The sequence below is a fragment of the Microtus oregoni genome, unplaced genomic scaffold, assembly GCF_018167655.1.
Source record: "Microtus oregoni isolate MIOR12 unplaced genomic scaffold, Mior012 000003F_ref0000135, whole genome shotgun sequence".
NCBI classification, from domain to species: Eukaryota; Metazoa; Chordata; class Mammalia; order Rodentia; family Cricetidae; genus Microtus; species Microtus oregoni.
The window spans coordinates 23972114-24031805 of record NW_024543062.1 but is presented as its reverse complement, the minus strand read 5'-3'; the positions used below and the strand labels follow the sequence as shown (position 1 = coordinate 24031805).

Below are 59692 nucleotides of genomic sequence, written 5' to 3'. Positions count from 1 at the left end.
GATGCCATGACACACATCTGTAATCACAACAAGAGGCTGAGGTAGAGGCGTGAAGAGATGGCTCAGCAGTTCAGAGCACTGGCTGCTCTTGCAGAGACCTAGGTTCCGTTCCAGGCACCCACACAGTTGCTTGTGACTACCTATTCCAGTTCTTGGGGGTCTGACGCCCTCTTCTGGCTTCCATGCACCAGACATGTTTGTGTACAGACACACATGAAGGCAAAGCACTGGTACACATAAGAGAATGAAATGAAAGCATGAGGCTGGGGGTAGAGGGCTTCAAGCTCAAAGCCTGCCTGGGCTGCATCATGAGAATCCCGCCTCAAACTTCAAGCGCGTTTGTGATTCCTCGGAAACTAGGATGTAACTGGGCATCTGGTGTTCGCACTCTTTACACCTGGCAGCTTCTCATCAGCAGCCTTCGGGTTATAGAAGCACGTGTCATTCTTCACCGTCACGCCCACCTCTGAAATGGGGACAGAGATAAGCAGGATTGTCCCCAAAACGCACGTTACACTGAACGTTTGCGGGCAGTGGCAGTGTTTCCTGAGAAAGGGTCTGGTGTATGATATATATTAGCTGATGATGTCTGCCGTGGATGCTGGGAGCGGCAGTGGCAGAATCAGGGCTGTAATCGATTAGCAATGCCTGCTTCAAGGAGGAAGGGCAGCCCTGTGAGTAGTTAGTAATGAACACAGCCTGAAGAAGTGGTACTTGTGCAGCCGCTTTTCCCTCCCTCCTTCTTTCCTTCCTTCCCTTCTAAGGATTTTATGTGTGTCGTGTTTTGTCTGCGTATATGTATGTGCACTGTGTGTGCAGTGCCCATGGAGAAACTGGAGTTCCAGAGGTTGTGAGCGGTCCTCTGGAAGAGCAGCCAGTGCTCTTAACCACTGAGAGATCTCGCCAGTCCCCTCACCCCCAACCCTTTAGAATACACTGTGTAGCCCAGGTTGCTCCAAACTCGCAATCCCCCTGCCTCTGCCTCCAAGGTGCTGGGATTACAGGCATTGCCACCACACCCCGCTCCATATGCCTCTTCTCTTCTACCCCTGCCCTAGAGTGTGCACCTGGGGCACTGAGGAGCCCCGAGGTCCTGGCCCTGGCCCCTGTAGTGTTAGGGAGTGGAGAACAGCCCAGCCAGTGTCGCAGGTGGATGCTGTGGGGGATAAGACGGACCTTGGGCACAATTGCAGACCCATCATCCTGGATCCAGCTGACCCCACAGGCAACCTGGGCCGCAATGCCTGCTGGGACCTGCTTGTCCAGGAGGCTGCAGCCTGCACATCTGCCCTGTGCTGCATGGACAAGGACGGCACCCCCATCAAGCCGTGGCTGGTGAAGGTGAGAGGCAGGTGAGGTAGACAAGAGCATCCTTTGGGGGAGGACATGGTCATGAGCAGACATGGTCCTCTTGAGGGACGGGACCCACCCATGGCCCCTGAAGACCTGTATGTGTGTGGTCTCAGCTCTGCAGAAATGCTAAGGTAACCAGCATGTCTTCCTTCCCACAGGCTTCTGTATGACATCCAGAAAGATCAGTGGTCACATCGGCTGAGAGAAAATGACACCGGCTCTCAGTATGGGAGACTTGGAGTATTGGGCCAGATGTGTGTGTGTGTGTGTGTGTGTGTGTGCCCCCTTCACACCGTCTCCCATCTGATTGCCTGCTCACCCACCACCCTGTCATCCCTCCCCGATTTACCCACCTAGTGGAGCGTCATTGACCTCTGCTTTGATCACCCAGTGTCCCTGACTCCCATGCTAGGTTCCCAAGGATCCAGACATCTCAGGCTCTGCCAGTCTGCTGTTCAGCACCCCCTGTGCCCTGCCCCCACCCCCACAGCCACACTCAGCAGCAGCCCAGCCCTGCCAAGAAGCCATGCTCCTCTCTGGTATCCCTCCACCTGCAGAGAGCCCCCCCGCCAGCTGTGGTCCAGATATGTTCCCCGTGTAATGTGACCATGGCCATCATGGGGCAGAGGTTGTGATGCTGGCTACAGAATACCCGAGTCCACAGCCATGCTAATGACATAAGCAAAACAAGTGATACCTGGGCCTTAGGGGCATAGAACGAGCAGGAAGGACCCCAAGCCTCGCCTGTGGTTCCACCCACTCCCTCAGGAGGTAGTGCCTAGGATGGGGAGGGTGAGAAGCACAGGGGTATAGCTTTCCTACTCATCACCGATGAAGACTGAGGCTTTTTGATAATGCAGTGCTTGGGGGTCACCCACATCCTGCAACCTCCAACTCATGCTGTTAGTAACCCCAATAAATCCATTAGCTCACCACTTAGACTCAGCATCTTTTCCTTGCTCAGTCTTTGTACCCTGTCTGGGTTGAACAGACATTTGTTCGCGTCTCCCCAGGAAAGGTCAGGCCACTCTGCCTCCGATGTCTGATATTCCCAAATGCAATAGAAACAGGGTCCTGATGGGGACAGGAAGGGATGGGTTAGCAAGCCCTTCATCCAGAAACTGATTTTCCAGAATCTTCACCTTCGCCACACTATGGGTGGACTGTGGATGGGCGGTGTTTGTCCCTTGTCCTCTGATTCCCACCAGGGCCAGGGTGATGCCAGGCTGTCTCCAGGACAAATGTCTATTTTCTGTCTTAAATGGGAAAATGCCTCCAATCCCCTAGCCGAGTCTAAGTGACAGCTAGGAACCAGGGGGTGGAGGGTAGGGAGACATATCTTAGGAATGCCCCAGCCCTGCACACAGGAAGCAAGTGCCAGATACCGGGAGCAGTGTGGCCACAGCAGGGTCCTCCAGAGGGACCACCTGAGGGGTGGACATGGTCGTGATCCTTCCACAGGAGGAGAACGAGAAACAAAGGAAGGTGGCTGCACTTGCCCATCCCCCACCAGGAGTGTCTCAGACAGCCTGGCTCTCCCTGTGCCACAATTGGGACAGAACAACAGGGATGCAGGAGGACAGCGCCTCCCTAGTATTCAGCCTTGCAGCCCATTCCTGCCTCCTCAGCTTAGCCCACAGTGACCAGCCTGGGTGAGGGGCATCTCCTGCTCTTGGCTCCAGGCAACCCCAGTGGGGTTGGTCCCAACTTCACCTCACCTAGCCAACTCATGGAGGATGCCAACCAGACCCCAAATTATGTCTCTTGATGGCTGCTGGTCACAACATCCTCGGATCTCTAGACCAGTGGTTCTCAACCTTCCTAATGCTTTGACCCTTTAATGCAGTTCTGGGTACTCGTCTGTGGGCATACCGGCATGTGGGCGGACATACAAAGACCGTTGGAAATACGTGTGATCTGATAATCTTAGGCAACCCCTGTGAAAGGGTTGTTTGACCTAGAGGGGTTGAGACCCACCGCTAGAAAACCTCCGGTCTAGACAAATGTGACAAGAAGAGACCTATGTTTCCATGGAATCTAGCAACAGGCGGGGCAACGGCCTAGTATCCCAGCCCCTCTTCCCACCACGCAGACTTTGAACCCTTTTGCCAAAATGGCTCCAGAACTGGGGTGGCTGGCGGCTGGAGTGAGTGAGGAGTGAGGTCATGACTATTTAGGCTCGGAGAGGCCTTGCTGACCTAAGCCCTTCCATCTCCGACAGCAGACACCACGGTGATGGCAGTGAATCCTCTGAGCTCTATTCAGGCCATGGCCCTGGGGAGAAGTTCCAGAGGGGTAGTAGCTAGGAATGGATGAGGTGACGCACATATACAACCCTAGCACTCAGGAGGCCGAGGCAGGGTCCCTGAGAGCCACTACTGTTCATCCCCTGCAGTCATTTTCTGTCCTTGGCCTCACTTAGAGGAACTTCGAGAGTCCTCCTGCTTTCAGGGTTCCTGTAGGGAGCCAGTACTCTCGATGGTCCAGGACTCAGCGGGACTCTGTGGGGACATGCAAAACCAGTGAGCTTCCCAGGACACCATCTGCAACATAGGACAGCTAAACACAATGTCCATCCTACCCTGAAGGAAGATGCTATAATAATGGCTTATGAGAGGCTGAGGCAGGGGGATTACCAGTTCAAAGCCAGTTTGGACTACATAGCAAGGCTTTATCTCAAAACCAACACAAAATAATTATATTGAATTGGCAAAATTCCCCTTGTTTTTAATTTTATTTTTAAATTTTACTTTAAGTGAGTGAGTGTGTGTGTGTGTGTGTGTGTGTGTGTGTGTGTGTGTGTTAGGAAGCTACTCTTGACTCTTTAGGGCCCCGTGTTCATCCAAAGGCAGAAAGGAAGCCTATATCTACCAGAGCACCTGCCATGCTGTGTGTCTCTGAGTAAGTCAGTAGCCTCTCTGGGCTCTTTCTCTACTGCTCAGCCTGGCACTGCGTGCTCCAGCCACTGTAAAAGGAGAAAAGGGCCAGTCTCCATGGACATCCTCCACCCTCTATCAAACCGAATTAGCTTAGTGATTACTGGTTTGGTTATTTTTAGACAGGTTCCCCTGATCTACAGATGGAGGAGATAGAGACACCAGGAAGTCAGTCCTGCACTGAAGGACACACACATCAGGCCTCTGCGGAAGTGTTCACCTCTGGCTCTGGAGTGGTGTGTCCAGGGAGAGGCTGGCTAGCAGGAAGTTCCCCATGCAGCTGCTGGGCAGTGACTCCCACACTTGGGTTTCGATTTCCTAGGCAAGGCTGTGATGGAGGCGGGGCAGCGAGTTCGGACTCCACTTCCTCTATGGAGCCACACCCCCCTGTAGTGGGGCAGAATCCCCAGACCTGACCTACAGGGGCATCCCTCTGCCATTACAGCATTCCTGAGGCCAGCTAGCAACTATGGGAAACTGGCTGGGTGGCCAGTCATCTGCCGGGCCATCTGGGGGGTCACTTGGGGAGCCATCAGCGGGACCATCCTGGAGATCATCCGATGGGTTATCCGGCGGGTGGCCTGAGTTGCTCGCAGTGCCAGCACACAAGCTAAAAGACTTTATCCACGCAAAACTCAAACCCAGTAAAGAATGCCTGAAACTGATAGACCAGGACGTGGATGCCATCTCTGACTTCCTGCGGAGCAGTGAGCTCCCCGTGCGGGGAGTGGCTAAGGTAAGAGCCAGGTTGGAGACCCAGGCTGCTCCCCTCCCCCACCTCCACCCCCCACGGTGATGCTGAGCACTGCTCTACACCAGGCCCTGGAGACTGCACTTCCCAAGGTTTTTCTCCCTCTGCGGATGCGAAGGCAGACTGTTCGGGGGGCCCAAGCAGCAGCCACGTCGCCTTCTGCCTGGCGACGCCTCTGGCAGGCGACTTCATCTCTCTGTATCACAGTGTCTGGGTCTGTAGAATGAGAAGCCCCCACTTCAGAGTGTTGTGATGGTGAGACACACAGTGTTCCCAGCAGCACAGGGTCCTGCTGTAATCTGTGCTCAGTAAATTAGCGGGGACTGGGAACATGCATACGCGCATGCGCGCTTTGCTGTATGGCATCTTTGACTCGATCTGTGAGTTTTGTTTGTGCCGCCGTTTTCACTCTTGTATGGTACTCCACTGTGCCATGTATTCATCATATTGCAGTTTTCTTTGCCTCCAGTTTGGAGCTCGCGTACCAACACGGACGCAAATTAGTGCCAGCAACCCGATTTTAAAATGATGGTGGCATTTGGGAATTTCACTGGACTTGACAAATGTCACTGCTTGGAGCTACAGAAAGTCCAGACCTCACTATTGCTGCTTCACTCCCTGCAGGGTGGCTCCTATGGCCGGGAAACAGTCTTAAGAGGCTACTCAGATGGCACCCTTGTTCTCTTCATGGGTCGCTTCCATAGCTTTCAGGATCAGAAGGAAAACCAACGTGAACTCCTCAGCGTGATTGAACAACGGCTGAAATACCACAAGAAATACTCTACGTCAGTGAGCCTTGGGCACACCCTTGAAGTCCTCTTGTCCGTACATGGGCAGGAGATACTCTTGCAGGTCCTTCCAGCCTTTGATCCTCTATGTGAGTGCTCCAGGGACTGGGGTGGGGTCCCAAACTTTCTGGGAGTACTGGGGAGCCACTTGAGTCCTACAGGCTGAGGCTGTGACAGACAGACTGGCTATTTCCAAAATGGGACTTGCAACCCCCTGTCTGAGTCACTGTTTTGTTACTGCCCAAGGCAGCTCTTGGGGGCTGGCCTACAGGCTCGGAGGGTTAGTCCCTCATCATCATGGTGGGAAGCAGACAGGCATAGCACAGGAACAATAGCTGAGTGCTTCATATCCTCATCCACAGGCAGCAGGAAGAAAGAGAGTCACTGGGTCCGGCAACACACCGCCTCTAACAAGGGCACACCTCCTAGTCCTTCCCAAACAATTCAACTGGGGACTGAGCATTCAAACATATGAGCCTCTGGGACTCATCACCACAGCCCCCAAGAGGGAAGAGCCTCCTACCCTGGGCATATTCTATCTAGAACTTCATTCTCATCTCATTTACTTTAGATAAAATGTTCCAAACTCTTTTTATAGGTGAGTGGGTGGAGGAGAGTGGATGGCTGGGTACTCACTAGATGTATGGATGGCTGGGTGCTCACTAGATGTATGGATGGGTGGGTGCTCACTAGATGTATGGATGGGTGGGTGGATGGGTGGGTAGAAGTGGCGGATCGATGTATGTGTTAGAGGACGTATGGATGGATGAGTGGACAGATGGGAAAATGGGTGGATGTGTGAATGTATGTTTGGATGGGTGGAAGGAAGTGGGGATGTATAGACAGATGGAAAAGTGAATGGATGTAGGGATGGACAGACAGATGAACGGGGAAACAGAAGGACAGGAATGGCTGGTGGCTATGCTGCCAATGGTAGATTCAACTAGTCTGACAGCCCAGGGCTTCTGAGCTGGGGGCTAGGGTGCCTCCATTGTCCACAATTCCGAGGAACTTCTGGGTTACTGGAACTGTGAATGAGCATCACCTGGCCATTTTCTGACAAGATGGAGATGTGCATACACCCACATGACAGCATTCTCAGGATGATGGCCTGAATCAGAGAGCAATGCAAGCTGCCACCGTGGGCCCTTCTCATCTGTTAGGGTTTGAAGCACTCAGTCCCCAGCTGGTGGCACTAATTTGGGAGAGTGTAGAGCCTGTAGGAGAAGGGTCCTTGCCACAGGAAGTGGGTGGCCTGGAATTGAGCCTCGAAGGTGGTAACCCCACCCTGCCTCCAACCCCACTTCCAGGCCTCCTGATCCAAGGAGGAAGCACTCAGCGTCAGCTCCTGCAGCCATGTCTTCCCCAGCAGTGACCCAAGAGAAAGCTTTCCCCTACTTCGGTTGCTTCTGTCAGGTGTCTCATTCCAGGGACCAGAAAAGTAACTGATACATGACCCCATGGGTCCCTTTGTCACCCACTCTAAGATCAGGGCAGCTAGCTTCCAGGTTTGTTTGGTTGTAGTGGTGTGCCTGCCTCAAAAGAATGGGAGTCAGCGGTGAGAGAGATGTAAGTCTCCATCGCTGCAGGAAATTATGGCTTCTCTCTTCTAATGCCCAGGGCCTGGTGGCAGGAGACCAGCCCACCCTCTGCTTGCTGCCCTGAGAAGGAATGTTTCACATGTAGCACCCAGATGCTACCACCAGGTGGCGGTAGAGCTGAGTCTTCCAAACCCCCCCCCCCCCCCCCCCCCCCACACACACACACACATACACAGGATTTCTCTGTGTAGTACTAGCTGTCCTGGAACTTTCTCGGTAAACCAGGATAGCCTCAAACTCACAGAGATTCGCCTTCCCTGCCTCCCGAGTGCTGGGATCAAAGGTGTGCACCACCAACCCTGGTAACATTTTTTTTTTTTATTACAAGGAAGCAATGAATGTTGCTTTCTGAGAAAATAAGACCCTACAGAGGGATTCATAAATTGCTTACTTTACTATATAAAAATAAAACTAATCTGGTCTACGTGTCCCAAACAGATGAGGTAGGCTGCTGCCATGGTTTCTTTCCCAAGGACATTTAACCCAAAATTGGCTCCAGTTTATTTAACTTCAGTGCTTTTCCCTCAAGATAATTAACTTGATAGCTGCACCCCCGCGAGAGGTTTATAAGACTTTCATATTACCTCATTGCATAAAGGACTTCAACTGTGCCTGGTATACAGTCGACACTCAATAAATGGTAAGATATGTGCCCAGCTCTTTCCAGGGTGTCCTTCCAGGGCTGCTCGCCCCAGGCTGTGCACCTAAATATATTTATGAATGGCAGAGCTCAGCAGGCAAGAATGGAAACTAATTGGCTCAGCGCACCTCCACCCTTCCCCACTCCTGCCACCTCGACGCGTCCCTGACTCTGTAAGAGGTACCTGTAGAAGGCGTTCTGTGGTACAGACATCCGCCAGTCGTGCAGACACCTTGCCCTCGGTCTCACTCCAGGGCATCTATTTCTCATGCGTAGTTCACTGCCTCGTGTTCTGCGTGACTCCGCTGACCCTGTCTCAGGTCCACCCCATCCTGCCTTCATGTCAGGCTTCCTGTTAGCCTTCATTATCTACCCGGGAGAGCAGCCCCACTGTTAACTAGACATCTCCCCAGCTCCAGCTGACTCAGACCGCCATCAGAGTCGAGCGTCCTGCTGCTCTCTGTCAGCAGGCTTTGGTGAGGACTCCAGCTCCCGGATCTATCGGGATCTCAAAAGATCCATGGATCAAGTAAGAGCAGCGCCCGGCGAGTTTGCAGTCTGCTTCACCACGTTGCAGCAGCGGTTCTTCCAGCGGTATCCCAGGAGAGTGAAGGAGCTGATCCTGTTGGTCAAGCACTGATATCAGGAGGTAATTTATGCCATTGCCTTGTTTCAAGAGGGTCTCAGGCTGCCTCTGCCTTTCAAGTGCCGGCATCAAAGCCATGTGCTACCACACCCCACTGTGTTACCTTTTAATTGAGATCATTCACAGCAAGCAATTTTTAATATTAACAACATACTTCCATCTAATTTGATCTCCTCTTCATCCACAAACCAAAATTGAGTATTTTCTCAACCCAAGCACCTAGGGGTCACACAACTGTGGCCCCAGTACTCAAGCAGTGGACGCGAGAGGATCTAGAGTGTAAGGCTAACCTCAACTATATAGCAAGACACTTTTAAAAAATCCAGAGACTGATGAGATGGCTCCACAGTTAAGAGCACGTATTGCTCTTCCAGAGGACCCAAGTTCAATTCCCAGCACCCACTTCAGGCATCCCACAATCAGCTTTAACTCCAGGGGGGTCTCACACCTTTAGCCTATGAAGGCACCTGAACTCACACGCACAGACACACATAATAAAAAATATTAGGGTGCTGGAGAGATGGCTCCATGGTTGAGAGCACTGTCTACTCTTCTAGAGGACCTGGGTTCAATTCCCAGCATCCACATGGCAGCTCACAACCATCTGTCACTGCACTCCTACGGGATCCAGTGCCCTCTTCTGGCCACCATAGACACCAGGCACACACAGGGTACACAGACAAACATACAAACAAAACACCCATACATATAAGTAATAAAAATTTGAAAATATTAAAATAATTTTTAAATTCCAATAACCATCACCACTAATGAATCTTATTTAAAAGAATGTGATGTGTGTACACGTGTGTGAGTGTGTTCATGTGTGTGTGCGTGCACATGTGTGTGAGAGTGTGTGCATGTGTGTGTGCGCACAAGAGCATGAGAAATAGTGTGTGTGCATGTGTGTGCACATGTGTGTGAAAGTGTGTTCATGTGTGTGTACATGTGTGTATGAGAGTGTGTTCATGTGTGCGTGCACATGTGTGTATGAGAGTGTGTTCATGTGTGTGCACATGCATGTGTGTATGAGTGTGTTCATGTGTGAGTGCACATGCATGTGTGTATGAGAGTGTGTTCATGTGTGAGTGCACATGCATGTGTGTATGAGAGTGTGTGCATGTGTGTGTGCACATGCATGTGTGTATGAGAGTGTGTTCATGTGTGAGTGCACATGCATGTGTGTGAGAGTGTGTTCATGTGTGTGTGGTGCACATGTGTGTGAGAGTGTGTTCATGTGTGTGTGCACATGTGTGTGAGAGTGTGTTCATGTGTGTGTGCACATGTGTGTGAGAGTGTGTTCATGTGTGTGTGCACATGTGTGTGTGAGAGTGTGTTCATGTGTGTGTGCACATGTGTGTGTGCACATGTGTGTATGAGAGTGTGTTCATGTGTGTGTGCACATGTGTGTATGAGAGTGTGTTCATGTGTGTGTGTGTGCACAAGTGCATGAGAAATAGTGTGTGTGCATGTGGGGAGGGATGTGCCATAGTATATGTGTGGCAGAGGACAAGGTACAGAAATGAGTTTTCTCCTTCCACTATGTGGGTCCTGGGGATGGAACTCTCTTCATCTTGCCAGCCCCCCCTTATTTTCCAACACTGTAAATGGATCGTACTGCACACAGGTGGTATCTTATTTCACTCGTGTCTGAGAAATCCAGCCACATAATTACATAGCAGTAGTTTTCATTCCCTCATATGTTCCATTATAGTAACACACCCGTGTTTTCCTCTCTGCTGCTGCTGGGCCCTTGGGTCATTTCCAGGTTGTGACCTCTGTGACTTGGGTTTCTGTGGGTGTCCTCTGATATGTCTTTTATGAACCTAAGCACTCATTGTTCTTGGGTAGACATGCAGTAGAATTGCTGGAGCCCCAGACACAGCCCCAGACTGATGTGGGAGTGTCATATATCAATCTGTTGATTTCATTGGTTAAGCAATAAAGAAACTGCTTGGTCCTCATAGGTTAAAACATAGGTGGGAGAAGTAAACAGAACAGAAGGCTGGGAGGAAGAAGCTGAGTCAGGAGTCGCCATGATTCTCCCACTCCAGGCAGATGCAGGTTAAGATCATTCCTGGTAAGCCAGCTCGTGGGCTACATAGATTATAAGAAATGGGCTAGTCCAGGTGCGAGAGTTAGCCGAGAAAAGGCTAGATATAATGGGCCAAGCAATGTTTAAAAGAATACAGTTTCCGTGTAATTATTTAGGGTATAAAGCTAGCCGGGTGGCGGGAAGCAGCCCTGCCGCTCCTTATTACAACACCAGACAACATGTACGTGTGTGTCTATATTTGCATATGTGGACTCTGCATGAAATATAGTGGAGCGTACTTATTTAGCTTTAATAAATTAATTATTTAATAAATAATCCAAGTGGATTTTTTAAACCACTCCACTGGGACTGGAGAGAAGGCTCAGTGAGGAAAGTACACACTGCGCAGGCACGGAAGAGCCCACTACCCGTGTAAAGCCAGGAGTGGCAGCCTGTGTCTATAACTCCGTGTTCAGGAGGCAGACACAGGTGGATCCCCTGGGCTCACTGGCCAGTCCAGTGAGCCCCAGGTTCAGTGAGAGGCCCTGTTCCAAAACATAAGGTAGAGAGTGACTGAGGGAGACACCTGACCTTGACCTCTGGCCTCTTCACACACACTCACAAACACAGCTCATACTCACACGCATGCACACACTGACATGCATGTTTACACACTCACACTTCTGTGCTCACATATTTACTCACACAGCATGTGTTCGTGCTCACACACTCATGCACACTCATGCACGGGCACATACACACGTTCACAATCACACAAACACTCACACAGTCACACACACACTCACAACACATATACACATACACTCACACCCGCCCAGGCTTACACACTGTATCACACACTCACACCCCTGTGAGAAGTGTGAGCATTCCAGGTGTTCCTTCCACCCCTTCATCTGTGTCTGATGGTACTGACACCTTGACTTCCAGGCACGGGGGACGGTGACATCTTCTAGGCTTCGGCTTCCTGACAGTCTTGTCTTCTCTCCCAGTGCCAGGAGAAGTGGATGACTTCCCCATCTCGGCGGTTCTCCTACGCCCTGGAGTTGCTCACTGTGTATGCCTGGGAACAGGGCTGCCCAGATGAGGACTTTGACATCACAGAAGGTGTCAGGACCGTGCTGGGACTCATCAAGCAGTCGTCAGAGCTGTGTGTCTACTGGATAGTCAATTACGGCTTCGAGGATGGAACAGTTCGCAACACTCTTCTGTGCCAACTCAGGTCCCAAAGGTACCCAGCTTCCTATCTCTCCAGCCGCAGGCCAGGGCCCCATTGAGAGTGAGTTCTGAGTCCTTGATGATATGGGGGAGGGGTCAGTGGGATGAGAATCTGTCTGCAGAGGAGATTCAGTCAGTGCTTTCCACATTCCAAACCATGGTCAGGCTTTGCCCCCCAAAGCCTGGAGGAAGGGGAGGAGTTCACAGCAAGAACCGTGAGATCGAACATCTCTGGGAAGAGGAGGATGAGGAGTCAGTGTGGCTGGGTACCGCAGAGCCCTCAGCAGCCTCTCCCTTCTGTGTGTGAGCGCATGCGCACTCACATGTGTCTGTACAGATGCATCTGGAGGTCAGAAGTTGACATCAGGTTTCACTCTCTGCTTATTGTCAAAGGTTCACTTCCTTTATGTGTATGTGTGTTTCCCCGTGTGTATGCCTGTAAATCACGTGCACACAGTGCCTATGAAGGCCAGGAGAGGATGTCAGACCCCCCGGAACTGCAGTTACAGATCGTTGTGAGTCACTATGTGAGTGCTGGGACTTGAACCCAGGTCCTCTTAACCTCTGAGGGGGTTCTCCAGCCATTCCACATTATCTGTTGAGTCAGGGTCTCTCACCGATGTTCACCAATAGGCTAGACTGGCTCACCAGCGAGCCCCAGGACACACTTGCCTCTGCCTCTTCAGGGCTGGGATTACAAACATACCAGCATCTAGTTCTTATATGAGTCTTGAGGGTCCCCAACTCAGGGCCTTTTTGTGAGGCAGGTATTTTACCCACTGACCCATTTCCCCAGCCCAAATCCTTTATTAAAATTTGTGTGTCTGGCCGGGTGGAGGTGGCACACGCCTTTAATCCAAGCACTTGGGAGGCAGATTTCTGTGAGTTCAAGGCCAGCCCGGTCTAAGAGAGCTAGTTCAAGGACAGGCTCCAAAGCTGCGGAGAAACCCTGTCTCGAAAAAAAAATTGTGCGTCTGTGCACCAGAAGAGGATATAGGTGTCCTTTGTGTATTATTCTGAAGCAGGGCTCTTTTCTTCACTCTGGGCTCTGGCTTTCTCAACTAGGCTGGAAGTCAGCAAGCCCCAGAGAAACCCACGTCTCTACCCCTCAGAGGTGGGACTGAAGTCATGTACAGGGACACCCATGTTGTTCGTGGGTCCTGAACGCTGGTCCTTATGACTGAGTTCTAAGCAGTCTTAGTTTCTAAACTACCTTCCCAGGCACTGCTGGGGGGTGGGGCTGAGGGGGACAGGCTCTCAGGATCTCACTGTACAATCCTGACTGGCCTGGAGCTCACTACGTAGACTAGGCTGAGCTCGAACTCACAGAGATCCATCTGCTTCCGCCTCCCAAGTACTGAGATTAAAGATGTGTGCTACTAAACTCAGCCCTGATTTCTTTCAATCTGATAAAATTTCTAGACCGGTCATCTTAGACCCAACTGACCCAACCAATAATGTGGGCAAAGATGATGGCTCCTGGGAGCTGCTGACAGAGGCGGCTGAGGCCTGGCTGGACTCTCCCAGCCTAAATGATATGTCACCTGCACAATGCTGGAATGTTCTGGTAAGAGGATGTCCACGCTGGAGAGAGGGTCCTCCTGATGCTGACTTGAGAGAGTGTGTCGTGGCTGCCTGTGTGACTACTGTGACATGTCACACACTCAGTGTGGCTTAAAGCAACAGAATTCATTTCCCCCACTGTTCTGGATGCTGGGGGTTCAAAGACAAGGAAAAGGGGGAGGGCTGGACTCTCCCCGGACAGCTCTGATCCCTGGTTCGGCTTGTGACATCATCACCCTGTCTTTCCCTCCACTGTCACATGTCTGCCCTGTCTTCGCTCCTTTTCCTTGATGTGGGTCTGTCTGGGGACCCCACTCCTCTAAGGATAATAGTCATATTTAGCTGGAGCTCACTTTCATGACCCTCTCCTAACAGCTTCTCTAAGTCCATTTCCTATTAGGTCACGGTCAGAGGTACAACAGGTCCAAATCCTGATATATTTTAGGGAGATACAACTCAACCAACTCTTAGAGGCCACAAAGATGACTGTAAGGTAGAAAAGTGGGGGCTATAAAGAAGGAGAGTTCCCCCAGAAAAGAGATGGGTTTATTTTCTGCAAGAGTGAAATCAGGAGGCAGGAGTTGGGGGCAGACAAGGAGCTGAGCCTCCTAGAAGTGTGCAGAACTCATGTCTGTGACTCCCAAGCAGACCCTGAGGCCCAGCCCCTGGGTGTGGGGCCAGCAGTGATGCAGATGTAATCTATCTGCCTGTCGAAATAGGGCATCAAGAGCATTCCCAAACCAGACCAGCTAAGTCTGTCCAAAGGCTGCCTTGTTGGCCTTCGAAGTGGGACAGAGGTGCCAATCACACCCCACCTGTGAGAACAGGTGAGGGGCAAACTTCTATCCAACGTGTGGAGGCAGGGGCCACACTCCATCTACAGAGCTACCAGACTCTGACAGTGTGGGACGGACAGAAGGAAGCAGAGTCTGTGAATGGGGTCGTTCCCCAGGTAGATGCCAAGGACTCCACAATCGCTCCCATGTCCCCCACCCTGGCCATTTTCACCACAGCCTGGTCTTTTATTTTCTTGGGACAACCTCCTTGGTTTACTTCTGAGTTTTCAAACATCTGTCTCTGCAAAAAGGGATGCACAATGCATGTGTGAGCTTCATAGACAGGAACTCTGGCACTTGCCGTTGTTGGCTGGGTGACATTGCACACACACGCCCTCAGCTTCATCACTAGGGTGGTGGCTACAAGTCACCAGAGTCTCTTGAGGGTGCTTCACTTCCACAACCACTGGGCTGTGGTCAAAACCAAATTTAAGTCCATAGTGCGGTCAAATTATAAGTAACACACATATGCACACACACACACACACACACACACACCCCATCTTCATATTCTGACAGCCATTCCAAGAGCACCCTGTAGATCCCCCCTCTAACACACAGGCACATGATATGTTCAGCTTTCATGTCTCTCCTATACCCTAAAAAAAATATTTTTTAATGTCAGGCAGTGGTGACACACCCCTTTAATCCCAGCACCTGAGAGGTAGAGGTAAGAGGATCTCTGTGAGTTCCAGGATAGCCAGGATGGTTACACAGAGAAACCATGTCTCAATATATATATTATGTGTACAAGTGTTGCCTGAATATATGTTGTGTTATATGTGTATAATACCCACAGAGGCCAGAAAAGGGTATCAGATCCCCTGGAGCTGGAGTTACAGACAGCTGTGAGCCACCACCCGGTGCTGGAAATTGAATCTGGGTCCCCCAGACAGTGCAGGAATGAGCATTTCAGGCTTATCACATGTACACACACTCACATGTAAGCGCATACACTCACAGACGAACACGCACCTTTGCACCTGGAACCTCACACTCTCCCAGGTGCTGCACGACGCTGACACTTGTGAACACACGTCAGCACTCACAACTGCATACACTCACGTTTGCATGCACTCACGTGTGTACATAATGTGCATACTCACACATGCAAACACTCGTATTCTTGAATAGTCATCTATAGCCTCTCATATGTGTGCATTCCGTGTGTACACTTGCATATGATACGTGTTCACACATGCACACGACACACGCACACTTGTGTGCGCATGCCCACCCTGTACACCATCTGCGCTGTAGGAGCAGAAGGAATGAGTATGCTGCCACTGTCAAGGGGGTGCAAGGGTCACAACATCCGACCAAGACCAGCTAACCTGCAAAGCTAAGCCCCCACTCTTGTTCCCAGACGGCTGCACTGCTCTCTGCCAATGCTCCCCAGGAAACTTATCCACTTAGACTTGTCTTCTTCCTCCCACCCCACTGTTTGAAAAGTGCCCCCTAAATCTATAACCTTATCGTTACAGCAGCGGGCAATCCAAATGCAGTCTCGCAGAGCTGGGATGGAGACCCTTGAGGCCTCGTTCCCTTTTCAAGCTCCTTGACCCTGCCCATGTACCCTAGTTCCTTATCCAGCTTCAAAGCCATTAGTCCAACACCCTCCAGGCCCTCCTCCCTGTGTCTGAGCTCACATTGAAAGACCCTCAGAGAGGACTTTTTCTCCGATGAAGACCCCAGAACCAGGACACTCCGAGACCAGGCCACAGGATGCAATTAGCAAGAGGTTTATTGAGTAAACACAGGTACCTGCAGGCGACAAAGTCTTTTGGAGGACTTGCGCGCCTGCAGACTGGGGGAAGGTCTTTTTATAGGAAAGAGGGCAGCAGAAGCAGATTACAGAAGCAAATGCGTGGTTAGTGGTCAGTTGGAATGGGGCAAGGGGCATAAGTGGTTTTTCCTTTCCCAGCACAGATGTATGGGAACAGATATCCTGTTCCTCTTTTGGTTTTTCCTTTCCCAGCACAGATGTATGGCAACAGACATCCTGTCATATAGATGTTCTATCTTATATCCTGCTTTACAGATTATCCTATTTTATAGATAGATATCCTGTTTTGCAGCCAGGGGCCCTGACCTCACTCTGCACTTACATTTGTTCGTCAAAAGCCTTGTGAAATGACGTTGCAGCAGCTAAGCTGGGATCTTTCATAGGGGGAATTGTTTCTTTTGTGAACTGCTGATATTCTAAGTTTGGCACATATGCTGGCTATAGGCATCCTGTTTCCCTAAGCAAACGGGATGTTCTCATGAGAGCCGGCTAGCTGCAGGTCCTGAGAGGGTCCTGAGGGTCTCAAGCGAACAGGTTGTTCTCATGGGAGCAGGCCAGCTGTGGGTTCTGGGGGGTGTGTGTCCAGAGGGTCTTTCAACATCTACTTTTCCAAGTTTGACCCTCACACCTACCTCTTGGAAGGTCTTTGGGGATTTCCTCATGCTGTCCGAAGGTGCCTCCCATGTCTGCATCCCACAACCCCTTCAGAAGGATCTAGATCTCTCCCAAGTAGCCCATGAGGAACCAGGAGAGTTTCTGCTTGGAGAGGGGGTGGGCCACGGGAGGTAAGGATTGCCCAGAATCTCAGGAACATTTTTAGAGTATATCTGTGTAAGACAGAAAGGTCTTTGACCACTGTTGGAACAGGCTAGCAGGAGGAGAGAGGTGAGTTTTGGGGTGGCTTCTGGGAAGAGCCCACCAAATCTTTCTCCTCCCCAGCCCACATCACTCTTCATCACCCCAAGCCATTTACTGGACACGTTCATCAAAGACTTCCTCCAGCCCAATGAAAAGTTCTTGGAGCAGATCAGAAAAGCTGTTAACATCGTCTGTGAATTCCTCAAAAACAACTGCTTCAAGGACTCCAAGCACCAAAGTGCCGAAGGCCGTCAAGGTGAGCGCCGGCCTGTCGCTGTGCCAGCTCTTGGGAGCCAGGGAGACAAGGGTGAGGGCAGGCAGAATCTCACCTTCTCTTTCCTCCTAGGGAGGATCCACTGCCAAAGGCACGGCTCTGAAGAATGGATCGGATGCTGATATCGTAGTGTTTCTCAGCTCACTGAAGAGTTACAACTCCCAAATAGAGGAGCGCACACTATTTGTCCAGGAAATCCAGAGGCAATTAGAAGTCTTCCGAAAGATCCAGGAGCTGGAGGTGGAGTTTGAGCCTTCAAAGTGGAAGGCCCCCAGGGTGCTGAGCTTCACCTTGAAATCCAGGATTCTCAACAAAAGTGTCGACTTTGATGTCCTGCCTGCCTATGATGCACTAGGTAGGAGTCCACAAACCCTAGCTCCTGAGAAGATTCTGGAAAACGTGGAGGAAAAGCCAGGGAGGGTTGGGTAATTCTCTCCCAGTTCTTGCCCAGGCCCCTGACACCTACATGCAATTCCACTCTGATGTAAGCAGTCCAGGCAGCCTCAAGGAGCTGCTGGCTCTGTTCTCCACGGCGTGTGAGGGACGGCACATACAGTTACAAACAGATCATAGATAACATCCCTTCATTTCCTCTGTGGAGAAGGGAACTAAAGAACAGAATGTGGGAGGATTTGTGAGGTAAGAGACAGGAAATTGGGGGAAGAAAACTCCTCCTCAGAAAGCCCATTCACAGGTGAGAGATACAGAAATATATAGATGAACGAAAGATCTCAAAGTAGGCTGGGGAGGTGGATCCGCGGTAAGAGTGTTTGCCATTCAGTCATGGGGACCTGAGTTTTATCCCCAGCACCTGTATAAAAAGCCAGGCTCTATTGGAGGCACACTGGTCACCCCAGTACTGCCTGTGGAGGGGGTGCGGGTGGAGAATCAGATTGAAGTTCAGGGGGAGACCCTGTCACAGTGGGATAAGGTGAAGGATGATGCATCAAGACGGCCAGCATCCTCCTTTGGCCTCTCATGGGTGTGCACAGACAGGCACATGCACCCACATTCCCAAAGCAACTTAGAGGAAAAAGGGTTTGTTTGGCTTACATGTCCAGATCTCAGTCCATCATGGAGGGCCATCATGGAGAGAAGTCAGGGCAAAAACTCAAGGAAGGAACTTGAAGCAGAAACCACAGGGGAATGCTGCTTGCTGCTTGCTGCCTCACTTATAGGTTTATCTTAGCTAGCTCTTAATCAGTCAAGGGAATGGTGCCGCCTACAGTGGGCTGGTCCCTGCGTCAAAATCAACTTCTCAGATTGACTCTAGGCTGCTTCGTGTCCTCTCTCTCTCTCTCTCTCTCTCTCTCTCCCACACACACACATTCTCACACCCATGCACATACAGAGGCCACACACTATGTTTGTGTGTGTGTGTGTGTGTGTGTGTGTGTGTGTGTGTGTGTGTGTATTTCCTATATTAGAATTATGAAGACTATAGTATCTTCCATGCGAGAGGTTCTTCGGGCCCAGGGGTAATCAGGGTAAAACATTTGCTTAGCATGTACAAGGCTCTGTGTTTAATGTCACCACCCCAAGATAAAGCAAACAAAGCTCTTACCCATTGCTTGGGGCTGGAGCTCAGAGGCAGAGTACTTGCCTAGCATGAGGATCCTGGGTTTGACACATCTCTCCCCAACTGCAAACAAACCCAGCTGTTTTGATTTCTCTCAGAAAAGAGACAGGAGTCTATAGAATGGGCTTCAGCCCACTTTTGTCTGTTTGTCTGTTTTCTCTTGAAATAGCGGCTATGCTAGTCTGCCTCCTGTCACTGTGATAAACACTGGCCAAACTGGGTGGTGGTGGCGCACACCTTTAATTCCAGCACTCTGGAGGCAGAGGTAGGCAGATCTCTGTGAGCTCGAGGCCAGTCAGAGCTACACAGAGAAACCCTGTCATGAAATGAAGAAACAAAAAACACAAAAACAACCACTGACCAAATCATCTTGGGGAGGAAAGGGTTTAGTTCCTCTCACAGTTGTGTAAGTCATGGAGGAAAGTCAGGACTGGAACCTGGAGGCAGGAACTGAAGCAGAGGCCATGGAGGAACACTGCTCACTGGCTTGCTCTCTCTAGATTGCTCAGCCTGCTTTCTTACACAACTCAGGACCCCCAGAGGGCGGGGCCCTTCCACATCATTTATCCATCGAGAAAAGGCCCCCACAGATGAGGCCATAGGCCAGTCTGGTGGAGGCAGCTCCGCGGTTGAGACGCCCTCTTCTCAGGTGTGCCTAGCTGACAGAAAACTCAGCTGTATAGCGACACAGCAAATGTTTCCAGCCTAGGAGGCCATAGTTTCCCCCCTAGTCGACTTTGTCATGTCAATCTGAAAACAGCCTCGTGCGATAGATTCACAAACAGGGGCAACTCGGTCCCAGTGAAACTGTATTGACAAAAATGGGAGGTGGACTAAAGATACCTCAGCAACGGCAGTGTGTGAACGAGCTCAGAACTGACAGGAAGGTCTTTCTCCAACACTGAGAAACATCTAGACCTGTGTTCTGAATCCACTGAGAGCTTGAGGTGGGGCTGGAGCTACCAAAGAGCTGAATTTTTGTCTCTTTTCCTTTTAATTATCTCAAATATAATCAGCCACAGTGGCTGGTGGCTGGCCTAGTGGGTACCACAGGTGTGTGTGCTACTGTGAAATTACCAGCACCCACCAGACCATGGAGTCACTACTGTCTGCATCTTGGATACCCATCAGTAATTCAATATATATACATGGTTCAAAGTAAATTTCCCCCAGAATGAAATTGCACTTGTCAATATATATATATATATATATATATATATATATATATATATATATATATATATAATGGGTTCATTGGCTAAGGGGGGCTTGCTGCTCTTTCAGAGGACCCAAGTTTGGTTCCCAGCACTAGAGTTCGGTGGCTCACACCTTGTAACTCCAGCTCCAGGGGACCTGGTTCCTTCTTCTGGCCCCTACAACCTCTCACATTTGCATGTGTGTGAACACATCACACCCATACAAATAAAAATAAAGTTTTTGAGCCAGGCATTGGTGGCACACACCTTTAATCCCAGCACTCAGGAAGCAGAGACAGGTGGATCTCTGTGAGCTTGAGGCCAGCCTGGTCTACAAAGTGAGTTTCAGAACAGCCATGGCTACACAGAGGAACCCTGTCTTGAAAAACTACATAAATGAATAAATAATAAAGTTTTTTTGAAAACCCACAGTTTTGAGGTCTGTAGAGAGTTTGTCTAACATGCCCAAAACCTGGGTTCAACTCCCATACACTGGGCATGGGAGTACTCAGCTGTGATCTCAGCAGTCAGAAGGTGGAGTCAGGAGGATCAGAAATTCAAGATCAACTTTGGCTGCATAGCAAGTTCAATGCCAACCTTGGCTACCTGAAATCCTGTCTCGAAAAAGATTGGTTTTTTTACTCTGTTACTTACCATATACAATAGGACTAACATACACTCTCCTCCCATGTCAGGTCAGCGGCATCCTGGTTTCACCTCCAGAGCCAAAGCCTACAAGGATCTCATTGCGTTATGTAAATCATCAGGCGTCAAGGGGGGAGAGTTTTCCTCGTGTTTTACAGAGCTACAGTGCAAGTTCATTATACCCCGACCCACCAAACTGAAGAGTCTGATTTGCTTGGTCAAGCACTGATACAAACAGGTCAGCCAGACCCTGCTTTGGCCAATGTGTTGTTGGACTCTAGCGTCCAAACACCGAGGAGGAGTCGCCCCCAAAGACCACCTCACACACCACAGCCGATGTAAAAGCATGAGGATTTTCTTAATTCTGTCATGACAGGGTCCCCCAGCATTCAGGAAGCTGAGGGACCCCAAATAGCTGGTACAATCTACTTTTAAAGGGGCCACAGAAGCAAGGAAGGTTGTTCTTTGACTATTCTGATTGGCTTATTCGAAAGGGCTATTACCAATAATTGACTGGAGAGCTGTTGCCAGATCAGACGAGGTAAGAGGTCATTTTGACCCTGTTTCCCAGGGGACCGAACCAAAACATACGTATATGGTAATTGTTCAGTCTAGTCATCGGAAGCGAAGCAGGAAGTAAGAGAGAGCGAGAAGGGAAGTGGCCGCTTTTTTAAAGGGAGAGAGACCACGCCCCAATGGGCTGGTATCTCAGCGGCTATTGGCTGGAGGAGTGGAAGGACCTCCCGCAACAAATGTGGTTGCTGTTTTACCAGCAAGCTAGGATACCAGCTTTGCCAACTGTCCTGAACCCCCAAATCTTCCCATGCTCGGTGCTGGGCCTCTGTAGGAAAGCTGTTGCTTGTTTAGCCATGGGTCTTCTGATTGCATTCCGTTTCTTGAGTATTTGGGTCAGGCCTATAGAGCCTCCTAACATCAGAGCAATGTGTGGCTTGTTCTGACCTCACACTGGTCAAAGAATTCAGGGGCAGCCAAGTTCTCCTGAGAAGCACAGATGGAAGTTAAAGTTGCATGCCACAGGTTACCAGTACAGCTGTATGGACACCATGTTGTCTCTCAGAAGGCAACAGGAAGCTGTGGCTGAGACTCAAATCATCATGAGTGGCTGAGGCCTAGGCGACTGGGGAGCTCTGATTTGAATTTCAGCAAGTCACATGACTCCCTCAAGCACCACACTTCCCCTTCCTCCCCTCCTTCCTCCCTCCCCCCACTAGTCCACCTACCTCCCCATCCCACAGCCAGTCTTCCTCTGACAAGGCAATCCATGGTACAGGGCTCATAGCTAGCCTGCAGAGGGTCCTATCAGCCAGGAGTTACATTGCTGTCCAAACACAGGACACCGTGTGTGCCACTCTGCCTGCTGCTGAGTCTAGCAAGCCTACCTAGGACTCAGGGGCTCCCTCTTCCAAGTTCTGTTTCATAAGCCTGTTGCCTGGCTGCAACCCAAGCAGTCCATGAGACACACTGGGCCCCTCTGCCTCGCCAAGGTCACCTGACATCTCCACTCTCCCCATCAGTGTGAAAGGAAAATGAAGCCCAAAGCATCCTTGCCCCCAAAGTACGCCCTGGAGCTACTCACCGTGTACGCCTGGGAGCAGGGCAGCGGCATGGAGGATTTTGACACTGCAGAAGGCTTCTGGACGGTCCTGGACCTGGTCATCAAATACCAGCAGCTCTGCATCTTCTGGACAGTCAACTACAACTTCGAAGATGAGCCGATAAGGACATTCCTACTGACCCAGATCCAGAAAAAGAGGTGCCTGTGCCCCAGTCCCCCACCCTGTTCTGAATTAACCCGATTCCCTTCTGTGCTATTTCTTCCATGACCTGGATTCTTCTCCCCAGGGTCTTGTTCATTCCCAGTGTGAAACTGAGGGAGAAGCTGCCAGATGAGTGACTCCAGGGAGAAAACCCAGCCTTGGGAGTGGGAGGGGCTGGCCAGCCAGAAGGGATGCAGAAGCGGGGGAGGGGGGCAGGCAGAGGGAGCCCTCACTGCTTTCTTTCTTCTGTTATGTGGAAATGTGAAATGTATGCATTAGCCGACCTGAGAGGGGTCTGAGGTGGCAGGATATCCCTGAGAAACAGCATTGCCATTTCCAGGCTCGAGTGCGCATGCACACACACACCAGTGCTGACCTACTTAGCAACAGTGTACTGTGACATCTTGTGGTTGGGTGAGAGTCTCTTGAAAGGGGTCATCACTACAGTTCCCTGTGCGGTGTAAACAACAGCTTTCAGAAGGGTGTTCGGCTTTCAACTACAACAATTCTAGCCAAAAACCCTTCTAGTTACTTTGACTCTTAAGTAGATTCAAATTGCTTGACCAAGGCTGCCAGGATACAGTGTGTCTTTGATGGGAATAGAGCCAACTGTCTTGTAAACAAACAGTCCTTTCCTAGTCTCTAACTCTCAGCTCTCCTTTAGACCAGTAATTCTGGATCCAGCTGATCCCACAGGCGACCTGGGAGGAGGTGACCGCTGGTGTTGGCATCTTCTGGCTGAAGAAGCAAATGAGTGGCTCTCCTCCCTCTGTTTTGAACTGCAAAGTGGAGACTCGTGGCAGAGAGTGCAGCCATGGAAAGTGCCAGTAAGAGTGCCCTGAAGAAAGTGGGTGGCTCTGTCACAAATCCAATCAGAGGGCTTTCTTGCTACAGTGATTTGGAATTACTGAGCCCCCCCCCCACCCTACCCCCCCACAAAGAACCAAAAACTGGACTCCAGGAGTTCTTTCAGTCAGTCATCCGCCCTGCTCCGGGTACCTAAAGACCCAGATAACTAAGAGTCGGAATCATGAGGCACGGAGAAGGGGAAGGATGGGGACATCAGAGGAAGTGATTCGGCAGAGTTCATTTCCCCAGAACCCACATAAATGCAGGGTGGGTGTGGCAGCCTCCTTATGATTCCAACCTTGGAAGGCTGAGTCAACAGAATCCCCAGAGCAAGCCAGCTAGCAAAGCTAACCATATCAGCTAGCTCTGGGTTTGATTGATAGAGCCTGCCTCAATAAATGAGGTGGAATAGTGACAGAGGATGAGTCCTCACAGCATCCCGGGGCCTTATACACGTAGACATATGCATGTACACACACGAAAACATGCATACAAATGACATATGCATGTATACGCATGCAAACATGCATACACATGCATGCAATACAGAGAGAGAGAAACAAAAACAGAAGAAAAGAGGGCACATAGTAAGTAGATTAGATTAAAAGCTTCGTTGATGAATTTTCACACTTTTAAAAACCTAGAATTGTCGTTTGAGGCCAGCCTGGTCTACAAGAGCTAGTTCCAAGACAGGCTCCAAAGTTACAGAGAAACTCTGTCTCGAAAAAAACAACCAAAAAAAGCAAAACAAAACAAACCCCTAGAATTGTCACATGGTCACCTGTAGCTTTGAAAGTGGCTACCAAGCAAGGGGTAAAATTGTACTGTTGAAGGTTGGAATTCCCTCCCCCTCCCCCCCAGATACACCAGGCACAGCCTTCCAGGCTACCCTCCCACCGGCAGACACACTCCATTCTTCCTTCTGTGCCTCCTTGGCACTGTTGACTTCCGGGGACAAGGTGAGAAGGCTGTGCATTGTGAGATGCTGAACACTGTCCCCAGACTCCCTATGTACTTCCCAGTTGGAACCTGAGACATTGTGTTGTGTCTTCTGGTGAGAGAGAGTTTTGTTGTTGTGTTTCTCAGATAGCTTTTCCAGATTCTTTTCTGGAGACAGATTCTCACTGTGTGGCCCTGAATGATCTGGAACTCACTCTGCAGACAAGGCTGGCCTCGAACTCACATTCACCTGCGTGTGCTGGGATTAAAGGCGCCTGCCACCACACCCTTCTTTAAGCCCCCACCCCACCTGTCTTTTTCTCCCCAGGTAGTCCAGACCCCAGGAAGCTGTGGAGCTCATATCTACCCCACTGTGGGTATCTGAGTTGGAATCCATCTCTGGGATGAAAATGCTAGCTAGATGAAGCCTCTAGAATCGACTGACCATTGATTTAAAGACTCAAGCCGTGTTACAGAAGGGAGCGGATCCAGTCCTCCCTAGCTGGTCCCCACCTCTCTCCGGCACTCCCAGACGACTCTGCTTGAAATCAAGACTTCGGATCTGCTCCCCCTCCCACCCCAGGGTCTCACATTGTGGACACCCCTCTGTGCAAGTGACCTTCAGAGATGCTTGCCCCCAAACAGCGTGCTGTGTTCCCATTCTATATGTTTTTCCCTGTTTCCTTCTCTCCGCGCCTCTCTTCAGCTCCAGACTCAACCTGTGTCACCAAGGTTGAGCCCCTCCCTTGCCCTTCATTTCCGGCAGGCAGTCCCAGTTAGCTCTCAGTCTCTCACTGCCTCTTTGCTGAGCTCTTCCCTCCATCCACAGGCCTTCCCTGACTGTGTGGAAGCAGAGGTGTCCAGCCCAGCAGCCAGCCAACCCTCTCCCTCCACCCCTGCTGCTAAAACAACTTCTCTTGGGGAAGTGTAAACAACAAGTACCCCTCCTCCTAAGGTCCCGGGACAAACCAAGGTCTGAGGAACCAAGGAATTCTTTGGGCTTACCTGCAGCATGTGGGTGAGGGGTCATGGGCAGGGCTGAGGTAACTCTAACTCTGCTGCACTGGAATGTCATCACCCACCATGAATGGTGGCTTCCCCAGGGCTGCCTAGAGGGCACCCTGTCCCCTCATCTTTCCCCTTATATCCTCTAACCCCTCCCAGAGACCACGTGTAAATAGGGCAGAGCAGCATACAGCTGGTTGGAACTGGTTGCTAAAGTAAGAGTCCTTAACCTTCCCACACCCCTCTTCCAAGGGGAAAGACAGACAGTCAGCAGGCCCAGTTGTGATGTTCTCGGACGAGCGGGCTCAGGTTGACTCCTGAAGATGGTGGTAGTTTGTCTCGGAGGGTAGTTCTATACAAAGCTTCATGCCAAGGGTGGTTGATACCTCCTACCTTAGCCTTGAGAGCTGCCCTTACCTTCGTGACTGCCCAGGGCCCTCACCCCAGTGTTTCAACTCCATTGATGCATAAGGGCTTAGCTCCATGCATCCTAGTGCAAAGGTTGTCCCTTCTCTCCCTGACTCTGTCACACTGAGGACCGTGCCGGCCCCTGTACCACTTCTTATCATAGAACCGCGGCACCCAGGGAGTTTAATTAGTAGGTTATGTAGGGGAAAGGGGAGAAGAGCAAAGAGAGAGAGGCGGGGGGGGGGGGGGGGGAAGAAGTGGGGAGAGAAGGAGAGACAGAAACCACCTCTTCAAGAGAGAGAAAGGACCCAGGCTGGAAGCTGAAGATCAGCTTGCCCAGAGGATGGGGGCGGGGGAGGGGGGGAGTGGGCATGGCTTGTCTCTTTTTTTTTTTTTTTGGTTTTTCCGAGACTCTTAAAGGAACGGAGCAGACCATTACACTTAGAGCAGTTTCTTAACCTATGGGTCATGACCCTTTGAGGTCAAAAGACCTTTTTACAGGAGTAGCCTAGGGTCACCTGCATGTCGGGCATTACATGACAATGCATCACAAAAAATGAAAACTATTGGTTTAGAAAATGTCTCTCCTTACTTAAAGCCCATTCAAGTTAAAAAAAAAAAAACCAACTGGTTTAAAGATATGTGTCTAACCTCCTTGTTTTTGCTAACATTGTTGAGCTGTAACTATTTTGGTAAACTGAGTCATACAAGAAACTTTTATCCTATAATTATACACTATAGAAGGATCAGGAAAATTCCCAGTCCCTTTGCAGACTATGTTTATAAATTCAAAGTCTTATCTTGATACTGAAAGAGCTTTAATTCAGAAATTGTTATTTTATAGATAGTTAAAGATGATTAAGCCTTGAGATGACCAAAACTATACTTATAAATCATGCTAAATACTAATGTAATCAAGTACAGGAAAAATTTATCTAATCTCTCAAATGTTTTCAAGGTATAGCTTATAACAAACAACTAAGAACAAATGAAAGTGGTTTGACTCAGGTCCTCAAACTGTCAGAGATTTGCTGAATGTGGAATTTGGATATTTACATTTGTATAAAAGACAGACTCCCAGATCTTAGCAGTGACCCACAAGATCTCCAAAAAGACAATGGACACACAACTGGGCAATTCTACTTGAATGGTTGTAACACTAACCACTGGGAAAGACTGCCCCAATCTTTGCCTGCTGCCAGGGCTTGGCCCAAACCACGGACAAGCAGGGCACTGGAAAGCTGATGGCCCACTTTGCCTAGACAAGTTGAGGCCAGTTCCCCCCATGTTCCTTCTACAGGAAAACCTCTCATCTTCTGGGGCTGGCAGACAAGACTGCTGTCCTGATACTGCTGGGTCCTGGGGTTGTATAAATAATGGGGATCAGACTACTGAAGTCTATTAACCAGAAGCAAACTTCATTCAAACACTGTGGGCATAAAACTTATAACTAGTTAGGGCCACAGGCGAAAATCAGGCTCTGTGACCCAGAGAAGGCAATAAGCATCTTCTATAGCAAAAGATCATGTGTGGGGTGGGAGTGCATTCCTGGGGTCAGGATTTACTGCCCCTGATGAGTGGGCTCCTATAGTCAGGATTGATGTCCCCTGGGGAGTGCATCTTCCTGTAAGGACTTACAACCTACAATACAGGGTATTAGTTCAAGATGTTTACAGAGACATGGGTTTGTTTTAATAGTCTTTTACATTTCTGGGGAGAGTGTATGGCAAAGGGGGTCAGGTGGCTTATTTAAGGTAGTTATAAGCCCCAATACCCTTAGAAATATGCATATAGACTATTGGCATACAAATTTTCATATTCCTGGGCTCCTTAGTACCTCTGCCCTCTGTTGCGGGAGGTCCTTCCGCTCCTCCAGCCTATAGCCGCTGAGATACCAGCCCATGAGGCGTGGTCTCTCTTCCTTTAAAAAAGCGGCCACTTCCCTGCTTGCTCTCTCTTACTTCCTGCTCTGCTTCTGGCGACTAGACTCCCTTCCTGGTTGCGCAGAGGGCTGTTGTCTGGGACTGTGATCTGTAAGTTTTTTCCCCTTTAAATAAACACCACCCTATTAATCATAATTCCAAACTGGTGTGACATTGTTTGTGATTTACGCCTTCAGCCCTCAATGTCATGGAGACCACAGGAGCCTGGTATAACTGTCTGGGTAAAGGACTATGGATTAGTCTCTGTCATGTTGGTGAGTCCTTTTCAGATCTCTTACATTGACAGCTAAGCTAACTGTAGCTTTGTCAGCTGGGCAGCAACAGCAAACCAGCTCCTTCCCCTGAGCCTACAGCCACCATGCTAGTTCATTTAGTTAAAGATTCTAGGTCTCTTGTTAAGAAAAGGAAAACGGGTTTGCTTTGCTTCATATTACCCATGTCTCTGGTAAATGATTAAAAAAAATAGTTCAAAGTCCACGCAAGGTCTAACAGAATTACTTTGGCTATCCTGTTTTTTCCCCATAAGAAGTTAAGTACTGTTCTTTCAAGGTCTGTGAAGAATTTTGCTGGGATTTTGATGGGCATTGCATTGAATCTGTAGACTGCTTTTGGTAAGATTGCCATTTTTACTATCCTGATTCTACCTACCCAAGATCATGGGAGAGCCTTTCATTTTCTGGTGTCTTCTTCAATTTCTTTCTTCAAAGATTTAAAGTTCATGTCATACAAGTCTTCCACTTGTTTTGTTAGAGTTACTTTAAGATATTTTATGCTATTGTGACTATTGTAAAGGGTGATGTTTCTCTGATTTTTTTTTCTTAGCCCATTTATCATCTGTGTACAGGAGGGCTACTGATTTTTTTTTAAGTTAATCTTGTATCCTCCTGCATTACTGAAGGTGTTTATGAGTTGTAAGAGTTCCCTGGTAGATTTTCTGGGGTCACTTATCAAATCACTCAGCAAATAGTGAGAGTTCGACTTTTTCCTTTCCGGTTTGTATCCCCTAGATCTCCTTTTCTTGTCTTATTATTCTAGCTAGAACTTCAAGTACTATATTGAATAGATATGGAGAGCGGAAAACCTGCCTTGTTCCTGATTTCAGCAGGATTGCTTTGAGTTTCTCTCCATTTAGTTTAATATTGACTGCTGGCTTGCTGATGTGGGATTCCCCTTTGTATGCTGAGAATACCATTGGTTAATAAAGAAGCTACTTTGGGCCTATTGCAATGCAGAGTAGGTCAAGGCAAGTGTTCCAAGAAGATAGAGGAGGAGAGAGTAGGCAGAGTCAGTGAGAAGCCATGTAGCTTCTGCAGGAGACAGACACCAGATGGATGGAAACTTACCAGTAGGCCACAACCACATGGCAATACACAGAATAATACAAATTGGTTAATTTACGATATGAGAGCTAGCCAATAAGAAGCATGAGCTAATAGGCGAAGCAGTGTTGTAATAATACAGTTTCTGTGTGGTTATATTGGCGTCTGGGCAACCAGAAAAAGAATGCGCTGCCTCCAACTACAGCTTGTTGTTTATTGCCTTTATTCTGTTTAGGTATGTTTCTTGTATCCTTGCTTTCTCCAAGACTTTTTATCATGAAGAGGTATTCAATTTTGTCAAAGGCTTTTTCAGCATTTAATGAGATTATCATGTGTTTTTTTTTTCCTTCCAGTTTGTTTATATGGTGAATTACATTGACAGATTTTTGTATGTTGAACCATCTCTGCATCTCTAGGATGAAGCCTACATATTCATGGTGGATGATTTTTCTGATGTGTTCTTGGATTCAGTTTGCCAGTATTTTATTGAGTATTTTTGCTTTAATGTTCATGAGTGAGACTAGTCTGTAGTTCTCTTTCTTAGTAGTGTCTTTGTGTGGTTTTGGTATCAGAGTAACTGTAGCCTCTTAAAAAGAGCTTGGCAATGTTCCTTCTGTTTCAATTGTGTGAAATTGAGGAGAATTGGTATTAGTTCTTCTTTGAAAATTTTGTAGAATTCTGAGCTGAAACCTTCTGGGTTCTTTTTTTGGTGTGAGACTTTTAATGACTACTTCTATTTACTTAGCAGTTATAGATCTATTTAATTTGTTTATCTGGCCTTGATTTGATTTTGGTAAGTGATATCTATCCAGAAAATTGTCCATTTCCTGTAAATTTTCCAATTTTGTGGTGTACAGGTTTTTGAAATATGTCCTGATGAGTCTCTGGATTTTCTCCATGTCTGTTGTTATACCTGTCTTTTCATTTTTGATTTTGTTAATCTGGTTATTCTCTTTCTGCCTTTTGGTTAGTGTGGATAAAGGTTTTTTTTTTTTTCTTATTTTGTTTATTTTCTCAAAGAACTAACTCTTTGTCTCATTGATTCTTCATATTGTTTTCTTTGTTTCTGTTTTGTTGATTTCAGCTCTCAATTTGATTATTTCCTTCACCTAGTCCTCCTGGGTGAGTCTGCTTCTTTTTGTTCTAGAACTTTCAGGTGTTCTGTTAACTCACTATTGCGAGATTTTCCCATCTTTTTTATGTAGGCACTTAGTGTTATGAATAAACATGTCTCATCAATTAAATGTAAATGTTTGTCACCTGAGGCCCAAAGCCACATCCAACAGAACAAAGTGCATTTGAGGCCTCTTTTCCTGGAGCCTTTCTCACAGTTCCCCAGGGCATTGCTCACAATGAATAATTCTGGCCGTGTGCCCACAGGATCCTCGGAATCACAGACTTGGAAACCCTGGCAACCTCACCCATTCCAAGAAATCGAAACTGAAAAGCCCTGTGCCTGGGTTCAGCCCGCCTGGGAGACACAGGAGCCTCAGGCTACAGAGGGAAGGAAAGCTTCAGGGCCTGAGGATGGGGCAGGGACTCAGCAGCACCCAGGCCTCAGGGCTGGACGGGTTCATAGATTACTACCTCCAACCCAACACCAGCTTCCGTAATGATGTCAGAACTGTCATCAACACGATGTGTGCCTTCCTGAAGGAGAGATGCTTCCGAGACACGGAATACTCTGTGAGGGTTTCCAAGGTGGTGAAGGTGAGCCCCCTCAGCCTGAACTGACCCAGATGGGAGGAGAAGACCCTTGGGAGCCAGACTGCAGCCCTGATTCTGTCTCCTCACTTCTGATCACAGCTGTGTAGTGGTTTCTGCCCCCAGGTCCCACATCTGTGTTAGAAAAGAGCCTCAGCTACAGTTTGTGTTCCACCCCCCGAGGCCACATCCATTTCAGAGTCAGGGAAACTGAGGCCAAGCTTGGGGAAGTAGTTTTCCTGAGAGTGGTGGATCAGAGGAACCAACCTTCGCAATGCTGTGTGGCCTTTGGTTGGTTACCGACCTTCTGTGTGTGCAGTGTTCTCTGCACACCTCCTGTGATGGCACAGGACATGTAGACTAAGTCAAACGTGACACAGGACAGAACAGGACCCCATGTGTGGGTAACTGGATTGATGGGCCCTCACTGGGCTTGGGTCAGAGTCTGTCAAACCGAACTGCATGACAGTACCTAAGTCTCAGTCACTGTTAAAGCTGCAGAAATTATGTTGCTGGTGGTTTATTTCTCATTTTTACTTTTAAATTCTTGTGGATGAGTGCTGTGTGTGTGTTAGTGCGGTGCCCTCAGAGCTGGAGAGCGGGTGTCATATCCCTTTTAGCTGTAGGTGGTTGTGAACTGGCCTACGTGGGTGCTGGGCACTAAACGCAGGACATTTGTAAGACCAACAGGGTCTTTTAACTACTGAGCCACCTTTCTGTCCCCAGATATGATGTTTTTCATCATCATTATTATTATTATCATTATCATCATCATCATCTCATCATCCTGACTATGGTTTTCTCTCCCTCCTTTCCTACCTCCCCTCTGTCCTCCAAGTCCACTCCTCCACAGTTTCTCTACAGAAGAGGAAAGGCCTCCCATGGCTATTAGCTAGCCGTGGCATATCCTTCCCCTCACATAAGGGCTGGATAAGGCAACCTAGTAGGGGGAACAGGGTCCCAAAAGCCGGCAAAAGAGTCAGAGACTGCCCCTGCTCCCACTGTTAGGAGTCCCATAAAGAGACCAAGCTACACAACTGCGTCATATAAGCAGAGGCCTAGGTTGGTCCCATGCAGCCTCCCTGGTTTTCAGCTCAGTCTCTATGAGCCCCTATGAATCCTGGTTAGCTGATGCTGTAGGTTTTCTGGCAGTGTCCTTGACCCCTCCCCTTGTTATAATCCTTCCTTCTTCCTTCCACAGGATTCCCCAATCTCCCCTTGATGTTTGGCTATGGGTCCCCAGAAGTGACATTTGTTAATGACATTTGGCCAGTGCTCACATGTGTTAAGTGACTGTTCTCAGCATTTTATTTAGAGAGGCTCTCTTTAGTATGAGTTCTTTTTCTTCTTTATTTTATTGTTTTTTATAGGTGTGGATTCATTTTTACTCTTTTTCCTGTGGTTCTATGACTTTTATGTTAGTCTAGATTAGATAAAGCCAATTTGTTATATGTATGTGATGTCATATAAACATATTCCCTCCAACTAACAATGCTAACAATGGAGTTCCTGACAATACTTTCATATGTATATATCAATTATATATGGATATACTGTCCTCCCACCCACTACCATCCTGTTATTTGCCCCCCCCCATCAGAACATTCTCAGAGAGTCCCTTTCTGATTTCATACCACATGAGTGCAGCTAGATCTAGGTTACACCTTAGAGAAAATGTGCTACCCTTCCTACCACCATTGCCATCCCTTGCTCCTCATTTCCTTTAGACCCTTCCATCTTTCTCATTGTCTCTCTCTCTTTCTTTCTCTCTCTCTCATGCACACACGCACACACGCACACACGCACACACACACACGCGCGCACACACACACACACGCACACACACGCACACACAGCCATTTTTAACTCTAGACTTCAGAGATAGACACTGGCGTCTGTCATCCTGGGTCTGGCTTATCTCCCGTAACATGTGGAGATCCAGAACCATCTATTTTCCTACATAGATCCTGATTTTACTCCTCAGCACAAGTCTGGCTTTCCCTCTCCATCATCACACTAGCTGGTGGACCCTTAGGCTGTTCAGCATCTGGACTCCCAGTTCCTAGTTTTTCTAATTGTTGTCTTTCAGGGTGGCTCCTCGGGCAAAGGGAAAATGCTCACGGGCAGGTCAGATGCCAACCTCGTGGTGTTCCTTAACAATCTCACCAGTATTGAGGATCAGTTAAAGCAACGAGGAGAATTCCTAAAGGAGATTGAGAAACAGTTGTGCCAGTTACAGGGCGAGCAAAAGTTCCCAGTGAAATTTGAGGTCCTCAGATCATGGAGGAACAACTCCCCTGGGATAATCTTGAAGTTGAGTTCCTCCGAGCTCCAGCAGGAGGTGGAGTTTGATGTTCTGCTGGCCTATGATATGCTGGGTAAGCCAGTCAGAGCCTCAGCTCATCCTTATGAACGCCTTCATCCTCTCCTCTCTCTCTCTCTCTCTCTCTCTCTCTCTCTCTCTCATCTCTCTCCTCCCTCTTCTCATCATATGCGGATTCATTGTGGGGAGAATGTAATCATGAACCATGGCTAACACACCTCAGCAGCCATCCATCTTTTCTGAGTTCTGGTCTCTCTCTGACCTGGAATTACACATTAATCTTGACTGACTGGACAGAGCCCTGGGAACCCTCTTGTCTTCACCTCCCCAGCTCTGTGATTACAATCCTGTGCCACCACTCCTAGTATTTCCATGAGTCCCGGGCTTCCAACATGGGTCCTCATGATTGTGAGTCAATCACATTAGTGACAATCTCTCTAACCCATACCTTCTATTCCTGAACTGAAAGTATTTATCATTTGAGAAATTCACCCAAACAGAGGATCACTTTAGAGGTGAGCTGGGGAGGAGGGATTTAGAATTTTGGGAGTGGGGAATGAGGATCCATCAGAGAAGGACATTAAGTAGCCAGCTGGCTCACTGAGGGAATGAAGGCACCTTAGATGTCCCCTCAGTGTACCAGCGATATTTGTGGCTGACTGTGGATTTTGTCTTTCTAAACATGAGGCAACAGAGAACTCACTGAAATTTAACAACTGATGTATCTTTTCCCAAAGGAAACCTCAGACATGGGCAGAGGCCTGGGTGTCTGTGGGAGGGTTAGTGCAGGATGCAGAACTTGTCAGAGGAGTGCTATCTGCCTCCAGAACCCTGGAAACCCAGCCATCGCCACCCCAGCCTCCGACATGCACAGACATGTTATTTTATGCATGAAATGACCCTCTACATTAAGATCTTACACCGGGCCTGACACACAGTGTGTCTCCAAAATTAATAATTGCCCAGCTCTACCCAAAGACAACCAGGAACACCCCTAAAAGCACACTGGGGCTTGGGGGTGTAGAGAATACTTGAGGCTTTATATTTGGGGAACACAGCACCCCTTGGTGGCCAGTGTGTGAACTGCTGCTGTTAACTTAAAGACAAGGTCACTGCCCTCTGCTTAGGAGAGCCAGGGAAACAATAAAAGTCTCAGGCATCAGGGAATGAGAGGCCAGTCTGGGAGAAGGAGCAGCCACATGCTGTGGGAAGCTGCAAGGGAAGGGGGCCCTTAGGGAATGATCCAGAAATTAACTATAATGCGGTTGCCCCAGAAACCTGTCTTGGTCATAGACTTACCCAACCTCAGGCAGCTTCCTAGTAAGGAATTCGGGCCACCACAGAAGGACCCCCTTGGAAATGGCAGTGTGGGTGGCAACCTAAGAGAGGACCCTGCCACAACCCTACCCAAGATGACATAGTCAATGAGCTCTACTCTGCTGGACCCTCAAGTTGAAAATAAGCCCATGAGTCAGTGAGTGACTGGGCATGTCCCCAACTCCATCAGCAGGTGACTTTGTCCTATGTCAGCATCAAAGCCTGATGGTGTGGCCTGCTGCAGCCACAGCCACAGCCACACCTGTGCACACACCTAAGACATAGCCCGCTGCCTGCCAAATCCACTCAAATGTGCTATGCACCCACACACAATCGCATACATACAGCTATTCCATAGCCCGCTGCCTGCCAAATCCACTCAAATGTGCTATGCACCCACACACAATTGCATACATACAGCTATTCCATAGCCCGCTGCCTGCCAAATCCACTCAAATGTGCTATGCACCCACACACAATCGCATACATACAGCTATTCCATAGCCCGCTGCCCATCTACAACTTCATAGGACACACACACATGTTGCTCTTCTCAGAACCTAGACAAATAAAGTCATGTGATATTAAGTTAGGCACTACAGAAAATCATGCGGTGTAAGCACACAGTAACTGGGGAGATAGCATAGTAGAAAAGGGCAATTTTGAACAAGCACGAGGACCTGAGTTCAAATCCCCAACATCCACCTAACTTAGGAGGTGTTAGTCATGGACCTGTATCCCTGGCACTACGGGGGCAGAGACAGAAGAATCTCGGTGGCTTTCTGGATGCCAGCCCAGCTCCTTGCTCACAGAGAAAATAGGGATCAGGTGACAAATTATAAAGGAAGACACCCGATGTCCTCTACTACCTCCACTCAGACATGTATAATTTCTCATGAACACACACAAATCTCAGACTCTGTAAGCCTGAGATGCACGATATAAAATGCAGCAGACTGCTCCACAGTAAATCTGGCACGAGCAGGGGTGCACACACATGACAAGCCCCACGCAGATAATACTGGGCACACAGAATGTGGTTGGCCATTATTAGATGACCGTGCCGCCCTCTCGTGTGGGACCTCAGTGTACTGTTTCCTCCCACCGCTGTCTCCAGGCCTGTGAGGAAGGCACTATATTAGGAACAGTTGTGGGATTTTTAGAGCCACATGGGGTATGCAGTCCTGAGGTGTGCTGAGGCACATGCATGTATGAGGAGTGAGGCTTGCAGTGGTTAATCTCTGCACAGAATCCCACAGCCTGTGAGCTTGTCACCCCAGAGAAACCAAAGAACCTCAGAAAAGGGCTGTGGTGTTAACTAAGTGAAGCTTCCTTTACAGGTGATGTCAACGTGTACAACAAGCCTGACCCCCAAATCTACAAAAGGCTCATCAATGAGTGTACCTCCCTGGGGAAGGAAGGCGAGTTCTCCACCTGCTTCACCGAGCTCCAGAGAAACTTCCTGAAGGATCGTCCACCCAAGCTCAAGAATCTCATCCGCCTGGTCAAGCACTGGTACCAACTGGTATGGCGTCTGGTCCAGCCACTGTGGTTCCTGTTTATACATGAGTGGAAACTGGGCCAGAGAAAAGCAGGGATAGTCTAGTTTGCTTTCTATTGACACGATATTTTATCACATGACCAAAAGTCTCTTGGGAAGGAAAGGTCTTATTAGGTTGCACATCCCAGTCACCATCCATCACTGAGGAAGTCAGGGCAGTAACTGAAGCAGAGACCATGGAGGAATTCTGCTCACTGGCTTGCTCTCCATGACTCACGCAGCTGGCATTTATGTACACTCCAGGGTCACCTGCCCAGGCATGGCACCAGTCACAGTGGGCTGTCCCTCTCTCGTTAATCACTGATCAATAAAATGCCCCACAGGGCAGTTTGATAGAAGCATTTTCTCATTTGTGAGTCCATCTTCTCAAGATGACTCTACCTTATATCAGATTCACAAAAAGAAAAAGAAGAAACACAAGGGGTGAGAAAATAGAAGATGAGAAGAAAAAGAGGGGAAAGAGGCAGAAGGGCAGGATTTGAGAGAAGAGAAGGTAACAGAAGACAGCAAGGGAAGGTGCTGCTGTAGGAGGGAGAAGGGAGGCGGAAGGGGAGCTGGAGGAAGGAGGACTTTCCACGCTTGTTCCGGTAGGTGTCTTCTAGTCCACTTTCCAGGTAGCCTACTCTCTCTTCAGCCATGTCTGGTTCACTGCTTCCTGGTTGCTACATCATTTGTGTCTAGATTTTTGCTTCTTTCTGAGTCTAAGCCTGTCACATTCTCTGGTTTCTATTTTCCTGCCATTTCAAGCTATTAGCTCTTTAAACGGGCAAATCTCGTTTTTTTCTGGACCTTTTTAAATGTTTGTGTGGTGTCTCTGTCTATATACCTGTTCTAGGGAGCACATGTGTCTGTGTTTATTTATGTGTGCACATACATGTGGAGGCCAGGGAGTGAGTAAACTTTGTAAATCCGCTCAGGGCCTCACAATTGAGCCCACAGAGAGCTAAATCAACAGTTCGAAACAGTCGTAGAGCCCTGGGAACCCCATCTCCTCCGCCTAAAGCTGGGATTATGAGTCACTGCTCTTATCAGCCTGTGTGTTCTGGGATCTGAACTCCCTGACTTGACTGGGGGGCACTTTGTGGACTGGGCCCTTTCCCTATCTCCTCCTCTGTTAGTACAGAGCCTGTGATAAAACCATAAGTAGTGAGCATCATTACTACCCTGCTCTGACCCTCACTTCCTGGCTGTCAATCACTGTGTCATGATTCCTCCTGTGCCTGCTGGTAAATGCTCAGTCTCTGTGGACCACACACTCTCCATCTCAACCACTCAGCCCTTGGCTATAGCATAGGAGCATCTGTAGACTAAATCTACATGAACAGGTCCCCACACAACAGCGGACAGCCCTGTTCTTCTCATTGCCTTTCTCTTCACAGTGTAAGGAGAAGCTGGGTGAGCCGCTGCCCCCACAGTATGCCCTGGAGCTGCTGACAGTCTACGCCTGGGAACGTGGGAGTGGAGTCACTGAGTTCAACACAGCCCGGGGCTTCCGGACAGTCTTGGAACTGATCACAAAATACAAGCAGCTTCAAATCCATTGGACAGTTTATTATGACTTTCAAGACCAGGAGATCTCAAACTACCTGCTGAGTCGGCTCACAAGAGTCAGGTAGCCTGTCCCCTCTTGACTCAGCCTCCCCACCAGGGAGTACCATGGTATAGCACTGTGGAAATGGGGAGGCGGGAGCTCCGTGTCAGTGGAGCATTTCCTGTCCTGTCACTGTGTTGGACACTGTCCTCTTGTCACATGATTGACATGAGGACCTGCAGCCCTGGGAGGCTGAGGTGGGCTTTCCTGTCTGCAGATGAGGAGACCAAGACTCTGACCTTGTCTACACCCAAACAGCAGAGGGAGGGGGTATATGGAGTGGGAACTGAGGTGTTCCTGCAGTGATGTAGGTGTTCTGTTTTGTGGAAGAAAAGGTCTCTTTAGGATGAATTTTGGCTTGCAGCCATACAGAAGCCAGTTTTGGTTAGCAAAAGGCCTTTTTATTGTACAAGTTGCATCTTGGCAAGTTAATGCCTGCATGCCAAACCCTCTACTCTGAAGCTCCCTGAAGGAAATAAATGTCAGAGCAATTCTGGAGACCAGTTCTGATCCCAATGTTTTAATTTTTTTCACAAGCAATTTTTGCAGAGGCTTTGAACCCTTCTGGCAGAACTCAGATAAGATTCAAACACTTCAAACAAAGATAACATCATGAAAGGCAGTTCAAAGCCCAGGTATTAACCCTACTGAATTCCAGCCAGCTGCAATGGTCTGTGGGGTCTCAGGCCACACAGTAACTGAAGCCGTAAGGACTGGGAGGCTGTGAACAATACAGTGCATGTGCCATCTGGGTGGTGACATGTCTTGACCCTGTGTTGTGTTCAGCCCTCACATCTCATACTGACCCTCTCAGGTTGAACTCTCTCTGTGCTGTGTGACAGGGACTCAGGACAAACTTTGGGCAGTGCTGCTCTGTTGAGCTTCTCCTCTGTTCGTGGGCAGTGGTACCTTGGGCACTGGCCAGCCGGTCAGTTCCCTCTCTGAATGTTGCTTTGCAGGCCTGTGATCCTGGACCCAGCTGACCCAACAAGGAACGTGGTTGGTTCGAATCCAGAAGGCTGGTGGCGGCTGGCAGGAGAGGCTACAGTCTGGCTGCAATACCCATGCATTAAAAATTGGGATACTTCCCGAGTGCGCTCCTGGGATGTGCCGGTGAGATTTGTCACCATTCTGTCCCCTTGGCCACAACTTTGGTCAATTCATCTATTGGGAGAATATTCAAACAAAAAAATGCTGTCTTTCCAAAGGTGCCCAAGCTTGTAGGTTGTCCTGCCACACTGCTTGCTTTACAGTCATTCTTGGTCTCAGGGATTGTCAAATCACCCCTGCAGAGTTCCTGTTGCTCAGCATCCTAAGAAATAGCAGCTTCTGCTCTGAGTGTCTGCTTTGTATTCAGGCTCTGTCCTGCATTCTTTATCATACAGTATCTCACTGGATCTACACACCTACTTGTCTTGTGGTCTTTATCATACAGTAGCTCACAGGATCCACACACATGCTTGTCTTGTGGTCTTTATCATAAAGTAGCTCACTGGATCCTCACTAGGGCTCTATAAGTTGAGACACACGGAAGGTTCCATACATGCAAATCAAGAAATACATCACAAATGAACTCCAAGACAGAAATCACATTACCACCTCAAGAGAGGCAGAAAAGGCTTTGGAAAAAAATACAATATCCCTTCATAATTAAAACTAAAAATGGAGAGACCACCTACCAACATAATAAAGGCTCTCTATGACCAACTTAGAGCCAACTCATGGTAAGTAGAAAACTTCATGAAATCTTTTCTCCTGAGATCAGGAACAAGACCAGGTGTCCACGCTCTCCACTCCTACTCCATGGAGGGCTTGATGTCATAGCAAGAGTAGTAAGAGATGGAAATAAAAGGGACACAGCTAGGAAAAGAGGTCAAAGAATCCTTACTGTAGATGCATGGATCTATATATGAGACCCTAGACTCCATCAGAAGACTCACACAGCTGATACACACTTGACATACCAATGGCAACCACACTGAGAATGAAATCGGTGCCCTCTTCTGCCCTCCACGGGCACTTCACACAGTGGTCATATACACTTCACACAGTGGTCATATACACACATGCAGGCGAAACATGCCCATACATAAAATTTCAAGGTCTAAAAGGTTTTCAGCTTCTTTGAGAGTTCATCTCACTGGAGCTAGACTGATCATGAACAAGAAAACGGATGATACTAACAGCTAACAGATGATACCAAATGCCAGCAAGGAGGTGAGGAAGAGAGCCCTAGTCATGGCCAGTGGGGATGTAAACCTATGCAGCTGCTGTAAAAACTGAAAACAGAAATTCCATGACCTAGCTGTACCACCCCTGGGCATATACCCAAAGAAGTCTGACTCTTAGCACAGGGACTCTTTCACATGGACATCTATCGCTGCTGTATTCAGCTGTATTGTGCCTAATAGAATCCAATCCAACTCTCTCTGATGATATGAGGAGGCTCAGTCAATAACATACTTGTCACGTAAGCAAGGATAAGGAGCCCAATATCATCATCAGAACCATGTAAATGAGTCAGACAAGGAGATGTGCACTTGCCATTCCGATGTGTGGACAATGAGGTCCCTGCACTGGCCAGCAAGGGAGCATAGTCTCCTTGATGAGTTCCAATGCAATGCAACCCAAACGTCAAGGAGACAGCACTTGAGGAGTATGGTATTCTCGGTTGATTGCACACACACACAAACATGCATACATTCACAAACATACATGTGCATGCAAATACACAAGTACACAGAAACACACATACATACATGCACACACACATAAGAGGCCAGTAGGATGAGAGAGCTGAAGCCACTGACTCAAGAACTGTCAGCTAAGGAGATGAGGGGCTGGGATTCCCATGGACTCTGAAATAAGTGCTCAGGTCCATGAAGCGGCTCATCTTTCCTATCTCATTGTCATGTCACCCATGGGACTCAGCAGGGCTGTGTCACGGTCACAACATGACACAGAGGGACCTGCAGTTGAACCTTTCCTCTCCTGGGGCAGGGTTTTTCTGATGTTAGGGAACAGATGATGTCATGCATTGCCTCAGGATTGAGCCTAGAATGGGTGCAGGGATGTGGGACACAAACCTCAGAAGGTCAGGAAGGAAAGGAGAAGGGACCCAGGAGCAAGACACCTGTGGATGCTGTGACCTTTAGGACTGTCACACAGCAGAAAGGTGGCTTGGCTCTCTCTCCCATTTTGGCAGATCTGTTACTGAATGAGGGGAACTCAGGTAGGGCTATGTATACTTTCAACGGACTAATTTCCCCCATCCCCAAAAGTCCTAACTGCCATCTTCACAACATGGGGATATGCTGTCCCTTCTTCTGAGGGGCTTCAGGTAGCCAGTCATGGTGCCTACCCCCAGGCTCATTTGCATACCCTTCCAAGTACCAATGCAGGCTCATGACGTGATTGTGTGTTTTCTGTTACAGACCGAAGTTCCTGTGCCACAATAAAAGGTTAGCTATTTTTATTTGTTGTTTTGGTTTGTCTTGATGTGGCCTTCTGCTGTGTAGTCCTAGGTGGCCTGGTCATTGCCATCCTCCTGCCTTAGTGCTGAGATAATTGTAGACCTGATGTTCTCTGCCTTCCCTCCATCCTCAGGTAGACAAGAACTGGAATGGTGTCCTCCTGTGAGCACAGCAGCATCTGCCCAGAAGGCTCTGGAGTCAGGGGATGTGCTCCTTTGCTGCAGGCCTTGACCAGAGAGGGCAGGATGCTGTCCAAGGCCCCAAAGGGGGAGTGTCCAAGCTGGGATCAGATGCCAGGCTACTGACTCCTGCCCGCCCACCCTTCCATCCTGTCCCATTACAAATAGCCTTCCTCACGGCCTGCTTCATCTGCCTTATCCTCTACCAGTGTCCTCTGTAGGACAAGAGATTCAGAAGGGGAGGACGAACTCAGGCTTGACTTCTGTCTGTATATGTAATGGGAATATCTGTCCAATGTCTGATCAATGACAATAAACCACAGCAGATGCCATGACAGTGTGTGAGATGAGCCAAAGGGGTGTAGGTGTGTGTGTAGATGTGTGGATGTGTGTGGATGTGTGTGTAGATGTGTGTATGTGTGTGCATGTGTGTGTGTGTAGATGTGTGTATGTGTGTGCATGTGTGTGTGTGTGTGTGTAGATGCGTGGATGTGGTATGTGTGCATGCATGTAGATGTGTGGATGTGTGTGTATTTGTGTGTGTATGTGTTTGTAGTTAACTAGATGCATTTATTGACCACTTGTTACATACTACCCATGAGTCCAGGCACTGAGTGCTCAGTACTGGACAGAGCAGAACCAACCCACCTCAGCTATGATGTCACATGGCTTAAGATCCCCCAGGTCACTTAGGTCACTTATACATCATCTCAAGTCAGGAATTCCTGGTTCCTTCTGTCCATGTCCCCAAGACAAGACTCAAGACCTGCCCCATCTGACTCAGAAGCTATTCTGCAACTGTACATGACTACAGGGACCTGGGAGTGTGAGCAGTGCACATGAAGATGTGTGGTGGCTGCAACATGCAGGGGGGTTTGAAGAGGTGCATGACAAAAATGAACTGAATTTGTGACACTGGAGGTCACAAAAACAGACACATGGTTGTCTGGGGTGATGACGAACTTCTGATGCACTGAGTTAAATCACGGTGGGTGTCTGCTTCCTTTTTCTCTTTCTGAGACAAGACCGCATTATGTGGCACAGTCTGACCTGGAACTAACTCATAGGCATCCTCCTGCCTGAGTCTCCTGAGCTCTGGAATCACACACACACACACACACACACACACACACACACACTCACACACCCTCCACACAGAAACCTAATGGTTCCATTCAGTGTTGTGAACCAGTGGCTCATTTGTCAGACCCCAAAACACACATATGACCTCAACTCTTGTACCCTGCTTACTTAAGAGTTCAGGGCATTGCACAGGGCACCCGCTCCCAAAGCCTGCTCCTGTCCCCAGTGCCCACTCTCTTAATAACTATGTGTGTGTGTGTCCTTCCAGTCCTCGTTCATTCAGTTCTTATTCTAATAGCCCTGAGAACCAGGAGCCCCAGTGTCCCAGAGTGTGAGAAGATGCATGTCCCCTAGACCTCAGAACAAATCACACTCTGCAGGGTCACCAGGGGCTCAGATAGAGCACACTGCATACTTTCAAAGACTACAGTATATGGTATTTAAAATATTTTAAGAATTTAGGACTTTTCATGATAGTGAGACACATATGCTCCTGGTGGCACCAATCTACTTCAGAGAAAGACGGGCATCAAAGAGGCTCCTTATGGAGTTGGTTAGCCCTTTGGGCAAGAAACTGCTCTTGCCTGGACTGCTTGATGAACTGGACATGCAGGACCCACAAAGAAATGACTGCTGAACTTGCATAAAGGTGTTCAAGGTTCCTGCTTCATGAAAGAGTCTGCCAGACATTCTGCAGGACACAGAAGAAAGTCACTGACCAATATAGGTGGAATGGGCTTTGAAATTTCCTGCCTCATGGAAAAGTCTGCTGGTACTATGGGTCTGTGGGCTGAAGATGAATGTTCCAATGATACAGAACTTTTGGTTACTGTCCAGGCAGAGAAATGTCTCTGTCATTTCCAGAGTTTTGGGAGTTGCCTGCAGTGCACTTCATGCTAACTTTGGTAATATTATATCCTGGAGTCTTTGATGGAGTTGAAGAATAGATAGTTATTATTGTAGATGTCTTTAGTTTTGATGAAAGATAAAGTAGATATAAATGTTGTAACTATAATTCTTGCTTGATACCTATTTTGTTATATGTAATTTCACTATGTTAAAGTTAAAACCTTCCTATTTATTTAAACATAAAATGGAAGGTAATGTGGGATTCCCTTCTGCATGCTGTGAATACCATTGCCTAATAAAGAAACTGTCTTGGGCCTGTGCAGGGAATAGAGGTAGGCAGAGAAAACAAAACTGGATGCTGGGAGAAAAAAAAAAGGCAGAATTTAGAGAGAAGCCATGTAGCCCCTGCCAGAGACAGCCGCTGGCTGGAACTTTATCTGGTAAACCACAGCCTCATGGTGACACACATATTAATGGAGATAGGTTAAATTAAGATGTAAGAGTTATAGACCAATCTCACTCATGAACATCGATGCAAAAATCCTCAACAAAATACTGGCAAACCGAATCCAAGAACACATTAGGAAAATTATCCATTATGATCAAGTAGGCTTCATCCCAGGGATGCAGTGCTGGTTCAACATACGAAAATCTATCAATGTAATCCAGCATATAAATAAACTGAAAGAAAAAAACCATATGATCATTTCATTAGATGCTGAAAAAGCATTTAACAAAATTCAACACCCCTTTATGATAAAAGTATTGGAGAGATTAGGGATACAAGGGTCATACCGAAATATAATAAAAGCTATATACAGCAAGCTGACAGCTAACATTAAATTAAATGGAGAGAAACTTAAAGCCATCCCACTAAACTCAGGAACACGACAAGGCTGTCCACTCTCGCCATACCTCTTAAATATAGTACTTGAAGTTCTAGCAATAGCAATAAGACAACATAAGGGGATCAAGGGGATTCGAATTGGAAAGGAAGAAGTTAAACTTTCGTTATTCGCAGATGATATGATAGTGTACATAAGCGACCCCCAAAACTCCACCAAAGAACTTTTACAGCTGATAAACACCTTTAGTAATGTGGCAGGATACAAGATCAACTCCAAAAAATCAGTCGCCCTCTTATACACAAAGGATATGGAAGCAGAGAGGGAAATCAGAGAAGCTTCACCTTTCACAATAGCCACAAACAGCATAAAATATCTTGGGGTAACTCTAACCAAGGAAGTGAAAGATCTATTTGACAAGAACCTTAAGGCATTGAAGAAAGAAATTGAGGAGTATACCAGAAAATGGAAGGACCTCCCTTGCTCTTGGATTGGGAGGATCAACATAGTAAAAATGGCAATTCTACCAAAGGCAATGTATAGATTCAATATAATCCCCATCAGGGTCCCATAAAAATTCTTCACAGATCTTGAGAGAACAATAATCAACTTTATATGGAAAAACAAAAAACCCAGGATAGCCAAAACAATCCTATACAATAAAGGATTGTCTGGAGGCATTACCATCCCTGACTTCAAACTCTATTACAGAGCTACAGTGATGAAAACAGTGTGGTACTGGCATAAAAACAGAGAAGTCGACCAATGGAATCGGATAGAAGACCCGAATTTTAACCCATAAACCTATGAACACCTCATTTTTGATAAAGAAGCCAAAAGTATACAATCGAAGAAAGAAAGCATCTTTAACAAATGGTGCTGGCATAACTGGATGTCAACCTGTAGAAGAATGAAAATAGACCCATATCTATCACCATGCACAAAACTCAAGTCCAAATGGATTAAAGATCTTACTATCAGTCAGAACACATTGAACCTGAGAGAAGAGAAAGTGGGAAGTACCCTACAGGAGATGGACACAGGAGATCGCTTCCTATGTGTAACCCCAACAGCACAGACTTTAAGGGCAACATTGAATAAATGGGACCTACTAAAACTGAGAAGCTTCTGTAAAGCAAAGGACACTGTCACCAAGACAAAAAGGCAACCTACTGACTGGGAGAAGATCTTCACCAACCCCGCAACAGACAAAGGTCTGATCTCCAAAATATATAGAGAACTCAGGAAACTAGACTTTAAAATGCTAATTAACCCAATTAAAAAATGGGGCACTGAACTGAACAGAGAATTCTCACCAGAGGAAGTTCAAATGGCCAAAAGACACTTAAGGTCATGCTCAACCTCCTTAGCGATCAGGGAAATGCAAATCAAAACAACTTTGAGATATCATCTTACACCTGTCAGAATGGCTAAAGTAAAAAACTCCAATGATAGCCTTTGCTGGAGAGGCTGTGGAGGAAGGGGTACCCTCATCCATTGCTGGTGGGAATGCAATCTTGTGCAACCACTTTGGAAATCAGTGTTTGGGTTTCTCAGGAAATTTGGGATCAACCTATGCCTGGACCCAGCAATACCACTCCTGGGAATATACCCAAGAGATGCCCTATCATATGACAAGAGCATTTGTTCAACTATGTTCATAGCAGTGTTATTTGTAATAGCCAGAACCTGGAAACAACCTAGATGCCCTTCAATGGAAGAATGGATGAAGAAAGTGTGGAATATCTACACATTAGAGTACTATGCTGCGGTAAAAAACAATGACTTCTCAAATTTTGCATGCAAATGGATGGAAATAGAAAACACTATCCTGAGTGAGATAACCCAGACCCAAAAAGATGAACATGGGATGTACTCACTCATAATTGGTTTCTAGCCATAAACAAGGGTCACAGAGTCTACAATTGGTGATCCCAAAGAAGCTAAGTAAGAAGGTGAACCAAAGGAAAAGCATATAGTTGTCCTCTTGGCTATGGGAAGTAGACAAAATTGCCGGGGAGAAAATTGAGATCTTGGGGGTGGGGTGGGATGGGGGTAAGGGGAGATGGGGAGAGAGGGGGTATAGGGGGAGAATGGGGGGAGCTTGGGGAAGGGGGAGGATTGGGATGAAGGAAGGTTGGATGGGGGAGCACGGAAGCACGGTTCTTAGTTAAGGGAGTCACCTTAGGGTTGGCAAGAGACTTGAACCTAGAGTGGCTCCCAGATGCCCAAGCCGAGGTCCCCAGTTAGTTCCTTGGGCAGCTGAGGTTGGGGAACCTGAAATGACCCTATCCTAGAGCAATACTGACGAATATCTAGCATATCATCATAGAACCTTCATCTGGTGACGGATGGAGACAGAGACAGAGACCCACACTGGAGCATTGGACTGAGCTCCCAAGGTCCCGATGAGGAGCAGAAGGAGGGAGAACATGAGCTAAGAAGTCGGGACCACGAGGGGAGCACCCACCCACTGAGACAGTGGAGCTGATCTACTGGGAGCTCACCAACGCCAGCTGAACTGTGACTGAAAAAGCATGGGATAAAACTGGACTCTCTGAGCATGGCGAACAATGAGGGCTGATGAGAACCCAAGGACAATGGCACGGGGTTTTGAACCTACGTAATGTGCTGGCTTTGTGGGAGCCTAACCAGTTTGGATGTTCACCTTCCTAGAAATGGACGGAGGGGGGAGGATCTAGGACTTACCACAGGGCAGGGAAATCTGACTGCTCTTTGGGCTGGAGAGGGATGGGGAGAGGAATGGGGGGAGGGGGAGAAGGGTGGGAGGAGGGGGAGAAGGGTGGGAGGAGGGGGAGAAGGGTGGGAGGAGGGGGAGGGAAATGGGAGGCTGGGAGGAGGAGGAAATTTGTTTTTTTTTCTTTTCTCAATAAAATAAATAAATAAATAAATAAAAATAAATTAATTAATTAAAAATAAAATAAAATAACAACAAAAAAAGATGTAAGAGTTAGCCAATAAGAAGCTAGAGTTAACGGACCAAGCAATGATTTAAATAATATTGTTTCTGTGTGATTATTTCAGGAGTCTGGGCATCTGGGAAACAAACTAGTGGTTTCCTACTACAGTGTTCCTATTTCCCTACTCCAGCTTTAGCTGAATCAAGGTGGGCAAATCCATGACCAAGACAGCCTTCTGGGGAGCTGCCCTCCCAGCTCATTCCTGGGTCACCCCCTCTAAGTCTAGTGAGAACAACAAATGAGAGACCCCCCCCCCCCCGCGAACAGGATATTCTAGAGTAAGCTGGAGCATCATAGTTTTAAGAGGGATTTCTTAGTTGTGTTGGACTGGATGCTGTAAACATCAATTCCATGATGTTTAGTCACATATCTGTTGTTTCTTGGTATCAACTCCATACTCACATTAAAATCTAAAAGCGTGGTTATAGTAGTGATGCCATGTATCATACGAAGAATGTCTTGTGTTTTATTCAAGATTTAGTTGAATAGTTTGTACTTAAGAAATATTAATTTATTACATTTTCTTTTACAGTTTTGATTCAGCTTTCTTTCATTTAATTGTTATTACTCAGCACTATCTTAAGACAAACAATTGGTACCTTCCTGTGATTAGCTGTGCCCGCTTACAAAGGATGACCACCACCATGTTTGCTGACTGTTAATATTCTATCATGAAAGAAGGTATCCCCTCCAGCAAGTAAATAGTCTCTTTTCCAGGCAACTGTATACAATTCACCCCTAATGACATGTGACCTTGTGGTTCTAGGGATGAGCTAGAGTACACAGCCTGGGAAAGACTTGGGAGGATGCAGATTCTGGATATGCACCTGTGAGGAAGCCATCTTTAAAAGTGTTAATTTAATTTGAGTGCTAACAGGCTTACTTCCTACATCCACTGAGAAAAGTAATATAATAGGGAGTGTATGGGCAGTGGAAAAGTAGAGAGAAGGTAAGTTCCACATATGGCAGCTATGGGAGAGCCATTGTACACACTGTTTGGAGACATTCTTGTGTGGCTTTTGGGTATCTTAGAGTTTTTATTGCTGTGAAGAGATAGCATGACCATAGCAAAACTTAGAAAGGAAAATATTTGATTGAGGCCAGCTTACAGATTCAGAAGGTTTAGTCATTATCATCACGACAGAAAGCATGGTGGATACAGGCAGACACAGTGCTGGAGACAGAGTTGAGAGTTCTACATCCTGATCAACAGGCAGCAGAAAGTGACTGTGACATACTTCCTCCAACAAGGCCACACCTCCTAATAGTGCCACTCTCCACGGGACATTGGGGGTCATTTTGACTAAAACCACTACAGTATCAAAATCCTTGTAAGTATCTTTTCAACCATGCTCAGTAAGTAAGCTCAGTAAACTCCTTGGTTTCCCAGGATGGACTTTGGTGAAATTGTACTTTGCATCTTCATTGGGACTTACAGTTGGGATAGACATTGCTTCCTTTCCCTCTACAGGGGAGAAAAATCTCACAATAGATCATAAACATATTTGTCAATGTTTCTATTTCTCATGATACTAGAAAAAGGAAGCAATACATAAAAGAACATGTTAGAAGAACATAAATGTGTAAATGCCCTTAATGAAAAAAGGACTTAGATATATGAAAATAATGATGACTGGGTGGTTCCAAAATAAACAAGACAGGAAAGGTTTCATAAGCTATGAGGGTCTGAGTAAGTTTTTTAAGGTATATAAAGGATTAGATTTAGAAATGATTTATTTATTGAAGTTGGCAAGGTCAGATATCAGCTATTTCAAGGACTGACTAAAATGTATGTCAAACAAAGTTTATTAAGTTGTATTTAGCTATTGAAATATTATAAAGTAGTTAAAAGTACAAAACTGGTGTAAAACTGACCTTCTAGCTGTTTAATCATCATCCATAGAGGCTATTCTAATGTGGTTAGAGGGACTAAACGGGGGAGTATTTCTCCCCTTTCCATACAAGGTCAATGAGGTCCCTAGGGACAGAGATTTTTGATCACTTATTGTTCAGTTCATGGAGGCCATGGAGAACCCACTCAATGAATTTGAAACATTATCAAGTCTAAAATGGATGATCAATGTGGGAGATATTTCCTCAAGGCTTCAAAGGAAGCCACAGTACATGAAGCAATTATTCTCACATTGACGGACAAATGATAAAAGAGAGACTTGAAGATCTGAGATTCCTTCCAAGCCCAAGTGACCTCTGAGGACTAGTTGGTCAACTGGCCTTGACAACTCAGAAAAAAGATTAATTTTGGCAACCTGCATTGTTCTTGAGTACTCAAGGAGAAAATTTATTCAAAGACTAAGGGAATTGGTAACAACACAAGGGATAGTACTCCACAGACAGTAGACATAAGTCAATATGAGATGTTATTTAGATAGCAAATCTCACTAATATTTTCTCCTTGATAAAAAGATGTTGCCCAGATGTGAGACATCAGACCTTGGCTCCTGGAGCACCTTCCCACAGCAAAGGACAGGGCATTTATTATTTTAACATTCAAATTAAATGATGCTAAATACCTTTTTCTCTCTCTATTCAGATGCTACATGGGAAGGGGATCATGCTGACTTTGGGCTGATAAAACAGCTATAAAAGGGTGTGAAAGTTGGTTTTGGGTTCATCACTCTGAAGACCAACTGTAGAGGTTAAAGGGAAACATCTAATAGACGGGGACTATTGTGAGCTCATCAAGAATGTCTTATGAACTTTGGACATTTTAGTCTTTCCCAGACAAGAGTAAAGGAATTCCTTTTCCATCTACATCTGAGAATTTGGTCTTTACAAGAGTCTCTCTGGAAGGGTATCACAATACTGCCACCTGATACCCCAGCTAGAAGAAACCACATCAGTCATTGCCCCAATCCCACAATGGTAGTTAGTGTTATGTCTTCAGAGGGAGGTGAGATAAGAACTGGAGGTAGAAATTAGACAATTTAGGGTTAAAAAACCCTCATGGCTCCCTATTGGCTCCATCATGGCTCACTATCTACTTCCCACTGGGGCTCCTGATTGCTAGGCTTTCCCAGAGTCCCTCAATAGCTAGTATTACCCAGCTTGGCTGCAAGGCAGTAGCAGCTCCCCTACAGGATGAGAGAAATCAAATGGCTAAGGCAGCACGGCCCTTCCCAGCATTGCCATTCCTCTATAGGGGAAGACAGGGCTCTAGTCTGGTAAATTTGTATTTTAGTAAAAAGTCTTCAAGTCTCTCAGAATACTTCCTGTTCCTCTTCCAAGATACAGGGTCCCTTGTGCATGTATTCCACTACAGAGTCACTGAGCAGTGTAACCAACCCTTTCCCTCAGAGCTCAGAAGTCCTGAAACCAAACATAGATCACATTCAAACAGTAACTCTTGTTAAATCAAAATGAGGTCATGAATTAGAAAACAATGAAGTGTCTATGGAAAGGCTCATTGGCAAGAAAGAGATGATGGAAATGATGTAATTATAATCCACAAAATTATTCTAAAGATTATTCATAAAAAGGCTTTATGATCATGTGCTCCAGAGACTAGGAATTTATATTAGAGAGCACAAAATATTAGTCACACATTTTATCGCAGGCTATATATCTTAAATATGTAAAATAACAGTTCTTTTAGGCAGGGCCACACCATTTTATTCAGTTCTACTTTGGTCAAACTAGTGTAACTATTGTAATTTGGTTTCATGATAAGTTCTGTTCTTTATCCAGATTCTTGATTCCTTGCAAGAAATGGCTAGTCAGCACATTTAATGATCATCTAAAATTGATTACCTCACTACTTATTTCTAATGTGAGCTATGGTCTAAGGGGGGAAACTTTCATGCTCCTTCTTGCCCATCCCTTTCTGTTCTGGGACTACACCTGCTTTACAGTTTGTCAGTGAACTCAATTCTTACATGGGTCCCTCTTCATTTGCAAGTTCACAATAAAATCTAGAGAAGCTGGAGGACACTCATTTACTCATCTATTTTCCTTCTTACTGAACAGTTAAGGCCCAGTCTTGAAGCAGTTGCAGGACTTGTTTTCTGGGCAGCAGGAGCAGGATGAGGTGTTCAAAGCAATTCTCAGCTGCATAGTGTGAGATAAGCCTAGACTAGTGAAGACAAATAATTAGTCGACAGCATTTGAGAAAAATGGAAAGAAATTCTTAATGACTTGGAAACAATAGGAAATTGAAACAAATGGATTAAAGCAGTGATGCATTTAAAGTAAATAAAATTTAAAAAGTAAAAATAGCAATTATTTTTTAAAAAACATAAATATAATTTTAAAAGAACCACATGGTTGAAAAAGAGAAAAACATTCCCTGGTAGAGAGATTGACATTAAAAAGATATTACTTCACCATGCCCCTAAGTGCAATGTCAGTTGCTGAGATCTGTGACCTGAAACACACAGCTACAGCTAATGGATATAATCATGACAGGCAGGACTGAACATATAAGAGAGTTCCCTTGTTAGAAAGTCAATATGTATTGACTCAAGCTAACCTTCCCGAATTATACAGCCCAAATCTAGCCTGCCTTTATTCTCATGATAGATCAACATATGCTGGGAAATTACAGAATCACTGATCCTGTCACAATCAGGTTCTGTTTCATAATGGTGACTAACAGCTATTTGCTAACCTATAGTGTATGCAATAAACTATACCTCCTATTCTGGTCTGAAGGTGGAAGCCATGTTCCACATACAAATCTTTTCCCTGTTACTGAAATGGACAGTTGACTACATGACTCAAATTTTTAATTTTAGAGCTCAGTGGTGGTTGAGTTCTTTAATCTAAAAATTTAGATAATTTAATCACAAGCACAGCCGGGCGGTGGTGGCGCACGCCTTTAATCCCAGCACTTGGGAGGCAGAGGCAGGCGGATCTCTGTGAGTTCGAGGCCAGCCTGGTCTACAAGAGCTAGTTCCAGGACAGGAACCAAAAGCTACGGAGAAACCCTGTCTCGAAAAATCAAAAAAAAAAAAAAATCACAAGCACAAGGTCATTGCTCTGGAGAGCAATGGCATGGAATCAAGTCTACTTGATCCAAAATAAAAAAGTTTGTCTCAGAAACACTTTTTCTATAATGCTGGAGGTACTCTAGGACTAGAAGTCCAAAGATCAGGGAGGAGTTGCTCCAGACACCACTCACATAACCACAATTGATGCAAAAGCAAGAGGATTTTTATTCTGTTATGACAGGGCCCTTCAGGTTCAGGATATGAAGGACCTCCAATAGCTGTTATAGTCCATCTTTTAAAGCAAAAAGCCACAGACACAAGGGGGAGACCTGTAGGTTGTTTTCCAACTTATTGGATTGGCTTATTCAAAGGGTTACTAGCACTGATTGGTCTATTCCAGGGCAGGAGAATAGCTGCATGATCAGGTAGATAAGGGAAGCATCTGTGGGCCATCCTGACCTTGGTCCAGTGACTAAATCAATACATCAAAATAGAAGCTACAATGCAGTGATCTGTACTATCAGTCTTCAGTGAACACAGTACATAACTTATTTCCATCAAGGCTATGATGAAAAATAAATAAAACATTACTTTTTTCTTGAATCTAAAGACAACTGTGATGTCTAAAGTCTTAAAAAACTTATTTTCAGCAGATGATATGATAGTGTACATAAGCGACCCCCAAAACTCCACCAAAGAACTTTTACAGCTGATAAACAGCTTTAGTAATGTGGCAGGATACAAGATCAACTCCAAAGTCGCCCTCTTATACACAAAGGATATGGAAGAGGAGAGGGAAATCAGAGAAGCGTCACCATTCAAGATAGCCACAAACAGCATAAAATATCTTGGGGTAACTCTAACCAAGGAAGTGAAAGATCTATTTGACAAGAACTTTAAGGCATTGAAGAAAGAAATTGAAGAGGATACCAAAAAATGGATGGACCTCCCTTGCTCTTGGATTGGGAGGATCAACATAGTAAAAATGGCAATTCTACCAAAGGCAATGTATAGATTCAATGCAATCCCCATCAAGGTCGCATCAAAATTCTTCACAGATCTGGAGAGGACAATATTCAACTTTATATGGAAAAACAAAAACCCAGGATAGCCAAAACAATCCTATACAATAAAGGATCTTCTGGAGGCATTACCATCCCTGACTTCAAACTCTATTACAGAGCGATGAAAACAGTGTGGTACTGGCATAAAAACAGAGAAGTCGACCAATGGAATCATATAGAAGACCCGGATTTTATCCCACAAACCTATGAACACCTCATTTTCGATAAAGGAGCCAAAAGTATACAATGGAAGAAAGAAAGCATCTTCAACAAATGGTGCTGGCACAACTGGATGTCAACCTGTAGAAGAATGAAAATAGACCCATATCTATCACCGTGCACAAAACTCAAGTCCAAATGGATTAAAGACCTCAATATCAGCCCGAACACACTGAACCTGATAGAAGAGAAAGTGGGAAATACCCTATAACAGATGGGCACAGGAGATCGCTTCCTATGTATAACCCCAGAAGCACAGACTTTAAGGGCAACATTGAATAAATGGGACCTACTTAAACTGAGAAGCTTCTGTAAAGCAAAGGACATGGTCACTAAGACACAAAGGCAACCTACTGACTGGGAGAAGATCTTCACCAACCCCGCAACAGACAAAGGTCTGATCTCCAAAATATATAGAGAACTCAAGAAACTAGACTTTAAAATGCTAATTAACCCAATTAAAAAATGGGGCACTGAACTGAACAGAGAATTCTCAACAGAAGAAGTTCAAATGGCCAAAAGACTCTTAAGGTCATGCTCAACTTCCTTAGCAATCAGGGAAATGCAAATCAAAACAACTTTGAGATATCATCTTACACCTGTCAGAATGGCTAAAGTCAAAAACACCAAGGATAGCCTTTGCTGGAGAGGTTGTGGAGAAAGGGGTACCCTCATCCATTGCTGGTGGGAATGCAATCTTGTGCAACCACTTCGGAAATCGGTGTTTCGGTTTCTCAGGAAATTCGGGATCAACCTACCCCTGGACCCAGCAATACCACTCTTGAGAATATACCCAAGAGATGCTCTATCATATGACAAAAGCATTTGTTCAACTATGTTCATAGCAGTATTATTTGTAATAGCCAGAACCTGGAAACAACCTAGATGCCCTTCAATGGAAGAATGGATGAAGAAAGTATGGAATATATACACACTAGAGTACTACGCTGTGGTAAAAAAACAATGACTTCTCGAATTTTGCATGTAAATGGATGGAAATAGAAAACACTATCCTGAGTGAGGTATCCCAGACCCAAAAAGATGAACATGGGATGTACTCACTCATAATTGGTTTCTAGCCATAAATAAGGGTCACAGAGTCTACAATAGTTGAACCTAAAGAAGCTAAGTAAGAAGGTGAACCCAAGGAAAAACATATAGTTATCCTCTTGGCTAAGGGAAGTAGACAAAATTGCCGGGGAAAAACTTGGGATCTTGGGGGTGGGGTGGGATGGGGGTAAGGGGAGATGGGGAGAGAAAAGGTAGAAGGGAAGGTGGAGGGGACTTGGGGAAACAGGAGGATTGGGATAAAGGAAGGTTGGATAGGGGAGCACGGAACCACAATTCTTAGTTAAGGGAGCCACTTTAGGGTGACCCTAGAGGGGCTCCCAGGACCCCAAGCTGAGGTCCCCAGTTAGTTCCTTGGGCAGCTGATGATAGGGAACCTGAAATGACCCTATCCTAGAGCAATACTGACGAATATCTAGCATATCATCATAGAACCTTCATCTGGTGATGGATGGAGGTAGAGACAGAGACCCACACAGGAGCACTGGACTGAGCTCCCAAGGTCCCAATAAGGAGCAGAAGGAGGGAGAACATGAGCTAAGAAGTTGGGACCACGAGTGGTGCACCCACCCACTGAGACAGTGGAGCTGATCTACTGGGAGCTCACCAACTCCAGCTGGACTGTGACTGAAAAAGCATGGGATAAAACTGGACTCTCTATGTTCAGCTAGTCCGGATTTATCCCATGCTTTTTCAGACCTAGGCCAGCTGGCCTTGGTGAGATCCCAATAGAACATCCCCATTGTCTTAGTGTGTGGGAGCACCCCTCGTGGTCCTGAGTTCCTTGCTCGTGCTCCGTCTCCTTCTGCTCCTGATTTGGACCTGAACATAGCGGACAATGAGGAATACTGAGAATTCAAGAACAATTGCAGTGGGTTTTTGATCCTACTGCACGTACTGGCTTTGTGGGAGCCTAGGCAGTTTGAATGCTCACCTTACGAGACCTGGATAGAGGTGGGCAGTCCTTGGGCTTCCCACAGGTCAGGGAACCCTGATTGCTCTTCGAGCAGATGAGGGGGGGGGGGGGGGACTTGATCGGGGGAGGGGGAGGGAAATGGGAAGCGGTTGTGGGGACGAGGCAGAAATTCTTAATAAATAAATTAATTAAAAAAAAAAACTGGACTCTCTGAACATGGCGAACAATGAGGGCTGATGAGACGCCAAGGACAATGGCACGGGGTTTTGATCCTACTTAATGTGCTCTCTTTGTGGGAGCCTAGCCAGTTTGGATGTTCACCTTCCTAGATATGGACAGAGGGGGGATGACCTAGGACTTACCACAGGGCAGGGAACCCTGACTGCTCTTTGGACTGGAGAGGGAGGGGGAAAGGCGGGGGGGGAGGGGGAAAACGGTGGGGGGAGGAAGAGGGAAATGGGAGGCTGGGAGGAGGTGGAAACTTGTTTTTGTTTTTTTTTCTCCTTTTCTCAATTAAAAAAAAAAAGATGAGAATAGCAAAAAAAAAAACTTATTTTCAGGAATACAGTTTTCTTCTGAGAACCTCCCTATTTCCTGACTTTGAATTGAAACAAATAGGTTTTAAAATATTTAGAGCACTAGAAACATGGCTGGGCAGTAAAGAAATGTTCACTTCCAGGACCAAGGTCTGATTTTTGACAACCTCTTGTAATTTCTGCTATAAAATCCTAGGATCTAATATGATCAGAAAAAAGCATGCACATTCCCATACCCACAGAAAAACACACTGATACCATATAATCACAATTAAAACAACTCTTTAAACATTTTCACTCATGAAAGTTTCTCTCTTGTAAGAATTCATTCCTATAATATAGGTGTTAATACAGCTAATGGCTTACAGAGCTTTTCCTCATCATGAAGCAATCAGGTAGGCTTGAAGTATGAGAAATCAAGACTTCTAAGTTAATGGAACCATTTGGGAAGACTTATAAAATACTCTCCTGCTGAAGGAAATAAGTCACTGGGAGTAGGCATTTCTAGTTTACACTCTCTGCTTCATGCTATAGGTTAAGGATTTGAGTTCTTAGCTTCCTGTTTTAGCTGTCAAGTTAGACACTTGTAGCCATGATTTTTTTTTTGAGAAAGTGTAGCTTTGAAGTTTGTCCTAGGACTAGCTCTTGTAGACCAGGCTGGCCTCAAACTCACAGAGACCCACCTGCCTCTGCCTCCTGGGTGTGGGATTAAAAGTATTCACCACCACTGCCCAGCTGTGGTGTCACTCACTTTCATGGCAATCCTGTATCCCACTGGAACCAAAGGCCAAATTAATTTTTATAAGTTGACCTAGACATTATATCACAACAACAGAACAGGAATTAATATAAATCAATAAAGTTTTACACCTGAATCAGTGATTCCATTTAATTGAATAGAAATATAAATCTAAAATGGTTACATTATTGTTTAAATTCATACTGCAAGTGTTACAGTTCTGGAGGGAAAGTTATCTTGACAGGCAGAAGAGTCAGGGTATACCTACAACTATGAAAAGAAGGTAGTCTGGATATCTACAGCTATGTGGAAAAAGATATCCTGATTTGATGTGGAACTCCCCTCTCTGTTTTGTAATTACCATTAATGCATAAAAAAAACTGCCTTGGCCTGTTGATAGGGCCGAACTTAAGTAGGCAGTGAAACTGAACTGAATGCTAGGAGGAAGAATGGCAGAGGAAGAGAGATGCCATGGAGCCACCGGAAACAGATGCTGGGATTTTTACCCAGAAAGTCACAGCCACATGGCCATACACAAATTAAAAGAAATGTGTTAAATTAATATGTAAGAGTTAGCCAATAAGAAGCCAGAGTAGTGATTTAATTAATACAGTATTTGTGTGGTTATTTTAGATCTAAGCAAGCTGGGTGGCTGGGAACCAAACAAGCGACCTCCCTACAACACTGATTGTCAAGTCAGGTTATACCTACAATTCGGAAGGGAAGGTATCCTGTGATGTCAGATTCCCCTCTTTACGCTGTGAACATGTTTTATTGCCATTGGTTAATAAAGAAATTGCTTTGGCCTACAACAGGGCAGAATATAGTCAGGCTGGATGAGATATATGGAGAGAGTAGGTGGAGTAAAAGAGATGCAATGCAGTTGTTGAAGCAGAAAGATGCCAGACCAGAACCTTACTGATAAGCCACCCACCTTGTGGTGAGATTAACAGAAATGGGTTAACTTAAAATGTAAGAATTAGTTAATAAGAATCTTGACCTAACAAGCCAAACAGTGTTGTAATTAATATATTTTCTGTGTGACTGTTTGGGTCTAGATGGCTCCAGAAACTGCCTGAGCAGGCTCCAACTACAATCCTGGATATCTACAGCTGATAGGAAAGCTACCCTGACTGTTATAGTCAGGGTATACCTGAAATTGTGGAGAAAAAGCATCCTGAATTCTTATAGCTCTGAAGAGAAAGGTACCCTCATTGTCATGTCAGGACATACCTACAGCTGTGAAGGGAAAGTATACTGGACACCTACAGCTATAAGGAGAAAGGAATCCCGACTGTTGAGAAGTCTGGCTATAACTGAAGCTGTGAAGGGAAGGTAGCCTGATACCTAGGGCTCTTAAGAAAAAGGTACTCTGACTGTTAGAAGTCAGGCAATACCGACAGTTCTGAAGGGAAAATGTACTGTATACCTACAACTATGAGGTGAAAAAGGTATCCTTGTAGAGGCCCAAAACCATGAGCCTATTTCTACCTCATCTGAAGGTCAGAGTTTGAGGTTGCTCAAAATTGTTAACAGGTGTGGCTACACACCCTGACCTAAGGTCTGGTTGTTGTGTGTTTTGTTCTTTAAGAGAGCCCATACTGGAAAATCCACTCTCCCTTCAGCAAAGGTGAAAGAATTCAAACATACTTCTACTACTTCTTTTGAATTAAGAGTTTGACCTAGGGAATGACTGCCTTTAGGATACTTGGTCTAGGGAGGGTTCACTGCCTGAATAACAGAATGTTCTTCTCAATGATTGAGGACTTGATGGCTCAAAGTATTGAAGCAAGTAACTGTTCTAGTTGTCTTTTGCATTACGTTAAAGCAGTCTTTTGTCTTCTTCCCCCTGTTGTATTGGGGTGTAAAAGTATATGAAAAATTGGGCTAGAGAGATGGCTCAGTGACTAAGAGCACTGCCTGCTAGTCTAAAGGTCCTGAGTTCAATTCTCAGCAACCACATGGTGGCTTACAACCATCTGTAATGAGATCTGGTGCCTTTTTCTGACCTGCAGGAATGCATGTGGGCAGAATACTGTATACACAATAAATAAATCTTAAAAAAAACCTATATGAAAAATTAAATACGGCAGATTTAGTCTTCACTGAACTCGCTCCCGGTACTATCCTATGCTTCTGTTTATTATTTTCATTTGTGTCTTTATTTTCTTTCCCTATTTTCTAATCCCCATGCCCCTACCCTGATAAGAGGAATACTTGTTCCCTGACATATACTGACTATTGGGAAGTCTGGCTATACCCGAGGCTGTGTTCTAGTGGGAGATGTTCTTCCTAAAAAATGTAGCAATGCTGCTCCTCTTCAAAAGAGAGCCATCACAGTTGGGCCCTGCTTCATTCTGCTAAGACAGCTTCAAAGCAGAGAAATGCATTGCTGTTCTGCTCCACTTCCCTAAGGGAGTTTCCTAACAGAGGTGTCCAACACTTCTCTGTTCCACCCGACTAGGGAGTTTCCTGAAAGAGATGTCAATTTTTTTTCTCCACTTCAGCCCAATTTGTTACTTCGCAGCTTCACTGGAATTGATGGGAAACTGTTGCAGACATGTTGCAGTCTCTGGTGAAGAGTTGCTACTTCTGCTCTGCTCCTTTAAGGGGGTTTGCCAGCAGAGGTGACCAAAGCTTCTCTGTTCAAATACACTACAAAGTTTCTGATTACTGCAGAGAAAGGTCTTCACCAAAAACTCATTCAAGAAATTTATTTGGAAGGGAAGAATCCAGGAGAAGGACTGCCTCTGCCAGGGCAGAAATGGGCAGATGCCAACTGAACATGTACAAAACTTATATAGGAATTCTTAGGGGCAGAGATTTCCCAGGGAGAAGATTCTCAGGGTGGGAATTGTTTAGATGTCAATCCCTGACCTTGAACAATGCAGAAATTGGCTGGATTTCATGCTCAGGTGTTGGTAGATCTGGAGCTTAGGGATTAGCTGGTTTTGTGCTCAGGTGGTCAAGGGTAGAATTATTTTTGGATCTTGTTTCAGGGCCAAAGTGTGTTCTTTCACTGGCCCCTTATAACCTTTTGAGTCCAGTTTCAGGGTCAGGTGTTTCTTTCATTGGCTCTAATCAGGAACAAAGTGTGCTTCTTTGTCTTGGTTTTAGATTCAGGATATATTACTTTGGCTCGAAAATTATATATTTGTCTGGCTCTGGTTTCAGGGTCAGGATGTGTTTCTTTGGCTGACCCATTCACCCGACACATAGGGCTTCATAAATTCATAAAACCATGAGTTTAAAAGTAAAAGCAGTATAAAAAAAAGACATCATAATGCTTGAAAAGATTGTTAACAGTGTCAAATTTATTTCTACAGAACAAAGA

At 46.6% G+C, this 59692-nt stretch overlaps 1 protein-coding gene across 2 annotated transcripts; it reads left to right on the top strand.

The window, feature by feature from the left end:
• The first annotated feature begins 27677 nt into the window (after positions 1 to 27677).
• On the top strand, positions 27678 to 41444 carry LOC121446557 (2'-5'-oligoadenylate synthase 1A-like). Of its 2 annotated transcripts, none has more exons than XM_041649242.1 (8): positions 27678 to 27735; positions 30345 to 30674; positions 32758 to 33046; positions 35649 to 35833; positions 37249 to 37481; positions 38420 to 38573; positions 40895 to 40921; positions 41067 to 41444. In XM_041649242.1, the coding sequence occupies exons 2-7, from the start codon at positions 30492 to 30494 to the stop codon at positions 40916 to 40918; spliced, it is 1068 nt and encodes a 355-aa protein (XP_041505176.1). In that variant the 5' UTR covers positions 27678 to 27735; positions 30345 to 30491; the 3' UTR covers positions 40919 to 40921; positions 41067 to 41444. The 2 variants fall into 2 exon arrangements, with proteins under 2 accessions (XP_041505176.1, XP_041505175.1); XM_041649241.1 differs by lacking the exon at positions 27678 to 27735 and adding an exon at positions 28195 to 28256.
• The last annotated feature ends 18248 nt before the right edge of the window (positions 41445 to 59692 follow it).

What these genes read in the sequence shown, in the direction of transcription:
- LOC121446557 (XM_041649242.1), top strand. Translation starts at nt 30,492, where the DNA reads ATGGGGCAGGGACTCAGCAGCACCCAGGCCTCAGGGCTGGACGGGTTC. An exon ending in GGGTTTCCAAGGTGGTGAAG is followed by an intron (nt 30,675 to 32,757) that starts GTGAGCCCCCTC and finishes GTTGTCTTTCAG; the next exon opens with GGTGGCTCCTCGGGCAAAGG. An exon ending in GCTGGCCTATGATATGCTGG is followed by an intron (nt 33,047 to 35,648) that starts GTAAGCCAGTCA and finishes CTTCCTTTACAG; the next exon opens with GTGATGTCAACGTGTACAAC.